Source organism: Neolamprologus brichardi, chromosome 20 (genome assembly GCF_056152115.1).
Source record: "Neolamprologus brichardi isolate AB-2024 chromosome 20, ASM5615211v1, whole genome shotgun sequence".
Classification (NCBI taxonomy): domain Eukaryota; kingdom Metazoa; phylum Chordata; class Actinopteri; order Cichliformes; family Cichlidae; genus Neolamprologus; species Neolamprologus brichardi.
This window is the reverse complement of record NC_142123.1, coordinates 15,460,638-15,532,726: the sequence shown is the minus strand read 5'-3', so window position 1 is coordinate 15,532,726 and position 72,089 is coordinate 15,460,638. Positions and strand designations below refer to the sequence as shown.

At 39.7% G+C, this 72,089-nt stretch overlaps 1 protein-coding gene and 1 pseudogene across 3 annotated transcripts; both read left to right on the top strand.

Annotated features, from left to right (window-relative positions):
• The first annotated feature begins 19,379 nt into the window (after positions 1–19,379).
• On the top strand, positions 19,380–20,301 carry LOC148096946 (uncharacterized; annotated as a pseudogene).
• An 11,074-nt stretch (positions 20,302–31,375) lies between these two features.
• slco4a1 (solute carrier organic anion transporter family, member 4A1) lies at positions 31,376–66,856 on the top strand. Of its 3 annotated transcripts, XM_006804034.3 has the most exons (13): positions 31,376–31,486; positions 48,296–48,343; positions 49,870–50,978; positions 52,504–52,594; positions 53,439–53,560; positions 53,710–53,821; positions 55,339–55,493; positions 57,789–58,059; positions 59,558–59,708; positions 60,887–61,062; positions 61,419–61,483; positions 61,591–61,739; positions 62,512–66,856. In XM_006804034.3, exons 3-13 carry the CDS (start codon positions 50,147–50,149, stop codon positions 62,680–62,682), a joined length of 2,295 nt encoding a protein of 764 aa, XP_006804097.1. In that variant the 5' UTR covers positions 31,376–31,486; positions 48,296–48,343; positions 49,870–50,146; the 3' UTR covers positions 62,683–66,856. The 3 variants fall into 3 exon arrangements, with proteins under 3 accessions (XP_006804097.1, XP_006804096.1, XP_087690471.1); XM_006804033.3 differs by lacking the exon at positions 48,296–48,343; XM_087834345.1 differs by lacking the exon at positions 31,376–31,486 and having other exon boundaries at positions 46,818–48,343.
• The last annotated feature ends 5,233 nt before the right edge of the window (positions 66,857–72,089 follow it).

The following is a 72,089-nucleotide window of genomic DNA, read 5'->3' as shown; positions in this document are numbered from 1 at the left end:
GTAAAAATTCAATAGCGATAAAATACTGGGTCCAATTACATCGAAGCAGTCCTTAACTATGCGAGATGGGAGAGTATCATGTATAGGATTAGTATTGTTCAGTTCTTCAACTAAACGCTTGAGAGTAAGAAGTGACACGGGCTCAAACTGATGGAAAGTAGACGAACAGTCAGGGGTAAAAACAGGGCTTGACATTAAAGGAAGTGAAGACTTAAGATATGCAACTTTATCTAAAAAGTGATTTAAAAATTGTTCGCAAAGAGCCGGAGAGCACGCCAGCGGCATAACAGGGCAGGGATTGACCACAGAATTAAAAATTTTAAATAGTGTTCGGGGGTTGTGACCATTGGCTAGGATAATTTTTGACAGAAAAGCTGCTTTGGCCATTTTGGCAGCAGTTTGGAATTTCGAGCGGCTGGTACGTAGGATTTCATAAGATACCTGGAGTTTATCTTTTCTCCACCTCCTCTCATCACGTCGACACACACGTCGTAAGGCACGTGTAGAGTCGTTTAACCAACATTGAGAATGAGTTCTAGGGCGCTTCATTTTAATAGGTGCAACAGTGTCAAGGATAGAGGAGCATATGGTTAACAAGGTGTTGGCAAAGTCCTCAACCATATGAGAGGTAAAACAATCAAACGTAGTGGATGCAGAATTCAAAAAAGAAGCAGAAAAATTTGCCACAGTTTCAGCATTAACTGTACGCATAGGGCGAAGGAGGGCCTCAAGGTGCAATTCAGTATTACCTAAGTCAACATCAAAGATGACCGGGGAGTGGTCAGAGAACCCAGCATTGTTTATATCCTTGATGCAAATGTCCAAGCCATATAAAAAGACCAGGTCAAGGGTATGGCCTTTAGCATGGGTTGGTTCATTTATCCACTGAGTGAGGTTAAAAGAGTCAGTTAATGCAAGAAAGTCTTTAGCCAATGGATCGTTCTTACAGCAGACATGTATATTAAAATCGCCAGTAATAAGAACATAGCCATATTTAAAAAGAACATATCCTAAAAAGTCAGCGAATTCAGAGATCAAAGTCTTGTTGTATTTAGGCGGACGATAGACCACAACACACAGAGTAGTCAAAGAGCCAATCATCTCCAGTAGCTGTGCTTCAAAGCTAGGGTAGGTAGGGGAGGGTAGCAGCCGAACTTTATGTTTGTTTTTAAAAACCGACGCTAAGCCACCACCTCTGCCAGTGAGCCTCGGAGAGCTAAAAAAGACACAGTCTGGAGGGAGAAGCTCAGAGAAGGGGATGAACTCACCGGGAGAAATCCACGTCTCCGTCAGGAGTAAAACGTCCAGTCCCGCGGCGAGAAAAAAGTCATTTAAAAGAAAAGCCTTGTTCGTCAGGGACCTGACTTTAAATAAAGCCATCCGTGTCCGAGGAGCTAGGTCACCAGCGGTGGCACGTCGCAGGACGCTGAGGTTGTTGTGATGGACGCCACGACCGGAGGACGTTATCCAGGACCGAACAGGGAGGCAAGCCACTGGAAGGGCTGGGTAGGTTTGAAAACCAGCGGGGCAGATCCACCGATGACTCGGCAGTTTAGCATCAGGGCGGCCTCTGAAGGAGTAGATGAAGTGTAGAATATCTCGGCTTGCAAATGGATAATCCGTAACCTTGGCTTTAAGGTAAGCCTTAAAACGGACGCGAAAACCACTCCTTTTACCCCGTTTCCTGTAACGTTTCCTGTGCAAGTTGGAGAGAGGTAGGCAGGACATACTGGTGAGGGAGTCCGGCCATAGAGGGGTTGCGTCACCCAGGGTCCAACATGGATCCGGACGGTGGGAGTAAGAGAATTGGAGATTCAAAAGCATATGTCTGTCATAGGTTATTAGTGCACAGCCACCTAGTGAGCATAAAAACAAAAACAAAACAATAAGGAGTACTACGCCAAGGCGCAGACGAGGACGAGGACAGCCTGCCATACACACCGGCGCCATCTTAGTAGTGCTACAACAGCTCTCTGACATTATCTCAGTTTAGTCACAGACACTATCAAAATGCTAACATTCAAACACACTTCTGGTAAAAATTCAATGGTCATATATTTAAACCATATATAAATCTTTATGTGCTACTGTGTACAGTTAAAGTGTACTGTAGCACGTAAAGATTTATATATGGTTTAAATATATGACCATTGAATTTTTACCAGAAGTGTGTTTGAATGTTAGCATTCAAACACACTTCTTGTAATGTGTAATTGTTGAATCTATGTTTTCCAGAGGGGTGATGAGAGGTTCTGTTTATTTCGAAGAAGAAACAAATCTGTGAACCTGAGTTAATAAATTGTGCGTAAATTATCAGTATTGCTTTGTATTTGTGTGTGGACAAAATCACGCACTTGTGAATCCTCAAAAGTTACACACAAATCACTCTCCACATTTGAAAATGTCAGTTTACGCTTGTGGATTGTTCTGTGCGCGTTTCTCTCCATAAGAAGGGCCTTAAAGGGAGCGTGTTTCAAACAGTTGATGAACTGTAGTGGTTTAACAAGACCCAGGAAAAAAATAAAATGTCATTACACACACAGAGAGTGACTGCAGTAAGATGAGACAGGGTGTTGGTGAATTCCCAGATATTCCAGGAAACCCAAAAGTACACCAGTGGGTCAACTCCTCTTTTAAACTTTCATTTTGATTCACTTTTACTTTCACTTTTACACATGTTTAGAACAAAGCACTTTCTTAGAAATCAAAGTGTAATTTCCTTGCATGTGTGTATGGAAAAAAGTTACATTTTCCTTGCTTTGATGCAGCTTTTTTTTTTTATCCCAATATAACATTTTAAAGCCCTACATGTATATGCAGCACATATGTTTCATATTTCACATAGTTTGTAGCAAGACTCATGAGAAACACAAAACATCAGTGCAGAGATCCAAAAAGTTAAAAGAGCACACATTTATTTGTTACTGCAATACAAAGTGTTCAGTTGAACTGACAAAAAAATAAATAAATCTGCAAACTTCAACAAAAGAGATGACTCTGCAACCATCCTCTGATACTGGAGGGGGATGTTTTCCTCTGATACTCTGACACACAATTCAATTGTTTACACTGTGTGGGATTTGAACAATGGGCTCTCCTCTCACTCGGAAAATGAATGTCACCCCTCAGCCATGAATTGTTGACTTTGTTTCCCTTTAAAAGCAGATGACATTAATTTTTGTAAATGGACAGAAGCGAGACACAAACTTCTGTGAGACTGTAATGATTATGGCTTTGTCACCCACACAAAACTTTAATGATGTGCCTTGTTTGTCTGATGAGCACTGTAAATGTGAAAACCAGTGGAAGTTCATTGCTGAATCCAAGTGTGCTTCCTCCACCACTTACACTAGCTGGTATTGGCAGACACATGTATAGCTGTACACTGTAAAAAAAATTGTAGAATTTACGGTGAATTACTGGTAGTATCCTATTTTGGTAACCATAAATTTCACAGTAAATAATATATATAAATAACTATGAATTTAAAAATAAATTGTTTATGGATAATTCATGTGAAAACAACAGACATTCCATTAACCTGATTACAGTCTTACTTCGTTAAATATAGTGAAACTGTATAAAATAATACAGTATCAGACTAAAAAGTTTAATATTACGGTAAATTACTGGCAGCTGTGATTGCAGCTACATAGTGATAATATAGAATATATAACGGTATGCTAGGGCTGCTCAATTAATCGAATTTTAATCGAAATTACGATCTGGGCTTTCAACGATCATTAAAAATGACTGAGCCGATTATTAGCACCTCCCTCGTGCTTTACTCTCCCGCTGCTCCGTGTGGCAAATCGAGCGCACCTCTCTGCATTTCGAACACGGCTCTCAACAATTAAGAGGACCCGAGGGAAGCTCTGAAAGCTAAGCAGAAGTTATTCGGAGAGGAGAGTGACTGCCGTTGGTTGAAAAGAGAGGTAAAAAAAAAAACAACCTTCAGTGGTGTGGAAACATTATGGGTTCGCGGAGTCAGACGTGGATCAAGTAGACATAGCGTGTAAACTTTGCTACAGTGTCGTAGCTGCACCACAGAGCAACACTGCAAAGTTCACTAAACATAGATGTTTACATTTTTCATTTATTTTTTATATTGCAAACATTTGCACTGTTATCAGTATTTGCACACTATTTTATATTATTTTTTGACAATCTTTAAAGCCATTATTTATTACATTGTTATTGTTAAATAAATATCGTCAAATAATCGAGATCTCAATTTCAGTGAAAATAATTGTGATTATCATTTTTGCCATAATCGAGCAGCCCTACGGTATGCTATGTTGATAAATGTAAAATTCACAATAAAGAATCATAAACCTGTTCATGGTAACTCATGTAAAAACAACAAACATTCCATTAACCTGATTACAATTTTGCATCGTTAAATACAGTGAAACTGTATAAAATAAATATTAAAACGTTTAATATTACGGTAAAATACTGGCAGCTGTGGTTGCCAGAATTTCACCGTGGAAAATATAGTGATAATGCAGAATACATAACGGTATACTTTGTTGAGAAATGTAAAAGTCACAGTGAACTTTGGTTTTTGTACAATAATTACATTGAAATAAAAACTAATATAATGTAAACCAGTTAAAATACATTTTTAATAAGTTTGATTACGATCTCCTGTTGACAAAGCACAGAAGACCTGTATAATACAAAACATGTCTTTTTATTCAAAAGTTCATTGTAAACAACCACGGCAGACCCGGGTGCAAATTCTTGCTTTGCAGCATACTTTATTGACTCTCACGGTTGCTGTACATTTGCACTCAGAGCTGCAGCTCTCCCGCTGCCAGCTCAACATAACAACCACCACCACAGGACCCAGTACAATATTTATATCGGCGGGGCGTGATTGCGGATGCCGTGCAGGTGCGTCCGCCTCCTCTGCACAGCACCGCAGGCCACGCCCCGCCACATTCATATTTACAGTAAATTATTGGCAGCTGTTGTAGCCAGAATGTCGTCTACAAAATTAAGGTCCAACAAATGAGACAATAAACATAACAGGGCTGATTGGCATAAAACTTACATTCTTTGACTTTTTGTTATAGTTTGCTAGAAACATTAATAAAAACCAACAGAGACAATGATTAAATTAAACAGTTAATATTAAATAATCAAATTAATGACCAAAAAGGCACTGATCTAATTAATATCAAACTTAATACAACCAAAAACAAATAAGTACATAATAAACAGTCAAGCAAAATTTAAAACACTTTATACTTGCAGTGGATGAAAAAGTTTCTTTTTATCCAGACTTGATAATAGATAAAGATAGTAGTGGCACAAATATAACGGTGTACAGAAAGAGTTGAGCGCAGGCAGAAATGTTGAGAGCGAGAGCAACACATTGCGAGCGAGCGCAAATGCAAAAACTGAGCGAGAGGGGCTGCTATTGTGGAACTCCAAAGTGTTCAAAATTAAATAAATAAATAGGTCATGATGAAATAAATAACTATGTGAATAAATAAGACACAGATATGTAATGTGAGAATGATATTGTGAAATAATGGAACACATTTTGAAAAAAATGAAATATATTGCATTCTGCTATATAAATTTACTTATTATTGTGAAATATTATTTCATGGTCATTATTTTTCACAATAATAGAGATTATTCCTGAGGCATTTTATTTATTTCCAGACGTTTTTATTCCAAAATGACCTATTTTCAAAGTCAGTCTTTATTTCAAAATCCCGTTTTTCCCAATGGCCTATTTATTTCATAATGCAACTTTTCAGCAGAATGACTTTGTCTGTCAATCAATGTAAGTGGGCTGGACCTTTTCACCTATTGGCTTATTGTTTACCATCGACTAGTTTTCCTGGATATCTGCTCCGCGGACGGCTGCTACAGCTAGCAACAGCGTGCTAGGTAGTGATGTGCGATACCATTGATTTCCTTTCTAATCCGATACCAAGTAATATTCAGGGTGGTATTGACGATACTGATCCGATACCGATACTTTGTACAAAAACTTATTTTATTTATTGTTTTTTATTTATTTACTTGTTCTTATCATATAGAAATAAAAAAACTGAAGTTGTGCTATTTGAACACCTTGCCTGCAGCACTAAAGGACTCCGTGAGAGACGTCTGTCTCGCCCTAGCAGCACCTGTCCCTGTCCTCCTGCCTCAACATACGCTCGTCATATTCTGTGATATGATTTACTCTGAGGTGTTTGACAAGGTTAGTGATGTTGCCACAACCATACATGCCAACCCTCCCGATTTTTCCGGGAGAATTCCAAATTTCAGTGCCCCCCCCGAAAATCTCCCGAAGCCACCATTCTCCCGAATTTCTCCCGATTTTCCACCCGGACAACAAAATTGAAAAACCATATTCCAGATTGGCCCAGCCAATTCCAGTTTCCAACAATGGCGGCAGCTGCTTAGTTTTAATATTACTCTTATTTCTCTTTCTGGGTCGCAAAAAAACTTTTAACATATTTTCAGGTGAGAATGTAGCTGTGTAAACTTCAAATATCTAAGCCGACCGACACATTGTTTTCAAACCCCCGCGGTCTTTCGCTACTCGGGTTAAACATGATATATAAGTCACTTTGATAACTTAAAAATGTTATTGTTTGGCTTTTTCAGTGTTTTATTTGTTTGTGCCTAAATCGGTTTGGATGAGATTAAAGTTACTAGATAAGTTTAAATTAAATTTAACTTTATTAATCCATCGGGAGGGTTCCTCCTAGGGTTTTCACACAGCTGAATAAACGTCAAACTGAAATCTAATTAAGCAAAGTGTGAGACGGTCGAGAGTTTACGCCAGCGCCCGGTTATATTTTAGATAGCAAGGAGCAGACGGCAGAGTTTCCCTCCACCGAGGGAGCCTGTGACGTACTACCCAGCTTTCTTTAGACAGTGAAGGCCGGGTCCTCAGGTGGAAGCAGCCTCTGAATTTGGAGACCCCCGCTTTTTCCGGGCTGGCCAATAATAACGATGACATTTAACGTATTTTATCCGATAAATAAACACTGTAAAATGTATTTATCACCCCCACAGCCCCTTTGAATGTCTCCCTAATTCTGAGGGCTCAAGGTTGGCAAGTATGGCCACAACACCTCACTTTTTTGCCACATGTGTCACAAACCACGTCTCAGCTGTTTGTGGAGGTAAAATACGTCCGCACATGACTCCAATTACGCTCAGCCATTGTTGTGAATGCGCACGCCAGCGGCTGCGAGACATTTATGCAGCCGTATTTCGCACATGACTATGGAAGGCGGAAGAGGAAGTAGTTCCTTTGAATGTAGACAATCCGAATGATATAGTTTCTTTCCACTGTGTTCCTGTTAATGATAAACTACAAATTTACCCTAAATTACTAAAATATCGATATTTTAATGTGAGAATCGATTCTAGAACATAAATGATTGGTATCGGAGGAATCGATATTTCAGGATTGATCCGCACATCACTAGTGCTAGGTCAAAAGTCACAAAGCATGGCGGACTGGTGTGAACTTCAGTCAGTTCTGCTCATTTAAGCAAATCAGATAGAAAGGGATCATTTACCAGTAGATACTGTTTTGAGTCGTTTAGATGATGTTTCTGAAATGCCTGGATGATAATTGCTCTTCAAGATGTTAGCATCGATGACAACATTGTCGAAGGTTTAAGATCAATTCAGCACCGTGTTCGTTTGGAATACGCCGAGGAAGAATGGTCTTCAAATGTTGGTCGTCCACGTCTTGAAATCCCGGTGCAGCACTCAGGACTTTAGTGCTGTCCGGGATAACCATCGGGGTAATTGCCGATATGTTTTCTGTGTCTCCGAGGAAAATGGCGGAGGAAGGTCTAAGGTAAGTTTATGCTGTAATTGAGCACCTGTGTGATTCTGTACACAGCATTGTTTAGATGTTGACCTTAATTATGACGTTTGACATTGAAATATTATCGCTTACTTTTTTTGGTTACTGTCTAAACTAAGTGGGGCAGCTACGGCTAAAGCTATCGGCGCCATCTCGGCGTTGAAACACGTTTAGCCGGTGAGTAGACCCACCAGCTTTCCAGTCTACTTACTTATCACATCTTGTTAGACAACAGGGTCATTAGTGCTTTAAATAGTACATAGTTGAATGTTTCATTGCTGTTTGCAGTTGATTGTTCTCTGATAACGCATAACAAAGTTGATGTTAAATAGCGAGTTTATTGAAATGGTTTTGTCTATTACAGCAGCGTTTTAAATATCATACTTTCTCTGGTGTCTTCAGTAAAGCTAAAACAAGAATACATTTACATCCTTGGTTCTTTCAGTATTAATTGGAAAACTTTGAGATTTGCTGTTATATGAAAATATGAAAAAATGTTTTATGTGCAGAAAATCTGATAGGTATTCCTCTATTGGAGATGTGGATTTGGATTCAAAAGTGCTAGACATTCAGCGTCATCACCCAAATGCCGACTGCAGAATGATGATGGGACATCTATGATCCAGAGGCATATGCATTCAAAGTAAACTGATATTGTTAAAATATCCAAACACCAGTTCCCAGCCTGGAAAGCACTGGTCAGTGTGGCCTTGATGTGATATTTTAATGTAGGCACAGTCATTTTATAGCTTTACTTATCTTGTAGTCTTAAGAGCATCAGCAACATTAGGTGTATTTTTATTAAATGTAACCCAGCTGTTCAACTAACCCAAGCATACAAAATAGTATATTGGTGTTTTGTGTCAACAATTAATGTTCATCCTTCATAAATTAACCAAATACCTTTACTATTCAGATGTTAAAAGATGTGACCTGACATTACCTCACAACAGGGAGCAGTCTCTGATTCCCTTGGTAAGAAAAGAGGAATGATGTCTGATCTCTCTTGTCAGAAGTGGCCATACCATGGTCTCCTTAAGCCCTTTCCTCAGCTGCATGACTTGAGAACTTGTTCGTGTTATGACCTACAACAGTGAGACCAAACCAAAACTGAAGTTGGCTTCCGTAAAGTGACACACACTTTAAATGTTAAATACTTAAAGAACATCCACTATACTAGTTTTAAAACCATTTTCAAATTATACCCACTTACAAAATCACTACGTTGAACTAAAATTGCTTTCTTTTCTTTCACATAGATCACTTGCTTTCCATATTAGCAGAGAAGATAAGCCACTTTAAAACAGTCATGAATAACTATTACCTACAACAATGTAAATAGTAATACAGACATTAACCCAGAAGACAATTATTTTCTCTTACCTAATTTATAGAATTCTTTGCTATGATAAAAACTGTATTAAAAAAAAATCTGTGACTGAACTGATTAAAAAGCTCATTTTTGGCAGACAGACAGACTAACTGAGCAGTAATAACATATCTTTACTTACCCTGAACAGCGTTTCGTGGAGTGGAGCTAGCTGTGATAGCGTTAGCATTTGCTAACGTTAACACTGTGCGGTTGTGATGAGAACTTGGACCAGGGACCACTTCATCTCCAGTACACTGCTGCAATACTCTCCCAAACTGAGGTGAAGACGTACAATCTAAGCGGTTAGCAAGTTCTCTGAGTAACTCAGAAAGGGACTTGTTTCCTGCAGCCATGCCCTTCACAAGAATGGACCCTGTGCACGAGAAAATGCTAACTTCCTGGTTTGAGACCGGATGTGGGGTTGTACATTTCCGGTAGCTTTACTTTGCGGTCAATCGCTAGTGCGAAGATATACTCCAAAATTTATGTCCAAAACTCAAAAACGGAAAGATCGCGTTAAGTTACAAAGAGGAGAAGGTGGGAACACTCACCACTGTTGTGTCATAAAAATCTAATGATCAATTTTGACGTTTAAAGAGTTTAAATCGATCAGTAGTTTACATCACTCAACACAAGCAGAACTGCATCACTGCATGCAGAAGACACATCGTCCACATTCAGAAGCACATCTCTGTATAGTGACAGTTATTATGATTTAAATAAGCAAATGTTCAGCATTCAAACTACAGGTGAAGAATAGTCAAACCAGATGTTTCCCGTTATGTCGATATCAGCTAGTCAAGTACATACGTACACAGCATGTTAACAAACCGTGAAAAAAGCCACACAAAAAATGAACGATTGCTGGTAAGGGTTTCTATACATTAGTATTTACGAAGGGTATGTTGTGACTTACCTTCAAAATTACAGTGGTCCCTCGCTATAGCGCGGTTCACCTTTCACCTCGCTGTTTCGCAGATTTTTTAGTGCAAGTTTGCATGCTTTTTTTTTACGTCCTGTCCTGATCGCTGCAGACGATCTCCTCCGTGATGTCTCTCCTGTACAGTACAGAATCGCTGCATTGATCGCTAGCAGTGTGACTCTGAAGTGCAGTACTGTATGTCGACAAAATGTTTTGCACCGTCAAAAAATAAAATTGGCTACTTGATTTCACCTATCGCTGGTTATTTTTAGAACATAACACCCGCGATAAACGAGGGACAGCTGAGAAATATAACATTTGAATCCATTTTCTCTTTTGCCCTGAGGCGCAGGGGAAAAATATCGACAAGTCGATGAACATCATTTACAGATATATTGGGTAAATGCCCGAGACATCTATAGAAATGTAAATCGCTGCTTTATTTATTTATTTGCTCAACTTGTTTTGGACCTTAAACAGGGCGCGAATAGGACACCGGAAACAAAGCTCCCCACAGGAGTTTCCGCACCGGAAGTAGCATATGCTAACGTGCACATAGTCAATTGATACACCTGTAACGTTATTCGCGCCCAGTGTTTTGCATTTATCGGTGCCTTAAGTTTATTTTGAGCTACATACTGCCGCCAGCTGCATAGGAGTCGCATTGCACCATTAAACCTAAATCGACGATTCATGTGCTATTACTTACGTCTGAGTAAAGGAGCAACCAATCACACAACTGGCTCCGCCCTGTCTCTCTTGATTGACAGACAAAGTCATTCTGCTGAAAAGTCGCATTATGAAATAAATAGACTATCGGGAAAAACGGGATTTTGAAATAAAGACTGACTTTGAAAAAAAAAACATTTTGGAATATAAACGGCTGGAAATAAATAAAATTCCTCAGAAATAATCTCTGTTATTGTGAAAAATAATGACCATGAAATAATATTTCACAATAATAAGTACATTTATATAGCAGAATGTAATATATTTCAAAATAATGAGCATTTTTTTCAAAATGTGTTCCATTATTTCACAATATCATTCTCACATTACATATCTGTGTCTTATTTATTCACATAGTTATTTATTTCATCATGACTTATTTATTTATTTAATTTTGAACACTTTGGAGTTCCATAGCTATTGTGTGTGTATGGATAATAGCAAACACTGAAATAAATTTTTTGCACGCAGCAATGAATTTTGTTCACTCAAATTCAGCTTTTCTTCGCTCAAAATAAATTTATCCTCAAAATACAACACTTGCACCTGCAAACGTTTTTTTTACGTGCGCTCAAAGGTTTTTTTACATGCGCTCAGAATAGTGGCACAAAAATAACGCCATATAGAAGCAGTTGTAAGGACACTCAACTACTACGGGTATGCACTCACTGGACTTGGTACTAACAACACTAACGTGGAGTCTCATGCAATGATCCCGCGCCGGTGGAGGCTTTACCACGCCGTTAAGTAGCTCCCTCCGCCGACCCGGGTGTGTGGCATCCTCCCTGGGCGTGGCCTGTCATCCAAAGGCCTGACAGTGCCTGTAGCCCGGCCTCCTGGCTACAGCCACAACCACGCGCGCACACACACACACACACACCTCCCTATACATAGACACGTGGAACAAAACCCCAGACGGCAGAACAGTGCACACACATACACCGAATACAGTTTTTTCTGAATGCTTAAACCCTAACTGTGATTCTTGTAGCACAATTTCTAAAACTATTAATACTTATAGCAAAACCACTCACTGAGTTTGCAAAACTAAAAGCACAAACACTGCTTTGCACTCAGTTTGCCATTTTGTAACACACACTTTGCAAACCTGTAGCTACAATCCACTGCACAGCACTCTTTTTGCAGAACTGTAAACACAACTCACTGCTTTACACTCAATTCCCAAATGATCAACGCACTCCTAGCAAAACTATACACATTTACGGCTATTATTTACACTATTTTGCCAACTGTCTGGCACACTGTCACATGTGAAAACCTTTTTAGATAATTAGTTCACTTTGCAATCAGCCTAAGCACTATAATACAGGTAAGCTCTGTGTGTGGAGTACAATGGAGGGAGCAGGAAGAGTGAGAAGTAGAGGAGGCTGAGGAAGAGGACGTGGAGGTGAAGAAGTAGGATGAAGAGGACGACAAGGACAAGGAGGAGCAAGAGGAGGACGAGGAGGGGGAGAGGAGGACACGGAGGGGGGAGAGGAAGGGTAAGAAGAGTAAGAAATAGAATTGCTGATGACATCAGAGCTACAATAGTGGACCATGTAATCAACCATGGAATGACCCTGAGGGAAGCTGGCCGACGGGTTCAGTCTAACTCGAGCCGCTACACTGTAGCAAGCATCATACTGACATTTTGAAATGAGAATCAGTTAGTACAGTCACTTTGCACTAAGATTTGTAGCACTGCCATATGCCAATGAGAAACACAACAATACCATAGATGTAAAAATACTGAAATTGTTACTTTACAAAATTGCTAGATGACCAGATGCTGGGGGCAGAGGAAGCATGTTCACTGCAGACCAAGAAACCCATATAGTCAATATGGCGATTGCAAATAATCCTATACTTGGAAATAAACATGTGTGTTTGTTTTGATGTGTGTGAATAAACACCAGTACTTGAAGTTTGGATCCCTCCATGTTTACAGACCTATGACAAAAGTATGAGCTCAAACTGACATAGCCTACCTTGTGCACAGAGAAAGCAAAAGCCAGATGTGTTTTTTATTCATACCATCAGTGTGTAGTTGGTGCATTCTGTGCTTATTACAGTTTTTTCTGAATGCTTAAAGCCTAACTGTGATTCTTATAGCACAATATCTAAAACTATTAATACTTATAGCAAAACCACTCACTGAGTTTGCAAAACTAAAAGCACAAACACTGCTTTGCACTCAGTTTGCCATTTTGTAACACACACTTTGCAAACCTGTAGCTACAATCCACTGCACAGCACTCTTTTTGCAGAACTGAAAACACAACTCACTGCTTTACACTCAATTTCCAAATGATCAACGCACTCCTAGCAAAACTATACACGTTTAAGGCCATTATTTACACTATTTTGCCAACTGTCTGGCACACTGTCACATGTGAAAACCTCTTTAGATAATTAGTTCACTTTGCAATCAGCCCAAGCACTATAATACAGGTAAGCTCTGTGTGTGGAGTACAATGGAGGGAGCAGGAAGAGTGAGAAGTAGAGGAGGCCGGGGGAAGAGGACGTGGAGGTGAAGAAGTAGGATGAAGAGGACGACAAGGACAAGGAGGAGCAAGAGGAGGATGAGGAGGGGGGAGAGGTAGGGTAAGAAGAGTAAGACATAGAATTGCTGATGACATCAGAGCTACAATAGTGGACCATGTAATCAACCGTGGAATGACCCTGAGGGAAGCTGGCCAATGGGTTCAGCCTAACTCGAGCCGCTACACTGTAGCAAGTATCATAAGGACATTTTGAAATGAGAATCAGTTAGTACAGTCACTTTGCACTAAGATTTGTAGCACTGCCATATGCCAAAGAGAAACACAACAATACCATAGATGTAAAAATACTGAAATTGTTACTTTACAGAATTGCTAGATGACCAGATGCTGGGGGCAGAGGAAGCATGTTCATTGCAGACCAAGAAACCCATATAGTCAATATGGCGATTGCAAATAATCCTATACTTGGAAATAAAAACTTGTGTTTGTTTTGATGTGTGTGAATAATAGTACTTGAAGTTTGGATCCCTCTATGCTTACAGATCTATGACAAAAGTATGAGCTCAAACTGACATAGCCTACCTTGTGCACAGAGAAAGCAAAAGCCAGATGTGTTTTTTATTCATACCATCAGTGTGTAGTTGGTGCATTGTGTGCTTATTACTGTGATGGCTTATGTTAACTGTTGGATACAAAAATACCATTTTTACAAAGGTTTGGAGAGTTAAGCAAAGGTTATTCGCTTTTACAAGAAAACTACAATGTTTTGCTGATTGGGTGAAGAGTTTTCTTATTTGTGTGTAGAGTTTTGCAAAAATAGCCAATAGTTACAAAAAATGTGCTCAAGCCATCAGAAAAAACTGTAATAGAGCTGACACAATTAATCGTATAACAATTTACAATTGTGATGCATTGCAATGCGGACATAAAACTAATCGATTATTAAATACAGTCCCAAAAAAAAGTTTAAGATCACTTGAAAAATAGTGTGAGATTATTATATTATCTTATGCCACGTTAGACCCCTAATTAAAGATTGTGAAATCATTATGTAGTTTTGGTTTGCATTATTCTCCTGACTTAGAAGAAGGTGATAACTATTAAACTTATTAAACTGATTTGTATTACATTAGACTGCTGATTTATAAGAAATACTGTTTTCAGAGAGTCATCGCCTTATTTGTCTGATTAGAAAAGAACAGAACATACTGCACAGGAAGCCAAGGTCATAACTCAGGCTCACTGAGAGAGAGAAAGAATGTGAATGTTTAGTTTTTTACGACTAGGTGGGGGCCATCATTATGCTCATAAAGTGTTGAATTGTATGGAATAAAAGATTGTTGATTGAGCATTTATACACCGAGTACTGTCCTTCCTTCAGTCCAAAGATCGAAAGAATTGGGAGAATTTAACAATAGCAAAAAATCATCTTTAGCATGGTTGAATCTTAACAAGGTTCCAACAACATGCAACAAGCAGAAATGGGAGTGAGACAAAACATTTAACTTACATTTACCAAACTTAAACTGGGACAGGCTGTTTTACAGCTGGTCAAAAGTTTAGGACCACATGCCTTTAAAAGGCCAAATCTTTGCAAAAATGTGGATTCATTGTCATTTTCTGTCAGGTAGTCAGACTGTCATGACGTTCTGATGGCAAAAGCAAAAAAAACTTTCCTTTTTGAACATAGTTGGCTTGTTGAACTGCATAAGTCAAAATATAACATTTTTTTTCTCTTTTTTTTTTTTTCTCTGTCAAAAAGCTGCTGTCCAGACATCTATGTCCAGATGTTGCAGAGAGCATCTCTCATGACTAAGGGCCCTCATCTGTGTGGTAACAACTGGGTTTTTCAACAGGACAACGCTACAGTACACAATGCCCACAGGACAAAGGACTTCTTCCAGGAGAATAACATCACTCTTTTGGATCATCCTGCATGTTCCCCTGATCTAAATCCAACTGAGAATGGACAACAGTTCCAGACAGTAGACGCCCTTCGTGTGGCCGTCTTCACCACTTGGAGAAATGTTCCCACTCACCTCATAGAAGCGCTTGCATGAAGTGATCAACAATAACAGCGGACCTATTCATTACTGAGTTCAAGTTTGGAACTTTGATTTCTGTTTTTTGGAGGTGTTGTCCTAAACTTTTTATCAGCTGTAAAACAGCATGTTTCAGTAAGCGTTGCTTTTAATAAATTACATGCACAAAAAATGTTTTGCCTTACTCCTATTTCTTCTTGTTGAATGTTGAAACTCTACTTGGAACCTTTTTAAGATCCAACCATACAAAATATGATTTTTTGCCATTTTTCAAATGTCTTAAACTTTTGATCAGGACTGTAATGTCAGGGTGAGTGGGATGAGTCGTGTGGCTAAAGCTAAACTATACTGGGAACAAAGCTAAACTACAAAACAGCAAACATGAAGGAGAGTCAGCAGAGGTATATGGAGGTAGATAGAAGGGAGAACACATGGAATGAAGTACGGTAAATTCACAGACGGACCAGCAACTACAACAACAGAAGACACGACTTAAATACACACAGAAGAACACAGGGAGATTACACACAGGTGGGGAACACAGCTGGAAGTAATAAGGGCGAACAAGACAAGGGGAGAAGTAAAACTGAACACACTGACATCACACATGAACATGAACCTTCAAAGTAAAACAGGAAACAGGACACACTTTACTAAGACACGGACTAGACAGAGAGAGACAGACTAGACACTGAACTAAACCTACACTAAACATGAGACACAACCCTAAGAACTAATCCCTCACCAGAATAACTAAAACATAGATTTATCATAATAATCAAAGCACCAGAGAAACCAAAAACAATCCATAATGCAAATATAAGCCAAAACATACTCAAAATACTGGGTCAAAACTGACCCAGAACCATAACAGTACCCCCCCTCCACGGGCTGGCTCCCAACAGCCCTAAACAAAAAACAGTACAACAAAACAAAGCACCAGGCCAGGGTGGGTGGAGGGTGTCCAGGAAGGAGGAACAGAAACAACCAAAAGACAAGGAGCAAAAAACCAGGAACACAGGAAAACAGATCAAAACAAAACAAAACTAGATCTTAACATGGGTCCATGAAAAGTTCAGGGGGTTGACCCAGAGGTCAAAAGCACAGTTCAGGGGGCTGGCCGTGCGGACAGCAGCGGCAGCGACACAGGCAAAACAAATCAGGAGGCTGGCCACACGGAAGGCAGTGGTAGTGACAAAGCAGGTCCGGGGGCTGGCCGCGAAGCCAGCGGCGGCGACGAATTTGTTCAGGAGGCCGCCCTCGATGGCCATGGTGTCCCATTAGAGGCCTGGAAGGCAGCCGGCAGACAACAGCGTGGCAGCTGTGGAAGCAGACAACAGCGTGGAGGTTGCAGGTGGTGATGCAGGTGGTGGCTGAACAGGCTCCCCAGAGCCGTCAGCGGACACGAGGATGTGTTGGCTGGGTCCTCCAGGACCCCCAGCTGACGAGGTGTGATGCTGGATGGGCTCCTTGGACCCACCAGCTGACGTGGCTTGATGCTGGCGGGGCTTTCCAGAACCCCCAGCTGATGAGACTTGATGCTGGCTAGGTTCTCCTGAACCCGCAGCTAACTTTACACAATGCTGGCTGGGTTCTCCTGAACCCCCAGCTGACGTGGCTTGAGGCTTGTCGGGCTCCTCGTGCCCTCCAGCTGGCGTGGCATGATGCTGGCTGGGTTCTCCAGAACCCCCAGCTGACAAGACTTGATGCTGGCTAGGTTCTCCTGAACTCCCAGCTAACATGGCTTGAGGCTGGTCGGGCTCTTCAGAACCTCCAGCTAACTTGGCTTGAGACTGGACGGGCTCCTCAGGCCCTCCAGCTGACGTGGCATAATGCTGGCTGGGTTCTCCTGAACCCCCAGCAGAAACAGAAGACGGCTGCACAGGTCCCTCGGGCCCTCCGGCAGAGACAGGCGGCTGAATGCAAATATAAACCAAAACATACTCAAAATACTGGGTCAAAACTGACCCAGAACCGTGACATGTACAAGCTAAGAATAACAGCAATTTGTTTTCTTCAGCCACATACGTCACAGTGGACCAACAAGTGCAGTTTGTTTTCAGAGGAGTTTTGAGCAATAAAAAAAGTAGCTTATATGTAACCTCCTTTATTTGTTGATGAAAACTAACAAACTGAAATGAAGTTAGCCCTATGCATTGGGATATTGAATTGTATCGTTGACACGATAATTGCAATTAATAATAATAATAATAATACATTTTATTTAAAAATAGCGCCTTTCAAAGCACCCAAGGACACTGTACAACAGATAAAAACACAAAAACTGAAAATATACACAATAATAAAAATAACAGATAAAAGTTAAGAGCATACAGTGGTTTAAACATAAGCAATTTTAGTTTTGAGGGTGGACTTAAAAAGAGGGAATGAAGTAATGTTTCTGAGGTCAGGGGGTAAGGAATTCCAAAGTCGAGGGGCAGAGCAACTACAAGCCCTGCCCCCCATTGTAATCAGACAAGCGGAAGGAACGGAGAGAGAAAGAGAAGATGGGAAGTACATCTGTACTAAATCGGAGAGGTATGGTGGAGAGAGAGAATGAATAGCCTTAAATGTATAAAGGATTATTTTAAAATGGATGCGAAATTTAATTGAATTGAATTGAAATGCGAGTAGGACTGGGTACCAAAACACCTTTTTAGTACTGACTGAAAACATTCAGTAGGTATTGATACAGAAAAAAAATATATTTTTTGGCGCAAAATTTCTGTACTTTTTTCTTTTCTTTTTTTGTGTCCCGTTTGGATCTTTAGCCATCAGAATTGTTGTCTTAAGGCCAAGAAAGATGCCAAGCGGATTTATTTTACCAAGTGGATCATCATGGCCTTGCCATATTGGTCCATTTGATTGACCTTTATTATAATTATGTATTTATTTTATTTTCGGTTGCTACAAACGGGACAGACATGACTGGGGGATAGGACAGGGAGAAAGAATGAAAGAAAGAGAGGGAGAGAAAGAAAACCAGAGGGGAGAAGAGTGGGGAAGAAAGAAAGAAAAACAAACAAAACACCTGGACCTGGAATCACCTGTATGGAGAAAAAAAAACAGAAGAGAGAGCAAACAAAAAAAAGAGCAACATAATAAATACAGCACCATCACAATAAACTAGCTAGCAGTAGATAACAGTAGATACTGAATATTAAACTATATTGTGCAGCATGCAAGATAGACAGCGCACAATGTGCTCTGTACTTTTCTAATAAAATCTCTGTTATTGAGCCTCACAGGTCCTTCTCTTCTGCTGCTGCGCATCACATGCCAGCAATGGCTTCGCAGATGCGCGATTCATTTGCAGTCTGGATGCAGTGGGGTAAAAATCCTCTGTTCCATCTTCCACTCTGTCAACAATTATGAGAGGCAACAGCCTTAAAAAGTTCCAGTTTTGTATTAACTGTCCTGAGAGTTTGTTTGAGGACTGATATTTGAAGAGGTATCAGAGTCCGAGTATTTAAACTGTTTAATGCTCCAATTCTTTTTTTTCACAAAAAATTTAAGAAACAGCGCAACATCATATGACAAAATGCCCTAAAATGTTGTGTCCTAAACAAAATGGCAAACCTGGCTGACAGATCTGAAAATATTTTAAACAGTTGAAAACTGACTCAAACTTTACTCCTCCTATATCTGATGTACCTTCAGTCTTGAGGTATTCAACAGGAGAGTTTTACATCTCTATGGTGCATTCTGCTCCACACTGATTTGGATCACCACCCTGAAAAACAGATTGTGTCATTAAACAGTATCTACAGAAATCATGTGTACTGTGGCGGACCACCAGGTGGCTCCACTCACACCCAAGTTGAAGGGAAGTGCAGGGGTGGAGATTTTGGCGCTAACTATATGTGATGTTCTGAGAGTTGGAGTGACTGAGACACTGAGACCTCTCCTGTCGTTATTACATACCTCCACATTGGTGACCCCTGTAGCAAACATGCTAAGGCTCGACGACGAAGCCAGCTCTGGCCTGGAGGCATCGGCTGCCGCCGGACTTTCACCTCCGCCGATGGCTGCGTTGGCTGTGGCGCTTAAATTGCCGGATTTTTGACTTCACGATCCTCCTTCATGGTTCGTGCACGTAGAAGCTCAGTTTGCTCTTCGTGGAGTTTCAGCCGACGATACTAAATACCACCATGTGGTGGCCTCACTTGACCCGCTGTCAACCCGCCGCGTGATGACTCTCCTCTGGGACCCCCCAGCCCAAGGCAAGTACACCGCCCTGAAGGCGCTACTGCTGCGGCGTTACTCCCTCTCTGATGCTGAGCGGGCCGAGAAACTCCTTTCCCTCGCGGGCCTGGGCGACGGCACCGCTCTCGAGCTCATGGAGAGCATGCTGTCCTTGCTGGGCGCGGATGACGGAGGATTTCTCTTCACCCACCTCTTTCTCCGACAGCTGCCGGCTCCAGTGCGCGCTGGCCTTGCCAACTCCCCGCTATTGGCCACGAAAGATTACCGCTCTCTTGCGGAAGAGGCGGATCGCATTCTCCTGGCTACCAGGAGTTTCGGCGTCCAGGCGATTGTTCAGGACTCACCAGCATTTTCCCCCGCCCCCTCACCGATGCTCCAGGGGCCCTCCGACTCGTCCACGGTAGCCGGAATCGCTGCACGGCGGCACTGCGGAAAAGGGCTTTGCTTTTATCACCAGCGTTTTGGAGCGAAGGCACGGCGCTGTCTCCCGCCTTGCAGTTTCCAGACCCAGGGAAACGGGCATGTCAGCGCTCGGTAGCAGCCGCGACCGCTGGCAACAAGGAAAGGCTGCTTTTCTTAGAGGACTCACGCTCGGGGAGGCGTTTCCTGGTGGACTCCGGCTCACAGAAGAGCCTTCTTCCCCCGGCTGGCTCGGACAGGCTAGCTGAGGGTTGCGGGCCATTGCTAACAGCGGCTAATGGCTCTCCCATCAAAACCTTCAGTGAAAGGTTGGTGACTGTTTGCTTTCATGACCGTGACTTTCAGTGGAACTTTGTTGTTGCTGCTAGCTCTGTGCCTATAATAGGCGCTGATTTTCTTTGTGCCCACGGACTGCTGGTTGATGTTGCTAACAGACGTTTAATTGATGCTGTGTCATTTTCCTCATTGCCCTGTTTGACTCGGGGTGCTCAGCCCGTGGTGCATGCTAACTCAGTAGATTCGGGTGACGTTTTTCAGTGTTTCCCTCACTCACTGTCCCCACTTTCTCGAGCACGGTGACGAAGCACGGGGTGGAGCATTACATAACTACAGTAGGGCCCCCGGTGTTCTCGCGCGCGCACCACCTCGACCCTGCCAAACTGGCTGTCGCTCGGGAAGAATTTGCCACCATGGAGTGTCTGGGCATCGTGCAGCGTTCGAATAGTGCCTGGGCTTCCCCGTTACACATGGTGCCTAAATCTGATGGTCGGTGGCGACCTTGTGGGGATTTTCGTCGTCTTAATAATGTCACAGAGAACGATCGTTATCCCATTCCCCACATCCAAGATTTTTCCGCCCATCTTGCGGGGACCTCGGTTTTTTCGAAGATCGATTTGGTACGGGGATATCACCAGGTTCCCGTGCGCGCGGAGGATGTCCCCAAAACCGCCGTAATTACATCTTTCGGGCTTTTCGAGTTTCTGCGCATGCCGTTTGGCCTGAAAGGTGCCGCCCAAACCTTCCAGCGGTTGATGGACTCGGTCTTGCGCGGGCTGCCCTTTGTTTTTGTATATCTTGACGATATACTGGTGGCCAGCAGCTCGAAGGAGCAGCACATGTTCCATCTGCGTCAGGTTTTTCAGCGTTTGGCGGAGCATGGACTGATTATTAATCCGTCTAAATGCCAGTTTGGGTTGCCGGTTCTCGATTTCCTTGGGCACCGCATTTCCGCCGAGGGCGCGGTTCTGTTGCCTGACAAAGTCCGAGCTGTTTCGGAATTTCCGCGTCCCACGAATGTTAAGGCACTGCAGGAATTTTTGGGGATGGTGAATTTTTACAACCGTTTTCTCCCCAGAGCGGCACATCTGCTGAAGCCCCTTTATGGGGCGTTAAAAGGTAAGAAAGCTAATGACTCCGTTGACTGGTTTCCAGAAAGTATCCAAGCGTTTTCTGATGCTAAGTCAGCGTTAGCTAATGCTGCCCTTCTGGCCCACCCATCCCCCTCAGCACCGATTGCGTTGACCAGCGATGCGTCGGACATAGCGGTGGGTGCGGTGCTGGAACAGCGAATCTCGGGTGTCTGGCAACCGCTCGCCTTTTTCAGCCATACGCTGCGTGACAGCGAACGCAATTACAGCGTTTTTGACAGGGAGCTACTGGCGCTCCACCTGGCGACTCGTCATTTCCGTTTTTTTCTCGAGGGTCGTCACTTTACCGCATACGTGGACCACAAACCCTTGACGTTTGCCATGTCCAAGGTTTCTGATCCATGGAGTGCACGCCAGCAGCGCCAGTTGGCAGCAATTTCTGAGTTTACCACGGACATTCGGCACGTGGCTGGTAAATCCAATCATGTGGCTGACTGTTTGTCCCATGTGCTGGTTTCTCACGTCTTTCTCGGCATAGACTACTCCGCCATGGCTGCCGATCAGAGCGGTGACCCGGACATCCTCGCGCTTAAATCCACCCAGACGGGCCTCATACTGGAGGACAGACCCGTGCAGGACGGTGGTCCCCTGCTCGTCTGTGACGTTTCCACCGGCCGCCCTCGCCCAGTGGTTCCCGTTTCCTGGCGTCGTCGAGTTTTTGACTCGGTACATGCTCTCTCTCATCCGGGGGTCCGGGCCTCTGTTAAACTGGTCAGCTCTAAATTTGTTTGGCCAGGCCTTCGCAAATCTGTTAAGGAATGGGCGTCGGCGTGCATTCCCTGCCAGCGTGCGAAGGTTCATAAACACACCAAGGCGCCCCTGGAGCAGTTCTTCATACCCGGCAAACGTTTCGATCATGTGCATGTCGATCTGGTGGGTCCTCTGCCGCAGTCACAAGGTTTTACGCACCTTTTGACTGTTGTTGACCGCACCACCAGGTGGCCGGAGGCGGTCCCCCTGGCGTCCACTACCGCAGCAGTGGTGGCCAAGGCGTTTTTGTCGACCTGGGTCTCGCGTTTCGGCCCACTGTGAGGTAGCTTGACATAAGCAGCATGGAAGGTGATAGGAAGACAGCATCTGCAGACTGTTCAAGTTTCTTTTAAGTATTCTTTATTTTCTGGCGTCGCCTTTCAACAATTATTTCACAAAAACATAAGAACCTCTCAGTCAAAATCTCACCTGCTTTATATAGAATTCTACTCACACCTGGATCTCATTAACCTCCACCATTGGGAAAACAGGGTAGACTAAATAACATAGTCTAGACAAAGAAACAGGAATAAAATCATTTTTCCACTTAACAAAGTCATTCACCCAACTAAACAGTTTGAAAAGTCAATCTCTTCACTTACTCTGACTCATGGGGTTATTTTAAATGAAATAAACAATTTTACACAAAAGAAACACCCCTTCATTTGGTTACACCCAATTGACATGATCAGTGACATCATATCCTATAAAACCAGGAAGTACTGGGGCGGCCATTCCCACATACCTGTTTTACACATAGGACCTGTCCAGAGGAACACACAATGGTAAGTATAACCAAACTACATAAACAAATGAAAGATTCAAATCAATTAATGATGAAGTGACATTTAGCTTTAAGTACATTTGCACAGATGAAATGAATATAACCAATGGTACCACAAACAGACCCGGGATAGTATGTACAGCCAAGGTTACATGTGCTGTGTTTACATTAACCCTTTAAGACCTACCATAGAACCAAGTCCGCCAGAGCTTATATTATATTTTTACATGCTGTAGTGCCATTTTTGGGAGCATTTCAAGTTGCTATACATCAATACAACCATTACAGCCTAGATTTTAATAATATGTATGAATTAAGTGCATAGTAATTACATAAATTGCAAAAAAGTGCAATAAACTACAAAAAAATTGAAAATCGTTTTTGTTTTTTTAACATATATTTCTAGTTAGAGAAATTTAGAAAGAGGCTTATCCCTCAAAACTGTAAATACAAAAAAGGTGCACAAAATAGTTTCCCACCACAGGAAATTCATTTTGAGTGCCTTCATAGTTTTATTTTTGAAATACATCAATTTTTATACACTGCAGGAAAAACGAAAATAAATATTATAGTGCAAATTTGCAAAAAAGCAGCATATGCATCAAAATAAACTATTTCCAGCAGTGCAATATGAGTCCTAAGCATCCCAGAAACGACACAGAAAGTCATAAAGTCAAAGATAACTTTTAAAAACACCAGTATAGGCTCATTGAGGCCCGGACGGTAAAAAACTACATTTCCGCGAAAATGACGTCACTTCCGGTTTCGGGCAGGTCATGGCGGACATGCGATAGTTCGCGCTGACGCTAATCCAATGTAGGAAGTGTTATGAACAGCTGATCAGATCGGCAAAGCGTGTTTCTGGAATATTATGTTTTTGTTGCTGCAAGCGCTTTTTATGCAGTTTTTGCAAAGCTATATGTGGAAGGAAACTGTGACCGAGGACAAGCTGATGGCATAAGATGTAAGTACAACTCCTCAGGTTTCATATGCAAAAAAAATTATTGCGCTAGCTCACATGGTTGCAGAGCTACCGGGATTTAAAAATAGTTACGCAAAACAGAGCGTGCCCGCTCCGACCGGTTTTAAAGGGTTAAAGCATTATGATAGACTATAGGATAACAGAACACAGAATAACAACATACACAAGTGACAAATGGCAAATGACTTCTCTCCTAGCCACTTTGTCACACCCACCCGCGGACTTTACGTCAGACAGAGGCCCCCAGTTCATTTCCGAGCTTGGCTGATGGACTGGGGGCTAAAGTCCACCGCACAACCGCATACAACCCGCAAGCTAATGGGATGTGTGAACGGTTCCACCGGTCGCTTAAGGCTGCTTTTCGCGCCTCCTTAAAGGATGGCAATTGGGTTGACCGCCTCCCGTGGGTTTTGCTTGGGCTGCGCTCTGTGGTTAAGGAGGATCTCGGCGCTTCCCTAGCTGAGCTAGTGTTTGGTCAGCCCCTCCGCGTGCCTGGAGAATTCTTGCCCGAGAACCCTCCCCCCTGCTTCGATCCTTCTGTGCTATCTCTCAACCCGCTTTTGCACTCGCTTCGGGTTCCTGGTCCGGTGCACCATTGCGTGCCTGACACTTTTGTTCCAAAGACTTTAGAGACTGCCAAGTTCGTTTTTGTCAGGCACGATGCCCACAGGACACCGCTGCGGCTGCTGTATGACGGCCCATTCAGGGTTATCGAACCGGGCCAGAAACATTTTGTTTTGGATTTTGGGGGTCGAAGGGAGACTGTGTGTGTTGACAGACTTAAACCTGCACATGTTCTTCCGGACAGTAATGTAGTGCCGGCCCAGGCCCCTCGCCGTGGCCGCCCTCCTTCGATGGGGTTGACAGACTCTGGTTTCCCCCCCAGGACTACACCCGGACCACCGGCGTTTGAGCCTTCTTCTGCCTTTCCTGCTTGCCTTCACCAGCCTCGTTCACAGGATGGACCTTCCTCTGCCTGTTCTCTCCCTCCCAGGTTCAGTCGTTCGGGCCGTTTGCTTAGACCCAGGGTCCTGGACTGAATAGAGACCTAACTGTGTGGTCGGGGGGGGGGTATGTGTGGCAGACCACCAGGTGGCTCCACTCACACCCAAGTTGAAGGGAAGTGCAGGGGTGGAGATTTTGGCGCTAACTATATGTGATGTTCTGAGAGTCAGTTAATAAAGTTGGAGTGACTGAGACACTGAGACCTCTCCTGTCGTTATTACATACCTCCACAGTACGACTAAAGCAGAGCTCTATGTGAGCCCAAATTATCTCCAGCATGCAAAACAAGGTTCCTTTAACTACAGTTTTATCTATTTATTTCCATAACCTAAAGGATTAACAATTCAAAGGCATATTGGTATAGCAGTAGTTTGAAACATAATGGATTTTGGTAAAAATAAAAATAAAAAATATTAGTCTAACAAATATTTCAAAGTCTCTCTTAGAGGTACATAGTATGCAAACTGATCTGTTCTATTCTCACTTTGTCCTAAAAAAAAATTTCTTGGGCTCCACATAGTTCAACATGTGTATGAAGGTCTGTGTTCTGGGGTATGTTGTCCTCACTGGCCCTTTATGACATACAGAAAACAGCCTGGATACCTTGACCGCCTCACAAAGCTTGGCAATACCCTCATCAGATACTGTTTTTTTTCAGAGTGTCGTGAGCTTATTACACAACTGACACAACTCTTGTATTTTTTTAAATTTCCTCTGCAATGGTCAGGATGACAGAAGCAGGTCGCAATGAAATTAGGGCTGCCACAAACGATTATTTTGAAAGTCGACTAGTCACCGATTAATTTTGCGATTAGTCGACTAATCAGATCATGCATCCATAGGACATAGAACGTACAGCTTGCATTTGCTCTTATGTAACTATCATTAGCTTACAGCTTTAAGTGTTTAAGGTATGTGCTAACTAAAAATAAAGACAAGATGATAGTTTATTAAATTTTAATAAAATTTGCAGATTGTTTCGGTGAAGTTTAATAAACTCCTTGCTATCTAAAATATAACGGGACACCGGAGTATATTCTCGAGCATCTCACACTTCTGATAATCAGTTGTCTTCTTGACGTTTATTCAGCTGTGTAAAAACTATAACTTTAATCTCAGCCAAACCGATTTACTCAGGAACAAATAAAATACTAAAAAAAAGTCAAACAATAACATTTTTAAGTTATCTAAGTGACTTATATATGTTTAACCTGAGTAGCGAAAGACCGCGGTGGGTTTGAAAACGATTTGACGGGAGTCCGGTGCTCTCACGGGCTCTAGTGAGCCTTGCCCCCGGTAACAGATGTCTCCAAAAACGTCGGAGCGCTTTTGAAAATATGTGGTGTCTTGATAAACTGAGCAGATATTTGAGGTTTACACAGCTACATTCTCGCCTGAAAATATGTTAAACGTTTATTTTGTGACCCAGAAAGAATAATAAGAGTAATATTAAAACTAACTAGCTGCCACCATTGTTGTAAACTGAGCTGGGCTGCGCTATGAATTCTGGGACACAGCTTCTTCTTCTTCGGGGTTTAACGGCAGCTGGCATCCTTGTACATGCAGTGCTGCCATCTTCTGTTTCAGTCCGTTATTACACTCTTAAATCCTACTACTTATTCCTGCGTCTTTTGGGATCTTACAAAGCTTCAAACGACGCGTCAACTATTAAATCAGTTGTCGACGATTTTGATAGTCGACGTAATTGTGACTAGTCGACTAATCGTGGCAGACCTAAATGAAATACATAACCCCTCAGTGACTTCACTGACTTGCCACAGAAATCAAAAAGGAACATTGTCTTTAGCTGCTTCTGGTAAATTAAACTGGCGTTTGTTTCACAGTAAAGCTAGCTAAAATCTTCAACCTGCTGCATTAGCGTGAACTTTCCAGAAAACAGGACTGAAGGCTTAGCCTGTAACAGAGGAACGCTTTCAACACAACAAGAAAACTGACCAAGCTAACTATGGTTACAGCTGATATACGTTTCACGTCTAATGATATACTTAGATTGAATTATAAGGTTGTTGGTTCAGTGCAGGGTGCTGCTGGCACTCCCTTGCTGATAGTGGTGGGCGGATCGATCCAAATATCGATAGTATCGATCCCAAGTCGGGATCGGTATCGGATCGATACTAGCCTGGTTAGATCGATTCTTTACTTTGAGTTCTGCTTGTTTGTAATGCTGTGCTTTCGGCAAAAACGAAACAGCCAGGTTGCTGGACTCGCCGCTCCTGTGTCAGCGGAGAGCAGGCACACTTTGCTCCCCCCCCCATCCCCCCATGTTTCAGTGTTGCGCTGACACGTCACGTGACTTAGACACATGGGGGTTATTAAGTTGTTTACATATTAATTATATTTTTCCCAATTGTTTTTGTCGTTGAGAATTTTAATTGTAATTTTTGTATTATAGTTTATCAATAGTATTTGTTTTAATTTGTTTACTGGTTTGCGTGCACTTAAGATTAAAAAAAAAAAAAAAGATCGCCACCACGGCTGTCCCGATGGCATTTATTCTTACAATAATCACACGGTTGCTGTAACAGTACATTCAATGGCTGCAGCTCTCCCGCTGGCAGCCGTACACATCGCTACCACCAAACCTGCAGCGGCATCGCAAAACACGCCCTGCCACATACCCCCATCGCCCGCTTCATCCCACCCCGCGAGCAGGCGATGGAATCGGCCCGGACCATCGGCGCCCCATGCCCCGGCCCAGCAACGGGGAAGTGTCCACTCTGGCGGTCGCTCGCGCCTCCAGTGGAAGCACCCATATGGCAAGCAGTGGCGGCGCAGCAGGAGTGGAAGTGAGCTGGGGCTCAGAGGCAGCTGGGCAGACGGCCGGCACGCAGGACCATGCAGCCTGCGTGCCGAAGCGGACAGCATGCCGCCCTCAGGCAGGACCCCCACGCACCTCGGGCACCTCGACCTCCATCTCCAGCTTGGCAGGTCCCGCTGGCCGCCAGCCTCCGGCTCCCCCCGAGCCGCGCGCTGTCCACCCTTACAGTGATCACCCGGTTGCTGTAACAGTAGCCTACATTCAACGGCTGCAGCGGCTCTCCTAATTATGTCCTGGGTTTTAAGTAATTAATAATACAAAAGGAAAAATCACAAAAAACACTTAAGGTCATGAAAATTAATTGCGATTTAGCAATTCAATGAGGCATCCACCTTATTTATTGAAAAGTATCGGTATCGGTGATACTGGCCCGTATTTACTTGGTATGGGATCGATACCAAAATATGCAGTATCGCACACCACTACTTGCTGAGTCATAATGGATCGAAGTGGCGCTATCTTCTTCTTCGTTGGTTTGGCGAAATACAAGCTTCCAAGGAGTATTGGTGCCCTTGGTTTTTTTTATATATAGAGGTAATGGTTTAAACACATGATGCATTGTCTCCAAAACGTGCATATAAACGAAACTTTTCAAAGAAACTGATTGTTACAGCTTTTATAATACATTCTTTGACTGCTCTTGACCTTGCAAACGACACCAATTATTTTATCAGCGTTATTTCATTGTTTTTTGGTATTTTATTTTGATCAATAAATTTTAATTTCAGCAGGTGGTATCACACTCAAACAGACTGAACAGTGGTAAATCCATGATTTAAATCTCCTGTTCCACCACATCCCAAAGGTGCCCTTGATTTGGGATCTCGTGAACTTGGATGCTGATAAATTTCAGTGAAGTCATTGTGATGTTTAAGAACCCAGTTTGACATGATCACAATTTCGTGATATGGTGCATCATCCTGCTGGAAGTAGCCAACAGAAGATGGGTACACAGTGGTCATAAACGGATGGACATGAATGGTAGAAATTCGAGGAGAGGAGTAAGCAATTAACTAATAATAAAAATTATGTTTAATGATCAAACCAAGTTAACTGATGAATCCCTGACATTCTAAATCTGAATGGTTTTTTTTTGCAATGATAAGGAAGATTAAAACACAATCACATGTGACTCATAATGTGCATTAAAGGGTTAAAAAACACTGTAAAAGCACACAGACGGTGTTATTTTTAGGGTAGTTGGTTATAATATTTCTCCATCATCCTCTCAGTATCACACTGACACGTTGCTTACCTCTGATACCTGGTCTTCTTTTACTCCTGTTACTTTACAGGACATCAGTGCTCTGCTTGGTTGAATGAAACTGACTTCAAGCCACCTTGATGTACTTCCTCCATCATTTTTCATTAGTGTGTTTGACTCTATTGGCCCCTGTATTCTGGAAATAATTAATACTTCTCTTTATACTGGCTCAGTTCCCAGCTATTTTAAACAAGCTATTGTTGAACCAGTTTTAAAGAAACCAAATTTGGACCCATCTCTTCCAAGCAGTTACAGGCCAATATCAAAATTGCCATTGGTGTCAAAGATCTTGGAAAAAACAGTTGCAGAACAACTTAACAACTTTTTGGAGAAGAACAATTTTCTGGACTGGTTTCCACAAATTGCACTCTACTGAAACCGCTTTGCTTAAAGTGTCTAGTGACATTCTGATGGCAGCAGACACTGGAGAGTATGCCGTTCTGGTTATGTTGGATCTCAGCTCTGCTTTTGATACTGTTGATCACAGCATCATGATAAATAGGCTGAAGGACTTGTTTGGGATTACTTACTACTTACTACTCACTACTTTGCTGATGACATTCAGTTATACTGTTCTTTCAAAGCTTCTGAGTTTTATAAATTGTCTTGTTTAAATAATTGTCTGTCAGAAATCAAACAATGGTTAAATGACAATTTCCTTCAGTTAAATGCAGATAAAACAGAAACTTTGATTATTGCACCTGATCACATGCTCTCAGAAATTAGGCAGCATATCAGTTTTTTAGACCCTTCATTTCAGTCGAGTCTCAGAAACTTGGGTGTTATATTTGACAGTTCAATGTCTCTTGAGAAACACTCTAAACAACTTGTCCGGAACTGTTTTTATCATTTAAGAAACATTTCTAAACTCAGACTACTGGTGTCAAAGGCAGAACTTGAGATGATTATTCATGCTTTTATCTCTTCTCGTTTGGATTATTGTAACGGTCTTTTTACGTGTCTCAACAAATCAGCTCTGGATCGCCTTCAGTCTGTACAGAATGCAGCGGCAAGACTTTTAACTGGTACAAACAAGAGGTCATACATTACTCCAGTTTTGGCTTCTCTTCATTGGTTGCCAGTAAATTTTAGGGTTCATTTTAAAATTTTAGTTGTAACTTTTAGAGCTCTGCACAGTGAAGCTCCCCAGTATATCTCTGACCTGTTGAAACCTCATGCTTCATCCCAAGCACTTAGGTCTTCAGGTCAGAGGCTACTGGTGGTCCCACGTACTAGATTTAAAACACGTGGGGATCGGGCTTTTCAGGCACTGGCAACTAGGCTGTGGAACTCTCTGCTGTTGTCTTTACGCCGTCTAGACTCTACTGACTCCTTTAAAAAGCAGCTGAAGCTTTTATACAAACTGGCTTTTAATTAATTTTAACTTGTATGTCTGATCTTATTGTGAAGCACTTTGTGATTTTTATCTGTGAAAATGTGCTATATAAATAAATTTTACTTAGTTACTTACTTACTAAAATGGCTTTTTGCTATTAATTATGCAACATTTTTTTTTCATTGTAAATAGCTGTGGTATACTTGGTGAGGCTGTAGAAGTTAAAGAAATATGCTTTTTTTTAGTAATTCATCGTATTTACTGTTAAGATATACTATTTTATCAAAAAGTCTGAGCTTGTCAATATTAAAAAAAAATCACTGTAATTTTTACAATAATTCTAACAATGTTTTGACATTTTGTTAAAATTAAAAGTACGGTACGTTTTGAGTAATTAATATACAGTTGTAAATTGTTAAGAAAGATTGTCATTCATACAGAATTATTATGTAAATTGTAGGGTGATTAATTGTAGATAATGTTACAGATTTTTCCTGTTGTTTTCAAAGACAATGTGCCATATTACTGTAAATTAATATATTTTCAACTAATTAGCAGTGTAAAAATAAAAGCAAATCACTGTTTCTCAATTTACAGAAATTTAATATACATATTACAATCATTTACTCTTTTTGATTTAATGTTAATTTACCGTTGCCATTTTACAGTTATTTACTGTAATTTTTACATACGTATCTTACAGTGATATTTTATTCAGACTAACACAATTTAATACTAAAAGGAAGAAGACAAGAAATGAATAAACATGCATGCGTAATCGTAATATACTCTATTTTTGCTCATATGTGTTTATTTGTTCATTTATAAATTTATTTATTTTGTTTTATTTTTTATGGCGGCACCAATGATCCTCCATACCAAAAGTGGCCACACCGCGATTAAATCCCGCTGCTTCCATAAAAGAGGATCGCTAAGCAGCAGCATTGCAGTCAGTGCACCACATCTGCAGCTAGTTTTTCGCTACACGAGACTGTAGACAGAAGATTATATGGGAAGAAGTGAACTAATAAGCGCTGATTTACAAGGTAAGCGTGCCTATTTTCATACACCGGTGTCGACTATATGGCGGGGACTGCCGCTCAGCATCAGCAGCAGTGATATCCCTGTATCCACATGTCCGAAGCTAAAATGATGGCAAGAAATGCATTTAGTTTGCAATCTACAACATGTTCATATAACAATACGCGAACATTTCACACATTGTCTGTTTTTTAGGGTTTTTCGAGCAATCCATAGACTAAAATGAACAAATGGCTTTTTAATCAGTCGCATTTGGTCGCATTCATCCTTCACATGTTCTCTCACTGAATTCTGCACTGTAGCAAATAGCCTACTGTAATATATAGATGCGCTTTCAATGTCCACAGAGCCAATAATTCAAAATAAATCAGCAAATCATTAATGCGGATACATTTTTGAATTGTCACACATCAAAAATCATTCCCCTCACATATACGTCTCTCCCACGTGCCTTTCATTTAATGAAAAATGCGCCGATTTGGCTGATTATTGCAAGACAAGCATCTTCCGGTGGGTTTGTTTGCCTTGAGTGCCTTTCTTAGAAGCATGTGTAGACAGTGTGAATCACCATTTATAGTCCTATGTCTATTCGCCTACGCTTTGTTTCCTGTGAGGCTACAAGATCTGCTTTAGCCAGACATCCGAACACACACACACACACCTGCGGCACAGGCGGAAAGAGTGCGTTTCAAGAGCTCGTGTGATGCAGACATGCAACACGGGAAGTCAGTAGGGAGGCAATTTGATTATTTTATCAAAGACAGATTGGTGTAGGTGTATTGGGTCATGTTTTAATGCATACAATCTTTATTAAGGTGTAGGGAAATCTACAAAAAAAGCTGTTACGTTTTACGTTGCCTATTGAGTCCAAGAAGCTTTTTAATAATAATAATAACAACAAGAGCAATAATAACAATAATAATGATATGAAGGAATGCACAATGGAACTTTTTATGATGAATGACATAGGATGAAGACAAATCACATGAAAAATTTAAAAATGTGAGCTAATTTCTCTGCTTAAGTCTTGTTTCGACTGTGAGAGTGTGTTTGCCTTTTGCCTGCTCTCACTGTGACACATATGCATGTTGCTTGTGGATTATGTTGCTTCAAAGTATCCATCTGTCTGTTAGTGTTGCTGAGTCCACTGTGGCCAGGAAGGGATTGATATGATCAGCAGCGATACCGTGGTAGGTTGTGACCTTTAAATGATCCCCACAATTAACCACATAGACCTTTTTGGAAGCTGTCAGTCTGGTTGCTCAATAGACTATTACTGACACACTCTCTCAAGAAGTGTGTAGCACGTTATCTCTCATGTTCCTAGTACAGTCCCCATAGTCATTTTTTTAAAATTTTGACTTGATAATGTGGTGATTCTAGGAATCAGCAGATAGATAAGAGCCAAAAGTAATAACTTAGTAGAACTGTCAAAGTTTTAATGTGAGACTCTTGACTTTGTGATAATTAAAGTGCTGCCTGCTTGTCATCCAGATGACAAAAGGTTCATCCACTGAGAAAGCCAATGATATATTTTAAAGATGTCTAACTTTCCAAATTTTGGAAAGGTTTTGTAGACAATTTCTTGGTTAAATTCCCATTTAGCAGCCACCATCACAAATCTTTTTTAGACTTCTGAAGTATACTATAAATAAGGAGTACAATGAACTATAAATAATGTGTTTCTGGGTTTCTAGTAGAGTCCTAGAATAAAAACATGGAGCTGAAAATCAGCATACTAGGTCACATGGTTTAGTGATATTTAGGAAAGCATATTCCCTAAAAAAGTCTTTTACTTAAGTATCTTAATTCTGCAACATGAAGGTTTTTCTCTTCATTACAGGACAGAATAGCTCTGATGTGGAATCCCTGTTCTTCATATTGCCTGGTTAAGATCCAGCTGACAGAAAGACTGTTATGAAGTCACTGGCACTGTGTGTAGGAAATTATGAATGTGATTTTATACACAGCTCCAGTATTAGATCACTTGTTGTCAAGTTAATATTCCTTGGCACATGCTTTAAGATGTTGCTCCTTTCAGTTTCACTTTGATAGCCGATCAGATTTGTATCACAGTAGTCATTATTTTCATGTGGACACTGTTCTGTACATTTTTAAAACATTGCATTCTAGTTCAGAGCTTATCAGAAGTAAAGTCATAATGTTCGTGTGTGTCTAGGCTTTGACTGCTGACTTAGTTTCTGCCAAACCACAACAGACCTATAAGCACTTCTCATCAAAGCGTGCACTTTCTCTGCACGTCTGTGTTTCTTACATGTTAGCACAACAGAAACAAGCTGTTTGCTGATGCCTCGTGTCAGTTATTTAATCTGTTAACACAGCTGTTTTACAGTGCAGTTTGAATGATGTACAATGTAAAGTCATAGAGTGTACCAAATGTGGAACATGACATTTTGCTTAATAACACCACAGTGGTTTCACAGGGAGTTCAGCCTCTGTGCTGATGAGCGTGTTGCAGAACTAATGCAGCTTAATTTAACAAGATTGTCCGACCCACTTCACAGAAACAGATGGGGCCAGATCAGGACCTTAATCCTAACCCTGTGATAAAATATCAAACTTTTGTTATTTTTGTTCTCCAAAGTGTTGGCTATTATGAGGCAAGAAAAGTAATTATTGTAACTAACACACACATTTTTTTGCAAATGTATTTAAGCACTTTTTGCTTGTCTTCCACACATATTGACAGAGCAAGTGTTCAGAGCTTGGGTTGGGGTCATCACAGATGACAGTTTAGACCTCAGAGGATTAATTACCATCTCTATTTCTGGCTCTTCTTGCCTCTCGGTAGTCTTATTTTTATCACACCCCCTTCACCATAATTGCTTTGTAGTTTCTTTGAAAAAACTAATTATAACATAGATATTAGTATTAGTAGCATAGTATATGAATATATTTGTCCAAAACAATACAGCAAATTTAATTAATTGTATCACAAAAGTGAAGTTTTCAACTGATACATCCTAATACAGGCTAGCATGTACACATCTGCCTATGCAGAATATAACACATGTACCAGTTAGTAGTTCATTACTGGATCCACACGAAGCAGAAGTAAGAAAGACAAAAAGAAAAGTAAGAATAAAATCCATGAAAAAGTATATAACTTTGAAATGAGAAGCAGGCAACTTCATAATGTTACCCACATTATTTCTTAACAGGAAATAATGAGTCAGTGGTAAACAGTCGTTTAGTTCTGAGAAATGGTGTGAGAGAGAAATTCCTGGAAAATGCCTGATTTACTGATATTTTCCCCAAATACATATTAACAGATGAACGTCAGTAATGTAGAGTCAAAGGAAGGAGTTTTTTAGTAGCGACAGAGACAGAACAGAAACTTTGCCTTTTTAGACATTTCAACAGATTTAAGCATGTGTCTTTGCCTGTTTACTTTTAAATACATTTAAAGCATTTAGAGCTGTCTTCATTTTTTCCAGCTGTAGGTGAATGATTTTGGAGTAAAAAAAATATATTTTTTTTTGGCCTTCAGGTAAACCATTTCAGAGTTTTTGATTGTCTATTTCTGTATATTTTCCTTTAACCTCCTATGTCATTTTTAGTGGTTGACTGCCTGTCTTTCTTTTAAAAGGAGGTTCTTGTGTCCCATGATTGCCAAGTGCTTGGATAATTGAAGTTCTCTAATCTCTATTCTCTATCTGGTTTAAGAGTTGGTAATTAGGTTTATGTGTGGCATGTTTGTTTCTGAGACTGTTCATCCTTTCTTGTGGTTCACAGTACAAATGCGGTACTTTCCCTCCTGCACCCTCCATCATTTCTTGAAAGGTTTAGCTAAGGTCAAAAGTTGAACTTCAAAGCAGTGCAGACAGTCAAACAGATTTGGTGGCATCTTCTTAGTTTCCTTTTATACCCAGTATTGACTTACTCTCTAGGTCACTTCTTTCACCAACAGGAGGCAGCAAGGTCACGTATGCTAGTATGACTGTGAGATCTGGGGCAGGAGGTTGACGCATACATGATGACTGTGTGTGTCTATGTCTGCAGGCGGATACTTTTTGCATCAAACAAGCATGCCACAGTGGCATTACTGAATGGATCAAATTTAGGTTACAATTAATGTAAATATGTTGCTTATTGTATTCCCCTTACAATAATTAGAGATGGCACGATACCACTTTTTAATGTCCGATACCAATACCGATATCATAAATTTGGATATCTGCCGATACCGATATGAGTCCGATATAGTGTGTTTTTTAATCAATAAAACAGTTTTTTTTATATATTGCTGCATTTTGTATAAGTTCATACTCAAGTTTAAATAAACAACAACACTAAAGCTATTCTGTTATACCTGTATGTAAAAACTACACTGCACCCAAAATATTTCATAGTTCAGCAAAACTGATCAATCTAATAAACTTAAACCTACTCCATCCTCCCTATTCTGGTATTTTAAAGAGTACTTAGCAGAAATATTAAGCAACCCAACTAATAGGGTTGCAAACTCCCAGCACCTCATGATGCTTAATTGACGTAATTAACTTTAATTTGATGCAGTGTGAAAAAAATGCACAGAATTAAATTATTTTTCAAGAATAATTAAAAAGATTCAACATCTTTCTTCAACAGAATTGCAGACTGCACAGATGGTACCTTCCCAAAGGAAAAAGTAGTATAGCTTACTAGGGTATATTAGACTTAATAGTTAATATATACAGTAATGGACTTCTATATATTTTACATAAGATTAAAACTTTGGGTGTAAGATTCAGATAATTATTTATTAAAAGCTAGACATTTTAAATGAGAATAAGAAAGAAAAGTATGTCTTTGTGCCCCCCTTTTCCCAGTTCATGCCCTATCGCCCCCCCTAGCTAAACTTTGCTAGACCCGCCCCTGCACAGTTACCAGCCGTCAGCTACGTAGAAAAGGATCCTGGTCTAGAAAATAATATTAAATAAATTCTAACAACAGCTTATCAAGGTTAAACGTGCTGCTGTTGTTTAGCCGCTGGTTTCCTCTTTCTGGCGTGAAGTGGGCCAAAAACAAAGCAAAGAGACGAACTCGCGACAGAAAAGCCGATCAGCTGATCATTAATCAGTTTCACGATTGAAGTAGCAGCAAGAGAGGGAGAGAGAGAGAAGAGACAGTTGCTCCATATATCGGTTGTTAAGCTTAACCTAGGAATGCTTTACAAACATTCAGAGATGAACTTACACACTTGCTTTACTTCTCTCTGGGATCACTTCCTCGGAGATGAAATGCTGGTTTGGTAGCGAGGCTACAAATACACACAGCCGCTCTATCACATGAGCACACTGCTCCAACGTGCTACGGTTATGAGCAGAGTTACGCCGTGTCTATGTTTTGTGAGGTGGTTTTTTTGATATTTAATGGATCGGATTACATTTTTTATTTCTCTCCGATATCCGATCCAGTAATTTACGTCAGTATTGGACCGATACCGATACGTAATATCAGATTGGTCCATCTCTAACAATAATTAAATAGCTGAACTGAAATAGAGGTGATTTTATCAGGTAGGGGAAGTGAAGCTGTTAAAGGAGAATGCATTTCAACAAGTCAGTTGAGAGAGAACCAATCAGAATCAATGAAAACACAAACTGCTTTATTCACAACTGTGTCACACAACACTAAGACGGAGTTCTGGACAAAATGGATATTTATAGGTTTAAGAATGGTTGTGTAGTATATAAATATACATATCCTCCTTTTATGATAACTGTGACTTGTAGTAAAAGGCTCCACTCCTGCTCTGCTGGATGTCATCAGGTTCCTATTTTCTCTGAAATGTTACCATAAGCACACTGTGTACTGGTGTACTGCATGGACTTACTTCCCTCTAAATTTCCCCTTGCATGTGTTTATTCAAACCATGCGTATATGGATGGAAATCAATACAGGATAATTTGCATATCATGCAAATATTCTTCCACCTTCAGTTTAGGTAGAGGTAGAGTTGGTGTACCTGCACTTCTAGTCGTATATTTGTTCTCCATAATCAGCCCAAATTGTCACGACTATGGAGTTAAAAAGGCGAGGAAGAGAAGGAGGCGAACAGGAGAGCAGACAGTAATGATGCTACTGTTGGTGTTTTGCTTTCGAAGTTGCAGCCAAGCAGAAGGGCATTATCAGGTCAGTGCTGTCCCATTGCATTAATTCCCCACAGTGACAGTGGGATTCCACAGAGGTAGATCACCCTGCCTACTGTAAAATGAGCAACTATTGTACCACTTACTGACTAAAAGAAAGGAGTTTGCTGGGCTATTAATATATGCACTAATTTCTACATGCATTCATTGCAGACATCTCAGTTAAATTGATAGACTCTGCAGTCTGTTTCATTTTCAATGGAAATATTAAGACCAAAAATTGTATTTTCAGTTATAGAAAATGAGAAAATGGACCGTGGTTTCCTTTTTCTGCGGCCTCAGTAACCTCTCAATGAGGTCTTAGATGCTCATACTAAGTAAAACATGAAGTTTATCTTTTCAATTAGAGTCAAAAAGGAGTATTGTCTAGAGTGTGCTTATGAGTACCTTCAGTTTTGGTAGTACTGTCTGCTTTGAAAACACCAACACACAGCGGTCAAAAAACTTTCAGCCCAAAGTTTTATAACAAACCTTCCCTTACCAAGAAGTGACAGCAATAGCATTTACCTGAGGTCAGAGATCTGGAGCAAATGGGATTTTCCACCAAGGCTGGGCTAAGGCCAGGCAGGGTCTGATAATTTTTCTTTTTCGCCTAATACGTGAAATCATAATTTAAAAGCTAGACTTTATATGTTATCTTTATAATATCTAATCTATCTAATAAATAAATAAACTTTAACCTACACTTTAACTTTAACTAAATAAACAAATAATTTTCTATCTAATAACAAAATTAGTTTGACAATTTTAAACATGTTAGTGTGATAAATATCCCAAAAATATAAGAACTCATGAATGGGGGGGAGCACTATATTCAATATGTCAGTTTGAATGTAATCAGAATTACTCTTTTCATGATACAAGTTTCAAATCATTCAGTTTATATATGTTTGCAGAAAAAAAATATGTGGAGTGTGCCTTTTAACAGTGTTAATATGTAACTCATGTAACTGAGTGGCAGTGGCAGTGACAATGAGCGAGCATGTCCAATAGCAGTGCCCCAGAATCACATGAATGGCATGCAGTAAGTTTCGCTGTTCTCAGTTACACTTGTGCACCTCTGCTATTCTGCCTGTACCAAACCAGTATATCTGCCGTGAAGAGGTTGACATCCCTTGCTGGTAAGTACTGAATATTGTACAAGGAAATGATTAACATATCAACAGAATAGATACAACAATAAGCAAAGACATACATGACCTGTAAACAGCTTTTGATGCTTTTCAGTCACAAAGACTACTTTCTCTGTTTCCTGATTGCCAAAGCCCTTGTAGAACAGTCAACGATGAAAAACTTGTACTCACAAATTAAAATTAATGTCTCACATTTAGCAACTGGTGAAAAACTTTAAATTGAAACTGGATGCTTACTTTAGAATAAAGTCCTGTCTTACCTTTGAAGAAAGAAAATTAGTTTTTGTTTCCACTTGCTTAATTGTGGTGATGTGATTAATATGCTTACATATGTATGCTGGATTCTGTCTATCATGAAGCACTGAGATTTATTACAAATTTTAAAGCTCTTACTCACTACGGTATGTTGTATGATCAGGTTGGGTGTTCTGCTTTGTTACGTTTGAGACATAACTACTGTTATATTCTCATTTTTAAGGCTATTCTTGGTTTATGTCCATCTTACTGACTTACACGTGTCAGATAAGTATAAGAAACTAACCCTGAAATCAGCTGCAGAGTCAACTAAAGTTAAAGGACCTGGTCTCAATTAGTGAATGTAAGATGATTTTCAGTGACTTAGATGCAGTCACTTCACGCTGCAAATGTTTTGCGTTAATAGCAAGCAAGCAATTTATTTATATATATCACTTTCAGAACAACTCCCAGCAACACAAAGTGCTGTACACTTGACATGCCAGAAATGATACATTGAATAAGTAAAAAAAAACAAACAAACAATAAAGAAAATTAATTTAAATTAAATTAAATAAAGATAAAAATAAAAATAAAAAATAAGATGATGATTAAAATGGCATTTAAAACAATAAAATCAGCACATTAGATGCTGATGTGCTGATGGCTGGACAATGCCATCAGCATGTTAATACTCTAAAATCAGTATGACCCTGATTTTAGATGAAAACAATAAAATCAGGGTCATACTGTGTCATGTGCCAGGGAGTAAAAATGGGTTTTAAGACGTGTTTTAAAAGTGAATGGTAAATGGACTGATTCTTATATAGCGCTTTTCTACTCTCTCGGAGTACTCAAAACGCTGTATACAACATGCCACATTCACCCAGTCACACCCATTCACACAAGCACTTTATCTATACTTAGTGCTATCTAACTGCATTCACACACATTCATACTCCGATGGACGCATCTGAGAGCAACTTGGGGTTAGTATCTTTCCCAAGGATACTTGACATGCAGACTGGAGGAGCCAAGGATCGAACCACTAACCTTCCGATCAGTAGGTGACCTGCACTACCTCCTGAGCTACAGCCACCCCCAGTGGACACTGAAGGGGCCAGAGATTAGGAGCAGCAATAGATAAGGTCCTGCCTTGAGTTCTTCTCTCAGCCCTTAATAATTGTCCAGCTTCTTGTGTTCCTTCTTCTTTATGTTGCTATCACCTATGCTTGTCCACCACTACTATCACCAGTTAGTTATCTGTATCTGGAAGTCTATGGGATCTTAGCTTTGTTAGCTCCACCACCCTAGCGGGTGTATCTGATTTTGACCTCAGCTTTCCAGGTTATACCCAGCACAGATGTTCCTGTATATTTTGAAAGCCACTTGGTTATGGTGTTCCATGTATGCCCTGGCCTGCTGTTATGTGCTGGATTGTCTCAGGAGCTTCTTTGCACAGCCTACACCTGGGGTCTTGCCTGGTGTGATAGACCCCAGCCTCTACTGATGTTGTGCTTAGAGCTTGTTCCTGTCCTGCCATGATCAGTACGTCTGTAACTTTGTGCAGCCATTGGTAGGATTTCTCAATATCAGCCACTTCTATCCGCCAGTAGTACATGAGGTACAACAGAAACACTACAGCAAGGGGAAGTCAGGACCATAGGTCAGGGGGCATATATCATCATCATCATCACACTCTGACACTTCAACTGGTGCGTTGAAGGTGTTGAGTGCAAGAGCAACGGACCTGCAAGATAGAATATTGGCTAAGCTGGAAAAGGCTTAAAAATAATTTTTAAAATTTTACCTCATGTTTTCAAACCTTGAAGTTGCCATTCATGGTTGTATCACTTTATGTCTAGTTCACATCAAAGAAGCAATAAGCAAAAAACAAGAGCTTCCAATACCTCTGTTTTTCTTAAAAAACAACAACAACAACAACCAAAAAACTGAAAAATTGCAAAAGGACTCACAATTTCAAGTTTAAAGTTCAGACTTGATTGAATTTCAAGCTGACTATTTGTCTCTGCTATGTATAGAAGAAAAAAACCAAGAATTCTTGGGTTGTTATCGCCCACAAAAGATGTATGTAACATTAGCCTGACATGCAAAAGTTCAACAAGGCCAAACGCACAGTGCTGCTGTAGCTCAGTTTGCTGTAACTGAATGCTTTTCCACTTTAAGATTCAAAGAGCAGTTCCTGGAATTACATCGTCAGTGGGTTCAAACTGGGTTACTTATTCTCAAAGCTGACACAGTGAGTCTCACAGTTTGTTCTCTGCTTCCAGTTTTACCAGACCAACGACCTGCTAAAGTTTCTATTGTTTCTTTTGTAGTGAGATATTACAAAAGTGCATACAAACACCGGTGGTGTTTTCGTGTGAGATTGACAGTTTAGGCTTCATCTAAGTCTATTATAATAACCACATGAGAGACTTCCTCTTGATACTTCAAAAGCCTTTGTGTATCACAGAGGAGGAAAGTCTTCCCATTCCAAAATAAATAAGTTTCTACTGTGAAGATAAAGGACCCATTAGGTAAGGCAGAGCTTGTTGGTTATTAATATTGCAGCTCCCCACTCTGATCTTGCTTTGAAAACAGAAATGAAAAGGCGTGATGGAGAATTGGATTGAAATTAGATGAGAAAAAAAATATCCATTGAGAACTATTCCATTTCTGGCTTCAGACAAACAAACAGTGAGACAGGAAAGTGTTACCCCACTGTAAGTGCATTGTTAACAGTGTGGCCTGGTTCAACTTTCAAAACACTCCCACTTCTGGTCGTCTCATCATCACCTGATAGTGGCCCGCCTCCTTGCCTCTCCTGATAGCTTTTGGGCTTGTTCAAAATCACTACCCTTTCAGCTTGTTCGTGGGCAAAAGTGGCCACCAAAGAATTAGGTCTGTAATTTTTATTATTTTATGTTTTTTTTGCCATTTTTTCTGCATAAAGCTTTTAACTAACTTCAGTTCTTTTCATAAATATAAAATAATTATTACTTTTTAAATTTTTAACCCTTTAAACACCAGTTTGTTTGTCCACTGCACTAGCTGGAAGACAACCTCAAATCTCGCAATTTTATATAATTGCATTGCTACTGAAATTTCTTGTATTATTAATAGTAGAGTCTGGGGCATGTAATTGATTCACATAAACATTGATTATAATGCATTGTTATTTTCGTGCAGTGACAGAAAAACAAAAAAACTCCCTCTCAGCTTGTTCATGGCCAAAAATGGCCACCCCCTGTTTACGTTTACAAAATGCTATAAACTTCATATATATTAAGAAAAATTTCCACTTTTTTTGACTTGATTTTTTAGATTAGCATCAGTGCTGGTCATCAAGACCAAAATTTTAATCAAATCCAGAATTTTAACCCTTTAAATACCAGTTAAATCACATAATTTTAATGATTTAAATAGGGATAAAAGCATAAAATCTGCATTTTTTTTTCAAAATAATACATGCAAACTGATTTATTTTCTAACCATGATGGAGGTTAGATGTGTAGCAATAATTAAAAGTATCAATGAGTTTTATGCATCTTCGTTTTTTTGTGCAGTGACAGAAAAACAAAAAAAATCCCTCTCAGCTTGTTCGTGGCCAAAAATGGCCACCCCCTGTTTATGTTTACAAAATAATATAAAATTAATATATATTAAAACATTTTTCTACTTTCATTGACTTGATTTTTTAAATTAGCACCAGTCCTAGTCATGAAAACCAAAATATAATTCAAATTCAGATATTATACCCTTTGAATACCAGTCAGATTATGCATTATTATAGTAAAAATAGTAATAAAGTTCACATTTTTTAGCATATGAACGATGAAACTTAATATTTCTTTTTATCATCATTGCATGTCAGTAACAGTAACAATGATTTATTTTTACTTTTTTTTGTGCTTCTGTGTGCATCCTCATTAGCAGCAAGATGTGCTAACCACATTAGAGTGGTTTTTGTAGGCACACTTTCTACACCTGATGCAAGGGGCTGCTGTTCCAATCCCGGAGGTGCACCTTTTGCACCTTCTTCTCATTTTGTTGGTGGGGTGTGGGTCACACTCTGGTTCAGAGTACTGTGTCTTGAGATCAATGGCAGACGTTGCTGAGAATTAAGGAGAAGGGTGTCTTGCAGTTGTTGAGGTCACCAGCATGTGTCCCAGCTCTCCCAGGATCACTCTTCATTTGTAGGTTGTAGAGGACTCCCCCACTTCAGTGAAGTTGTTTCCGGCGGGACAAAGACATTGTATCCCAAGACATCCAGGAGATTGGAGAAAAGAGCCGTCAGTCATCAGTTCGTTTTCCTTCAACAACTCGAGGTGCCAACATCCTCTAAGTTATCCAAGCTGTATTTGTGCCTACTGTAGTCCAGGATTGCTTCTTGCTTTCACGCATCCTTTATTCACCATCACTGACTGCTGGTTCCTTGTGTGTTGCTGTCAAAAGAAGCACATTCCTCCGTTGCTTTGGCATCTGGGATATTGCCGTGGTAGTTTTGGTGAAGCCAAACACAGACAACAAAATCTTCCTCTGTTGCAACTGGAGGAGCTGGGGAGGAAGCTCTGGGTAGTTTCTCCTGTGCCAGTTTTCATCTGAGGGGTTCCTCTGCCAAGGTGCCCAAAGGAAAGACGTCCTCGGAGCTCCTTCATCAGTTGGAGTCTGAACCCCATGCCTTTTTTAACTTCCTGAGAACTTCCAGTGTTGTCATCCAACATGCTATGTGTTGCTTTATTCTCACATCTCCACTTCATCTATAATCCTCCAATCCTCACACCTTATCCTCCCGTGCAGGTTTGTAAGGGTGCACAGCAGCTAAAAGATCTCCTTTGTTATAAAAAAGTCAAAAGTAGATCTCAGGCTGCTAATGCAGGAAACTGCATACAGGGTGAGCCCTGGTTTGATACCAGTGGGTACTGGATTGTAGAGCAGTCTCTCTTCAGTGGTGGGACCCACATGGTTTTCCTTTCATGAGGGATCCACTCAGTCACCGGCTCCTCTGTCTCAGAAAATGCTCCTATGTTCTTTTCCATCAGCTGCTCGGCCTCCACCTCCATGCCCCCCAACCCCAATCCTCCCCCAAAGAAGAGGATTCAGGCACTGGCTAGTGCACATCATCAGTGGTGATGCAGTCAGCCTCTTTGGAGATTGTCCCCGCATCTTCTGGAGAGGAAGTTTCTTCATCTTGGGCAGATGTCTTTTCTTCAAGGGCAGAGAACTGCTTGCTGTCCTTGCTCTCTGACCAGATCATATAGACAGTGCTTAGTAGTAGTGATGACCTTCTTGCCATATTGCCAGAATAAATGATCTGGAAGCTGTTAGGCTTACTTACAGCAGTAGCACTGTCTGGACCTGCATAAACTCCAGGACACGTTTACAAACAGTGTTTGTTGTTGTTTGCGCTGCAGCTGCAGGTTTGAACTCTGCAAAATGTCCTGTGATTGGGTTTTTTTTTATTTTTGTTTTTTGTTTCTAGAGTTAATATTTTGGGTATGGTATCTTTTTATGAAAAATACAAGAGTAAAAGTGCTTTTAACATGTGCTTCAAAGCTAAGTTTGACTGGGAACGTCAAAGCTCAATAACCTGCATCCACAGAAATTTACTGCAGCCTATGTAATGTTTGATGCGTCATTATTTATTCCAGTCTATCTTGCAAATACATGTTTGTGCTGCAATGTCATGCACAAACACAAACTATTAGATCCTTAAGATCAAACCGGTGTCAAAATTGTTTCATTATTTTGGTCCATTGGAGTGTGGTAAGCCATCAAAGGCCGCTACTAGAAACTAGGAATATTACGTGAAATTGCTTGTTTGGCCAAAACTGGGTAAATGATGTAATTTGGTAAAAAACATTAAAAACGACAATTTTCATGTGTTGAGTTTAGAATGAAAGCAATTTCACCTAAATTGCATGATATAGTACTGTCAATAACAAGGAATCAAAAAATGTGGTTATAATGAGTTTCAACTGGCCAAAAATGGCCACGATAGAGTCAAGAGGAACAATTTGGTGTATAGTGAATATTATTGATATTATTAAGGAGCTGATGTTGAAAATTAAAAAGGCTGAAAGAAAATACACACCTTTGGGAAGTTTCTTTCCATTTGCATTAACAGAACAAAAATGGTTGAAAAACGAAAAGTGAAGTGGCCACAAATGGCCAGAGGGTTAACAACCATTGGATCGTGGGAATAACGCGTTGGGTTAGGTGTAAGGTTTGAATTAGATCAGGGCTGGGCAATTAATTTTCCTAAGTGGCCACAAGCTGAACTCAGTTTTGCTCAATATTAATTTTATCTGTTTATACGCTTATTGGTGCAGCCCTCCTCAATAGTCCTAGTTCCTCATGTGGCCCCTTTGGGAAAATGTATTGCCCTCCCCAAGTTAGATTAATGCATGGCCACCATTTTTATAGCATTTTCAAAATCTGGAAAAAAACAAATGTAAATAAATAAATAAATGAAAAAAAAATGTACAGTCTAAATAAACATGTGAAAGTTCATACCCCTGTCTTACAGAGGTATTGGCAATCTGGTGCATATTGATCCTGAGGAATTAAGTCATAATTGGTGACATCCCCAATCAAAACCCTAAGCCTAAACACACACACAATTAGCAACAAAAAACTTAAACACAGCATCACAGCATTCTGGTAGCACAGTTCAACACTGATGATAATTTAGACATTAAAGTTAAAACTCACAGTCTAAAAACTCAAATTCTTCTGCTTATTAGGAATTCAGCCCCACCTCAGTGGGGAAATAAGCCCGAGTTTCATTTGGGCATAATAAGGTTTTACGCTCTGGCTTCCCTCCAAAACCTTATTACTTGTTCTTTTCATGGGCGATCAGCTGAACAGGCAACAGCTCGCAGCAGTGTGGTTGGTCCCATTCATTTTGTGTTGTTGAGCAAACAGATTTGCTTGCCAGGGCCCTTTCATGTTCTGCATTAAGGCATGTTAATGCAGCGTAATGAGCTGCAGTGGGCAGGTTTTAGGCATTTGAGTTTTAGTGATAAAAAAAGTTGTGGTCATTTGTTAAATCAAAAATGAAACAGTATTTTACGTTCTACACATAAATACAGTATTTATACAGTATTTATGGATTTTATGTGCATGTTCTAAACCATAGTGCTGCCTATATATGTCTTGGTGCATGTATACTTGTTTTTGTCTGAAATTCGACAGTGCTCTCCTAAAGAGGTTACATTTTCTTATTTTCTGTCTTTTATAAACAATATCAGACAACAGATCTCAGTTGTTGAATTCAGGTATTTTCAGTCCAGCTACCACTGTTATAAAAAATAAATCAACAATGTCTGCCTTTACAAACATTTGTTAGAGAAGGGACATTTTAAAAGGCTCACTGAATTTGAGCAGGCTATTGTAACCTGTGGCATCAGAAATGAAAATACCAGATCTCAAAGATATTGGCTGTAGCTCAGGAGGTAGAGCAGGTCATCTACTGATCGGAAGGTTAGTGGTTTAATCCCTGGCTCCCCCAGTCTGCATGCCAAGTATCCTTGGGCAAGATACTAAGCCCAAGTTGCTGTCTGATCCATCTATCAGAGAATGAATGTGTGTGGATGTTAGCTAGGAAGCACTGAAAAGCATAGACGAAAATGCTTGTGTGCGCTTTTTATTGTATAAAGTACTTTGAGTGTTCTGGGAGAGTAGAAAAGTGCTATATAAGAATCAGTCCATTTACCATTTTACCAAAGGTTAAGATGTTTGGCCCGATGCTAGCATCCATATATGCTATATGGTATGCGTATGAGGCCCCATACTCTTTCTAGCCATTTGCGACCAAGGCCAAGCGACCTGTTTCCTACATCAATATGTTCAGTCTCATAATCCTCGATGTGCACCAAACCGTTCGTTATTCAGTGCTTTTGCCCTACTTAAGTTAACTATTTTATTTAAAACATCAACAACGTGGTAATTTTTAGCTTCGGTCATTTTAGCCCATTTCAGTCCAAGCCTTTTCAAGCATGCACTAACTGCATGGACATACTACTCCTTGTCATAGTGCTGTTCATTTAGCATTGTTCTACTCTGACTCAGCTGTGTTGAGGACAGCTCTTGTGTAGAGGCAAAGAGAAAATGTCAAATTTGTCCACTTGCTGCAGTATCCTCAATCCAGATTACAGTTTTTTGCATTTTTGTGAGAAAGAACAAAAATGATCTTGACTGCTCCATTGCTGGATGTGTAAAGACTGATCAAAAGTCCTTTTTGCATTTGAAATTTTGCTAACAAAGGTTCAGATATCCATTCCTACTCTGCATTAGTCATGTTTTTTGATTTCTCAGTGTGTTTGATCTTGTAATAGCAATTCATATTGCAATCCTTAAACACAACAACCTGTTCTCCGCAAACTAAGTCCATGTTTTGTTAAAAGCTGTACGTTTTGCATCAGACTTTTTTATTTTTTAATATGAACTAACATTTCCCAGGGCTAGCAAATTCACATAAACATTGGCTCCAGTACATTTTAAGTGATCAAAGTGATTTAATTTGCAAGTTTAAAAAAATAGCAGTTGGTTTAAAAATATAATCAGCTAAGTTGTATTGTGATAAAAAAAAACAAACTGTAAACCCTTCTGTGATGGGGAGTTTATCAGAATGTTTCGTGGCTGAAATAAGACAAATTGCCTGGTAGCAGCTGAGGCAGCACAGCACCTCTGCCTCAGATTCAGATAAGGCATTCGTCTTTAAGCTCCAATAGGTCTTAAAAACCTGGGTCTCTCCACCATTCAGTCTTAGAACTGAAGAAGCTCGGATGAAAGGTGAACTGTCTTCAAGAAACGTAAACAAGTCCAGTCACTTTTCTTTGGAAGCTCCTTAGATTACCATGACCTGGATGACTGAGAACCTACATAGACATAAAGTGAATAATAGCTTTGTGCACTTGTTAAAATAAAGAAAAACTATATAAAAAACACAAAAACTTATTAACCAACATTCAAATATTATTTATAGCCACATTTGAAATGACTGATTCTATATTTCTCCTTGCTCACAATTTTGCTGCTCATTGGTGAGCAGTAATTCAAAGGTGGACTATGTGGGCTGGTGACACTTCCCTCCTTTCCTCCCTGCAGGCTGCCTCCAATCATTTGGGGTGGGGGTTGTTGTGTGGGAATTTGCTGATGTAGTCCTTCAGTTATAAGAGGCTTTGAGAAATGGGCTTAGGACCTAGCATGGATATACCTCTCTGTAACTGTTCATCTTTTTTTGCCGCTCTTATTCCATCTCTGTCAAATGTTTTCATTTTCCCAGATTAACAACTGTTAGCAGACCTGTTGGCTGTTATATGAAGGAATAGAGGTAGGAGGGTAAACTGATTCTATTTATAATTTAATTTATTTTATATTTTAACTGCTTTGTGTGTGATACGTTGTAAATATTTTAAAGATTAAAATGTGATTAAAAGGTGTTGGCAATTTTTTATTTTTTTTTTTAAAGATTTTTAGCGAGTATTTTAGAGATTTTTACAGTATTGGCATAGAGGGAAGTGCTCCCTTTTACATTTTTAGCACAGTTACATAACTGTATGTAGAAGTTTATGAACAAGGTGTTTTTGAACATTGCAACACAATTCTTCATTCTTGGTTGAGATCAGGGAAACACACGTTTTCCTTTTCCATAGCGCTGGTACAGTGGTAAGTACGGTCACTACATAACGAGGAGGCTTTTGGTTTTACCAGTCATCATCTGAGGAGTTGGCAAAGATATTGAGTGTGTTTTTATTGTTCAATCGAATTTTGATTTAAAGAGTTCTCTTTCTATAAATCTTTTCACAACTTGAACAAAATGGCTTTTCATCTTTCACTTGTTTCACTTAAGTCTGATGATACATAAAAGTGACACAATAATGACAACTCAGAAAGGTGGAGTAAACTTGTTGATGTGCTACTAAACCAACATTCAGAGGTTAGCATCATCAGATCATGCTCAGAAGCTATTCCTGCATTCAGTTAAACTCACTGTTCAGATGTTTCTAAGCTGCTACTCCAAAACGTATGATGGGTAAATCTTGGAGTCCAAGCTTTGAGTGGGAAAACTAACAAGAACTTTGCTTGTACTGCATGTATTTAATATGCGACCAGGCTGTTTTATTGTGCTGCGCCTTTTCTTATTTCTCAGTAAATCTCTTCTGTTTTGTTAATGCATCCAATTAAGCTCTATCACTGTCACTGTCAAATATGACCCCCTGAAGGTCAGTAAGGCTGCTTGTTTTGTGTTGTGACAAGTGGACATTGAGTTTCTAGTGTTCCACATTGTACTTCACAATGAAAGAAAGTAATATAAATGAATACATTACATCAGTTAAAATGAGCTTTCAGATTGCAATAATGGATCAAATACACACTTGTGTTGTTGTGTTGTTGTTATGCAACAAATAGACCGGCACAGTATTTTCATGATGGTGATTATGAAAGCTCTATTTGTGATTACTAGAGCAAAGTAACAATGCTTATGGTTCATTAGCAGTGTGCACTTTGAGGTTTTATGAGTTCCCTGTATGTGTAAGACTCTGAGATTGGGTGCAATGCTTGATAATAATGCTTCAATTGACTCACAGTTAGAGCAGTTTTTGTACCAGCTTGATGTTAAAAGGCAAAACTGTTCTTTAAACAATGCGGTGGTAATGCCAGGAATCATTTAATGCCCATGTAGAGATATGTATGTATGTGTTTTTATACATTTGGTAAAATATGAAGCATCAGTCTAGGTCACAGTATCTGTGGCCTGTACATAAATTATAATGATGACTTCTTTATGCATTAAATCTTTACAAAAGTTGGTTGTTTCTTTATTTAATCTATCTAATTTTTCTTTTCTCTCCTCAGGATGCTATTACTCATCACAGTAACAAAGCCATCTTTACACCATATGCAACCTTGTGCAAATAAAAAGGAGCACACAAAGAGCCGTGGACACATGAGGTGCAAACTACAAAGCAAGAATAGATAATTTCCAAGAAGAACCTGGCAGAGTCCTTACCACAATATCTTCTTGACCCTTTATTACTTCAAATTTCCTTTTTTGTTGTTGAGGTAATTGATTTATTGCCTCAGTTCATAGAATCCACTTCACAGGATCCTCACAGTGCCCCTCAGAGGGGCGATGCCCATCTTGCTAAATGCCGACGCCTCTTTTAGCTCCAAACAGGAGCTCCTGGACCTGCAGGATTGTCCTCTCAGCAGGGGCCCCTCTTTGGACACCCCTAGTCCTGTGGATTCCCAGACAGGCAGCCCCATAGGCTCTGGTCTCAGAAACCCTGACAGTCCCATTACTAATGAGCCACTTGTTTTCACCGGGGCATCTGCACTCCCTGGGCCAATATATGGGGGGGAAACAAGACCTAATGCAGAGATTGGGCTAAAGTTAATCTCTACTAACACAGATCAGTTGTGTGGCTGGGGAGCTCTGACCCCCAAAAGCATCCAAGTTTTCAACACTCCTCGGTGGGTGTTGTTCTTCCTTTGTGTGGCTTCTTTCCTCCAGGGGATGATAATCAATGGTTTCATTAACACAGTGATCACCTCAATCGAGCGACGCTTTGATCTGCGCAGCTACGAGGCTGGCCTCATCGCCAGTTCCTATGACATTGCTGCATGCGTCTGCCTGGCCTTTGTCAGTTACTTCGGCGGTACAGGTCACAAGCCCCGATGGCTGGGATGGGGAGTACTTATCATGGCACTGGGTTCTCTGATGTTTGCCTTGCCTCACTTTACTACACCTCCCTACCAGGTCAGTTTGCCCGAGCAAACAGGAATGTGCTCTGCTAACCGTACCAGGCCGTGCCAGAACAAAGAGGCAGGAGGACTGTCCAGCTATCGCTTTGTGTTCATGCTTGGCCAGTTTTTGCATGGTATGGGCGCTACGCCTCTCTACACATTAGGGGTCACATACCTGGATGAGAATGTCAACTCCAACTATGCACCAGTTTATATAGGTGAGTCCTACTAGTAACAGTCACTAGTAACAGTTGATTATTTACTATAACCCTGTTCATTTATTTATGATTGATGATAATTTATGCCAAAAAATGTAAAAAAAAAACATACTGTTGTCATCTCTCTCATCTCATGCCAAGCATTTGACACTATAATCCCTGAACAAATAGTAAAGATGCAGCATTCCTGGGATTACCCCAGAAAGTCAGTCATCAGTTAAATAATAGCTTCAACTGTTAGGTAGTGGAGATAACTATTAATTACAATAGTAAAGTAGTAGTAGCAGTAGTAGCTTACCAGAAACTAAAATGTACCATACCTACATTTTATATTTGGCCAGCTTATTCATTTAGACAGGTGCTTATTCCTATCTGTGGGGGGGGAAAAACATGCGAGTTCATGCCAAGACGAGTGCCCAGACGTTTTTCTAGAGAGACCTGGTCATTTTAGAAATATGGGACTGAAATTGTGATAATAAATTGATTATTTAATAGATATATGAAACCATCAAAATTTGAGAATTTATAAAAATTCTAACCACTACTCTTTCTGAAAAATTATTTGAATAATTTATTAGCTTATTAACTGATTGGTTGTTGTTTAGCTTTTGTTCATTAATGAATCAACTGATTTAGCATCAAATCACAATGATATATGTTCCGTCAGTTGTGCAACTCTATGTTGATCTTCCATCATCTTTGTTAAACTGATGAATCTTTGTTAAATTCCCGCATTTTTTAAATGATACAAGGTTTAAGGCCATAGTTGTGCTGATTCATGTGCTGCTCGGCTCATTTTGTCAGCTGGACAGTAAAAACTCTCTTTGAAGATGAATTATTTTGACAGAGCTTTGATTACATAGAATAGTGAGAATGCATATGCAAACAGCAGGCACTGAACACAATCCCAGCTGTGTCCTTTAGCAATAATTCTTTTGCAGGTGCAGGCTCAAATATATCTGTTGTTTAGCTCAATGTAAATGTAGACTTTTGTTTGAGCATCACATGCTAATGCAGGTGCATGAACAGACATACACTCTGACTGTTACAGCACGACTTCTTTCACCAGCTGTCTACCTTCTTTTATCACTCTCTGTCCCTCTTCCATAGAATAATTTTATTACCAGCAACCATCCAGTATAATCTCTATTAAGAAGGAACTGGATATAGATAAAAGGGCTTGTTTGGTAAAAGCAGATAATGTGCTTCAAATGTACATATTGAGCACTGTCATTGTCTGATGCCATCTACTGCCAGTCTTGTAAATTTGACCCTCTAGGCTCCTGTCATGACCCCTTTTCAGCATTTAGCTATCATTCTATTTCAAATAACAGCAGAGCACATTGCTTTTATGAAAACACAAACACAACAGGAAATTTTCTAGATGCAGAGCCCATATAAAGAACAATGGCCCTTTTAACCTGTAGGACAGGAAGAGGTAAGTAGGAAACAGGAGGTAGACGCTGGAGTCATTGTACTGACACACCCTTGCTCTGTGTCTATGGTCTTCCCCCCCTCCCCTTAGGGATCTTCTACACAGCAGCCATTGTGGGTCCAGCAGCCGGTTACCTGCTGGGAGGTTACTTCCTCAACATGTACACTGAGATCCATCTAACGTGAGTCTGCTTTGGTTGGTACCATGGACAAGGATAACTGACTCAAAAAGAAATGAGATCAGTATAATAGAATAGAACTGAGTCGAGGCACTGCTATGGCTTACCTCACATAGGTAAGGCCTGCAAGGGCCTGGGTCCTAGTCTGCAGGGCAAGACTAGGGAGAGTACCCTTTATCCTCTCACCTAGTTACCTTACTGTCATTTCCAATACATAAATAAAGGCTAAAATGGCCAAAAAAATTTTTTTACAAAACCACTGACTAGAATGTACTAAAACCAATTAGAGATTACTAAACTGGGAATAAACAAAAGCTGACATGCAGAATGTGGAATAGAGTCAAATATTGTGATATGAAATAGACAATGGGAGAATGTGGAATAAAAATATACACAATAGAACAAAACTGTCTCATTACAAAATGCTTTAGAGATCTGCCTCTTTAAAGGTCAAGTGGTTCATTCCTGCCTGTGCCTATCTCTCGTACAAATCCTCCAGCTAATGCACAAGTGCGCACTGCAGCAGTTGCACACCTTTATTGCAGATCCTCTACAGAGAAAATAAGAAACGTTTTACAGTTTGATAAGAGAGGCACCTCAGTTTTAACCATATATATTTAATTAGTGTTATATACTGGGAAATTTATATTTTAGCTGTTTGTATATATTAGAGCTATTTTGTTATATTTTCTAACTTTGTAATATATTGTATTATTTAATTTAGTTTAGTCAGGTACTATTCTTACTGTCTTGGAGCAACTGTGAGCACATAATTTATCAGGGATCAATACAATATTCTGATTCTGATTCTAAAAATGTGTTTAATCATATGTGTGTGATGTTCCAGGCCTGAGATGACGCCAGAGAACCCTCACTGGGTCGGGGCTTGGTGGATTGGCTTTTTAGCAGGAGGAGCAGCCGCTCTACTGGTGGCATTTCCCATCCTGGGGTACCCACGGCAACTACCAGGTGCCAACAAAGGCCATGGCCAGTCTTCTTTATAACAGAAAGGGCATTAAAAAAAAACACTGACTAATACATTAGGTGGTACTCTGGTATGTAAAATACCATATATTTTCGAAACAGCCTCACTCTTACTTTTCTGTGTCTTCCTGCAGGCTCTCAGGAGTATGTGACCATGCGTGTGTCTGAGGCCCACCAGCTTAAGGATGGAAGCCACACCACTGCCTCAGACCCTCAGTTTGGCAAATCAGTTAAAGACATGCCAAGGTAGAGAGCTTCAAGAAATAAATGCTTTTACGACCTCGTCTAGTTTCCATTTTAAATTGCATTTTATTACTTTGTACAGTTTGCTTCATTGTTTTGTGTTTTTTATCTTTTATGTTGAGCACATTGAGTTTATGTGTAATGAAAAATGCTGTATGAATAATTGCCATTGCCATTTTTCATGCTGGTGAATCTGCTGTATGCATATTACTGGATCTCACTGCTGCATTTGATGCATTTAACCACAAGATCTCACTTGCCTCATCATCTGGAGTAATGTATTGGTATTTTTAGTACTACCCTGAGCTGGTACGTTTCCATCACCATTGGTAACTATTCTTCCAACACTGCCTCACTGACCTGTGACATGCTTTACCTCTGGGTCCACTTCTGTATTACAGCTTCCCACTTTTACACTGATGATGCTCAAATATACTAACCACTTAAATAAATAACTGTTCACTATTACAAACCTCTACCAAGGCTAAAATCTCTGTCCTCACAGTGCTGTGATTAAGCAGCAGGATCCCGAAGGATATCTGTATCTTGATTAGTTAATGACAGCGTCTAATTTTTCAAAACACTTAGGAATACTTTCACTTAGGAATGTACTGATCAGCACTAAGATTAATAATTTCTAAGCGACCCCTGGTACAGAAAAAAGAATATTGCAAATGCATCCATAACCTCTAGCTTAATCTTCCTGATAAACAAACAAATCCCATTTGGGAATGGTGGTTATAAATGGCTAAAAACTAATAACTAGACTGTTAAAAGGATTAATGTAAAATCTGTTTTGTCGCTGCAAAGGGTCTCCACTTTTTTCCAATGCAAACTATTGTTTGCATCTCCTTGTCTTTTTACATGAAAAGTGGCTAGTTGGCTTAACAAAAGAACCATACAGATTAATTAGTTTTAGTTTTTAGTTCATTACATGTAGCAATTATTACTTTTAATGAAGCCTGCAGTTCTTTCAACCTAAGCCCCATGTTGCTGTTCTGGGAGACAGCCATCTTGAACCACATGTGGGCTCTCTTACCACTGGTACTGGTTTTACTGCTGTTTCTCATTGGCATTATGTAGCTCAGGTTTATCAGTGTGGCTTATGCAAGGATTAGTTCACCATGCAAATTCACCTCTAAAATGTCACAGAAAACCTTAATGTTAATAAGTTTACTGTCATCCTAAAGCAACGACAGGCAGCTATGAATGCAGAACAGCACAAATGAGTGACAGTATTGCTCCTTTCCATTTCACAACCATATATACTATAAGCTTACTGTGATCACATCTATTACTCTGTCTCTGTGGAGATTACAGAGAGTTACATGATACGTTATGTAACTTGATTATATGTCTTTGGATTTACAGCAGTGTGTATCTGCTCTATATTAAGAACATCTTGAGATTAGAGCAGGGTGCATTAATGAAAAAGGAAGCTCAGGTTTGTTCAGTCACAGTGGCTGCACACATCGATGCCCCCTGACACTCACCCTCTCTCTCTTACTGTGTATTTCCAGATCTGTGCTGCTTCTCCTAAAAAACCCCACCTTCCTGTTCCTGTGTTTGGCTGGGGCTACTGAGGCCACCCTCATTGCTGGCATGTCCACTTTTGGTCCAAAGTTCTTGGAATCACAGTTCAGTCTCAGTGCATCAGAGGCTGCCACATGGTTTGGTGAGTGAAAAGTAAAGAGGCCCATCACATGGGCAACTTTCACTATGCATTTATCTCATTGTATTACTTTATTTATTGAACCTTAGAAAATGAGATCTTCACAACAGCTTGTGAAATAACACTGATCTAAAAGAGAGAATCTATTTTTTGTGAAAATTTGAAGGTTTAGGTGCTTTTGTTCAATCATAGACCCTTCCCTTAGTGCCTCTTATGCTGGTGGCACTGACCCTTTTGTCAGTGCCATACATAAACTGCTAGTAAGAGAAGATACTAGATAATCATAGTCTAGAAGGTCAACAAATGCAGCACAACCTCTACATGAATACAAAATGAATACAAAAAAATACAAAATATCATATAGGTCAGATAGTAGTTTTTGCTAGTAACAATGTTAAAGAGAAACAAGGAACAATACTGTTTTACTGAATGTAATATGCTAGGCTAAAGAGCAATTTGACTATAAAGGGAAAACTACTGTCACCTGCTGTAGAATATGTAAATCATGGAGGGATCGTTTGGTTTTGGCGATCAAATCCAATCTTACCTTTGGGAAATGTTAGCTAACATTAGCACCTCTGCTGAAACTATAACTGCAAGTTTCTCACAAAGTAAAATACTGAATTTAGTATCCAAGGTCAGCTATTAATTCTAGAGTTAATCTCATAATTTAATAAGCCATTTGTAATTACTTTGAGTATCTTTCTTGGCAAACTCATATCTGAATATAAAAGCTGCATATTTTTCATTCTACTTTTAAATTACTGCACAATGTGATTCAGAATATTAATCACGTAATATAAAATGGTATGATACTCACGGTGTATGATTCACAGGTCAAAATGTAGAACACTTACTGTCTATAGTACAGGGCAGTTAGCCAACTAGTTATTAATTACCTAGTAAACCTGTGTCAGCATTGGTAGCTTTCCAACATTCAAGTCAACTGTATTGTCGGGGTTTAAAGTAGGTCAGAATGATCCAGAAGGGCGTTCCAGCATCCAAACAGCCTAACAAATGTCACCAAACACATCAATAGTTTTTGTGTAGTTTGTCACATAATGTGTCTTGGAGCTAACTGTATAGTTGTTGTATCTCCCAGGTAGAAGATACAACAACTATACAGTGTTATTCAAAGGTGCATGAAAATACCAGACAAACTAATTACTGCCAAAGTTTACAGTGATGCACTGCGGTGGACTGGTTGCATCTAGGGCACAGGTGTCGAACTCCAGGCCTCGAGGGCCGGTGTCCTGCAGGTTTTAGATGTGTCCTTGATCCAACACAGCTGATTTAAATGGCTAAATTACTTCCTCAACATGTGTTGAAGTTCTCCAGAAGCCTGGTAATGAACTAATCATGTGATTCAGGTGTGTTGACCCAGGGTGAGATCTAAAACCTGCAGGACACCGGCCCTCGAGGCCTGGAGTTCGACATCCCTGATCTAGGGTGTTGTCGCTGGCTGACATCAAGGGACATCAATTTAAGGTCATCATAAGGTGTTTCTCCCTTTTTGTAATATCTGGAAAATTGGCCACAAAGCTAGTGAAACATCTATTTATATCTAGTTGAATTCAGTTGACTAAATCCACGTAGACCGCTGACTATGGAAATTGCAGCACAGGTCAGCTGATCACAGTCTGCACACCCTTTTGTCAGTGCCACCGTTTCACTATTGCTGCTATCCTTCAGTCACAAATCCATGCTGCTTGCACTTTCCTTTTCACTTCTCTTTTCCACTGCTCGTTGCTTTGGGTTGTTGACCACAGACATTTAAATTAATCTATTTACTGCTGCTTACTGCTATTCATTGATCATCATCAGCATTACTACAGTTTTGCACATCACCTGCTCTGCACATTGTTCCTGAAAATTGGTACTCGCACACTTCTTCTTCTGGCATCCTGTCACTCTCCAGGATTGCGTTAAACAATCTAATTAAAAAGTCCACTGCTTTCTCTCCTTCATATCTGCATACCTCCACAGGTATGTCATCTGTATAAACTGCCTTTCCACTCCTCATCCTCTTCATAGCTGCCCTCACTTCCTCTTTACTAATCATGGGCGGTGAATGATTATCATCAATCAGTCTTCCTCCACAACGAGCAGCACAACATGATCACATTTCTCCCTGATACCCCCAAAAAACTACAGATGACATAAATATTACATGGCTCATGGTTTGGGATCATTTTATGCCTCTTTAAGTCTGGAGGTCTTGCTCCTCTGTTGGACAGATGGGAATCTTTCATATATCAACAACATTGATCCGTTATGCTTTTATTCTTTTTCTCTCAGGATATATGGTGGTACCAGCAGGAGGTGGGGGCACCTTCTTGGGTGGCTACATTGTAAAGAAGTTGAACCTGCGGTGTCGAGGTATCATCCGCTTCTGCATGATGTGTGCTATGGTCAGTCTGCTCGCCATCTTCATCTTTGTCATCCACTGCCCCAACGTGCCCATGGCTGGTGTCACAGTGCCTTACCAGTCTGGTCTGAAGACTAAACAGCAACTGGACCTGTACAAAAATGTGTATGACAGCCCAAGTAAACTGTACCTCAGAAACAGGTAAGCTGTGTATAGAACTCGTTATTTTAGTTATGATTTCTTTAAGTTAAATTGGTTCTGACTGTTGTTAGTTTTAATCTACAAGAAGTTAATGTACCTGTCTGTCAGATCTGACCAGGTAAGTTTTACATTCATCTCACAGTCTCTGTGCTAGGTAATGTTTTCTCTGAGGTTCCTCCCTCGTGGTTCCTCTTTACTGCTGCCATGTGAACACAAGCCAGCCCATACCAAATTAATTATATCTGGCCAGAAATTACTTTGGACTTTAAGTCACACTTGAGGTATTGGTGCACTGTGGTAAATTGTGTTCACTGTCATGTTATAGCTTCAAATGAGCAGAAAAGTTTTATATCAGTGTAAATGTAAACAGGGACTTTGTTTGTGTTGAGCTGCAGTGCAGTGGAATAAGCCAGCTACCCTTTAGATTTAAGAAGGAAACAAAAATTGCTACCTTAAAATAAAAGGCTGTTATATAGTATTACTGCTTTTATTAAATATTAACTTATTAAATATTAACAAAAGCATTTAATATAATATTAAATTGAAATAAATCCAATCATATTGCATTTGGATATCTTTTACCACAATGTTTCTCAGTGCCATACCATCCAGCCATATCAGAGATTATTTCAGATGTTCTTGCACTTGCTGCCTACTCACCCAGTGAATATAAGTATTGCTTTAGTTCCAGGACAGTAAGATACCTTTGCAAAGCATTGGGATATTGTCCACAGACATTCTGATAGGCCTTTTAAAAAAATCCAAGTCCAACCATTATAATCACTGATCTGAATGAGAGGAATGTCAGGCAGATGCATTAGAATGTCCCTTGATTGCCAAGACTTAGGAGAACAGTTTAATAAAAAGTAAAATTACATTTTCTGATTGCAAAGTGTTCTTAGGTTCAGGTTAACTCCAATGATGACTCTGAACTTATAGGGTTAATTAGTTTGGGGATTTGTGCTTTACCACTTAGGATGTATTGTACTCTGCAGATGGACACAAGGCCAAGACTAATGTACCCTGAGCATGTGTGCGGCTCGAGTACATGCAGAAACACTAGTTGTAGTTAACAGTTTCTTTTTACTTAATCTCCACACACCCATTTATCAATGGGCACATTGCTCCTGTAAGCAAGCTTTCTTCTCACTGGCCTTGACAGAATGTTTGATCAGCAGATTGGAAGTCTTCTGTGCTTGCAGACAGAGCTGTTTATATGACATTTATTCTCTTACATAGAACAAAAAGTAGAACAACAATCTGAAACAAAGAGTTTAGAAAACGTTTAGACTTTGTGACTTGCTCTTTTGGCTCAGTGTAAGAAAAAACTTTGTAATTTAACTTGCTTTGTTTATTGTGAGCATCAATCACTGGAACAGTAATCAGTGGTTCATTCTAATACTGAGCTCTAGTGATGTATCCTCATCAGTTCTATCACGCTTTCCCCTCATTTGTTTCCTCTCATTTCTGTCCTTCTTTCTCTCCCTCCTAACTGCAGCTCTTCCTTAGATGTGGGCTGTAATGCAGGCTGTAGTTGTGTCAGAGAGCTCTACAACCCAGTGTGTGGGGCAGACAGTGTGATGTATTACTCCCCTTGCCATGCTGGCTGCACCTCCATTAACCACACCCAACTCTCAACGGGCAAACAGGTATCGCTCACACTTTGCTCACAGGGGAAATTACACCATATTTTTAGACAGATTGGGAAATAGCAGAAAGCCTGAGCTTTTACAGGGGATGGCTTTGTGATACACATATGTGTCTGATAAGCTAAAATCTTTTCTTTTGCAGAAATGATGCAATCTGACTGTTTTAAAATATTGAGTTATTTTACAATTATTTCAAACTCAGGAGCAGAAAAATGCACAATCATCTGTGGCTCACTTTCATTGATACATTTTAGAAAAAAAGCTGAATTTTGCAGCAGAGCCACATACTGCAGTGCAAAAAGTGCATTTTATTGACAGAGATGCAAAAAAAATATTGCAAATATGAAATTATGTACAATGTTTAGGATTATATCATATCTTAGAAGAGACTTAAAAGAGAATAACTGCATACTGATTACATGGTTAGATACAAGATTGTATATACTTCATAATATATTTATAAATGATTATTCTGATTTTTATGATAGAAATTCTCTGCTGTCTAGTCAAATCCACTGGTGTCCCAGAGATGTGGTTTGTGTGCTATCAGCAGTCAAATAGGTGTTTGAATGATAGAGTAAATATAAGGTTTTGTTTACCTAAAGTAATACATCAGAAGATATCCCAAAAAGAAAGAGAAGACGGGCCGGCTGTTGATAGAAGCAAAGATTGTCCAGTTCCTACCAGGGACCTGCAAGACAACATAGAGGGGACACACAAAGGGAAACGATGTTACAATGTGCTCTTTTAGAGTCAGTTCCAACCTTAAAATAACAATACAGATAAAGTTAACGAAAATTACAAAATCACACCTGAGCAATGCATGTGACTAGTTTCTCCATACAGGGTGTGTCTTAAAGCCATCATCACCTACAAAGGCTTATGTATGAAGTATTAAATACATAGTAGTAAGCATTTTCATGGACTGGTCCATTCTCATTATTACACACATATATTAATTTATGGACATCTATATGGTTTGATTTCTTGCATGTGTAATTTGGTTGGGTTGTTATCAACATTTGGGGAGAATTTCATGTCAATACTACGTTTAGAAATTAACTTAGAAAACCGGCAACGTGTTCAATAACTATATAGCCTACTGTATGTGGAGACTGAAGTGTGTTTCAGCAGTTATACATTATACATTTATATCAGGCTTATGTTTTCGCCTCTAGGTGTACTCTGGATGTAGCTGTGTGGTGGGTAATGTGTCATGGGGTGAGGAAGGCTTCGCTCTGGCAGGGAAGTGTGGCAGCTCCTGCCATCACATGCCAGCTTTCCTCTCCTTACTTTTCATCATTATCAGCTTCACCTTCCTTTGTAGCATCCCAGCACTCACTGCCACACTCAGGTAGGTGGCCACAGTTAAACCTCTGAATGTATGTATCACACTCTGTTTCATTTATTAATGTCATTCATTTGAGCTCTAAGCTTCAAAGTATTTCTTAAACTGTCTATCTTTAACAAAGTTATAGTATAATTTGAATCGGTGAATAAAATAAACAATACATTTTTAATAATACATTTAAGCACCTTGAGACACTATAAATAAAATTGATAATTAATAAATTATTGTATTATTTGTTTAGTTCAGCATGCTACTGTTATTATTGTCTCTAAGCAACTCTAACCACATAATTTCCTTAGCGATTAATAAAGTGTTCTGTTTCTGATTCTAATATGTCTGGCTAACCCTGCCCTCCATAGGTGTGTACCTGACAGTCAGAGATCCTTCGGACTTGGTATCCAGTGGATTGTAGTGCGCACACTTGGTAGGCCAAGTGCATTCTTTATTTAGATTAACTTTTACACAGATGCCCATGCAAAATCAAAATGCTTTATGTTCTGCCATTTTGTCTCTTTTTTTTTTTTCTCGCAGGTGGTATTCCAGGACCCATAGCCTTTGGCTCAGTGATTGACCTATCCTGCTTAATGTGGCAGGATAAGTGTGGCGAGCAGGGATCCTGCTACCTTTATCACAATTCAGCCATGAGCCAGTACACGCTAGTAGCTGGAATCCTCTATAAGGTATTAATGATTCACAGGCTAACAGGTTGTTTGATGGATTTTTTTCACTCCCAAATGTCTTTTAACCATTTATGTTTTTATAGTGTTTTTTTTTAATGAAATATAAAACCAGATAGGGTTACTAAATATTTTCCAAGATAACCAAGTAGCTAAGTTTAAAACAAACATACTTTGCATGCAATACTATTCATAACAGTTTCTATTTTTCAATCAAAATCACTAACAGGATATTAATAGGTATTGGCCTTGACAAGTTCAAATACATTGTAAGCAACACTTACTGAGTGATTTAAGTGAATGTATGTATATGTATTCCACCCAGTTCCTGTTTTTTAAACTCTTTAAATATGTATGCTGCAGAATCATCGCACTCTTAAATAAAGAAAAAGAACAGTTTAAAGAAATCATTAAAAGGCCAAATTTTCCGTGACATTCATAGCCATGAGTGTATATAAACCTCTGACTATACCAACATTAGCATTTCAGTGTTCTCAGTTTTGTTTTTGTTTGTTTTTTAGTTTAATTAATATTCTTAATTTTTTTTTGCTTTGTCCACTCATTTTATTGGCACAGAGGAGGCATAGCAGACAATTCTTTAGTGATTAGTGTAATATTTTGTTAAATGTCTTCAATTAAAATGATATTGCTTTACTATGCTATAGCTAATTTTTTGACATTCCACTGACCGACTGTATGTCAGTAACTTTGAATTAGTTGTGCAAATTTGTCATATTTTGATCTTTTTCACATCTTTATTCCTCCTCTGTTTCAGGTTTTGGGGACCATCTTTTTCCTGGTAGCCAGTATCCTGTACCAGCCTCCCCCAGAGTCACCACAAAGCAGCTGCGAGAACACGGACCATAGCATGGAACACTTGAGCGACCTTCCTGTCAAAGATCTCCCTGAGGACGGCGTTATTGTCAACCTGCATGCCAGGCTATGATGGCAGGGATCATCTTGTGTATGTGTATGTGACAAACACCCCCAGAATGCCTTCATGCACACACAAAAAACACCATGACTTACGTCTAACATGCTGCTATCTTGACAGAAAACCCTGCTATGAACGCGTGGGTGTGAGTGTTTCGTAGCAGGGCCAAGCCACACAGGTTTTTATGTAGTTTTTTTATGTACTAAAATTCTACAGATCTCTATAATCAGTTCAATTGACTCCTTACAGTGTGAGGTTCATGACATTTGTGTTTCATAATTCAATAATCCTCAAGAACCAATGAAACACCTCAGACCTTTGTGGTATACGAAGCGTTTACAGTGTGAACAAAAAAAAGCATTTATACCGGTTATTTTCCACATTACTGGAACTAAATTACATATTTTGTTTTTTTTCCCTACAGACAAAGCAATGGCACGTTATACTCTACGAGATCCCACAGCCAGTATTAATAAAACCAAATTAACTTCATATTGCTTGAGTCATTTAAAGCCAAAAGTCGTAAAAGGCTCATACCTACACTCACTTTTTAGACATTCAAAAGGGAAATATTGCCTTATTTTTCTCATCAATCTTCCCATCAATCCCACATTAACAAATGCACAACACGTTTTTGATGTTTTGAAATGTAAGACTATTTAGAACCTTAATTCTGTACTTTAATGAACTTCTTAAAGATTAAATACAGCCTCCAGTCTTCTTAGGTAAATCTCTTCTGGTTTTGGATACTATGATTTGGACAGTTATTGGTAAATCATTTTAAGATATGTCACAGCAGATAGAAAGATCTGTGCAGTGCTATCACCACAGTTATCCACAGGTCTTGTCCTAAAGGGATTCCAGCATTGTGGTCTGCCATGTCAGTAACTAACCTTAGCTTCATGACTTTGCTGAAATTACTCTATGCTTGATTTTTTTTCCCTTCACTCCATTAGCTACTCTACAATAAACGGTAGAGTAATAAAATGCTGCTTCAGTGGGCGTGTCCTCAGAGATGCTTTATCATCCTCCATCCTCACTTACAGTGATTATAGTCACCTTGCTGTCCAAGGTACTTTCTGTTTACTTTCTCAGTTTGAGTTTTGGTTGTTTTAAACTTGTTTCTATTCACAGGAATTAAGGCTACTGTGGTCACATTCACGTTCAGAGTGCTAAAAATAGTTTTATGCCCTTGTCACCAGAGAGTTACATATACTGACGCAGGGCTCTTTTTCTCTCTTTCTAAAATCTGTCAGGCAAAATCAGTTTACTGCAGGCTGACTGGAGGCACTTTATTTACTCTTAGCTACAACTTAAGAGCAAATAAAGGAAACAAGATAATCACAATTTGAAGGGCACACAACACAACCCACACAACAATCCAAATGCCCTTTTTAAGTGATATATTCTAATTACTGGTGGTAAATTCTAAAACAACATTATGTCTGTGTAGGTTACTGAGGGTAACCTGATGGTTAATGCCACTTAAATGTTCAGATTTATTTCAAAACACAATAAATTGTCTAAAAAGCTGAAGGTGCAGTATACTATCAGGATATTATATATATTAATATAACCACACCAGTATAGCAGCACAAATGTATTTTCCATTAGAAAAGCACATGCATATCTATATAGTTACTTGGACATGCACAAAGAAGAGTTGCACCACTTGTGGTCTTATAATAAAGATTAGTTTGAAATAAACCAAGAAAGACAAAACTATGATGTATTTCAGATGAAATTGGGAGTTCTGTATAGAGATTACTGCTCTGTTTGACAATTAATTAATATTTTCTTCAATGCTTCTTGCCCATTGAAATTGTTTGGCTGCCCATTTAAAACAAATGAAAATGTGTGTTAACGGCAGCATTTAAAATCTGTAACCTATTCAGACGTGATGAACTTTGCCACAAGAATTTGTGCCATGACCAACAGACCTTTTTCACAAAAACCTGTTGACTTGTCTAGGCACAAAAAGCACAATTGATCATTCCTGTAAAACATGAAAGCTAGAAACCTAAATCAAAAGCACTTATTAGTTATTAAACTCCTTTGTTTTTACCGGCACTTGGGGTCGCTGTAGCTCAGGAGGTAGAGCAGGTCATCTACTGACTGGAGGGTTGGTGGTTCACTCCCCGGCTGCCCCAGTCTGCATGTCGAATATCCTTGGGCAAGATGCTAAATCCTAAATTGTATGAATGGGGAGCTGAATGTTAGCTAGAAAGCACTTAAAAACGTAGCATGTTGTATAAAGCTCGTTGAGTCCTCTGGGAGAGTAGAAAAGTGCAATATAAGAATCAGTCCATTTACCATTCAATTTGCAATGCACCTCTACAACCAGAAGGTGGCGTTAGTGGATTAGAAATAGTGATGTGTCGGACGCGAACGAAACTGCTCTTAGAGCCGGATTTTTGACATGAACGACACGACCCGGCTCCTTATCACGAGCAATAAGTTTTTTTTTCTTTCTCTCGCACTTTGTTCCCACTTCACTCCTCACGCGAGCCTTGTGCTTTGTGCTGGGAAGAGGGGGGAGGGGCGGTAGTTACACTCGCACAGGAACAGAGCAGGAGGGAGAGACAGAGAAAGAGACAACATCACATTAGAAAGGTATAGTAATCATCCACAACTATTTTCAGTTGCAGATTATAAAGGATTCAGAAGGTTTATTCATGCAGGCCCATATGACAGAGAATGTGCATCTTCTTTTTGTTTTCATATTTTAATTTGTATTTCATTGTGTTGTGGTTTGCAGTGTTTTGTGTTGTTTCACTTTAAATTTGTTTAAAAGGAAAAAGTTGAAAATTTAAATAGTTAAAAGTTGAAATGTGAATAGTTGTTTTTTGTATTATATGATTTATTTGTTACATTTTATGTGGAGTGAATAAATAAAAGTATATTTACGGTGGCACCTATAGACAAAGCATGTACAAACTCCAAAACACGTAAAAACTCCAAAACACGTACAAAACACAACAGAAGTGCTCCAGGAGGCTAGGCGCGGTTCGGAGCTCTAAAAAAAGCTGGAAATCCCATCACTACTTACAAAATGTTCTAAAACATCAATGTGGACCAGGGCAAACACAAGGTAAAGTTAGCATGGTGCATGTCTACTACAACTATGCACAATCATGTGAAAGAAGATTGGGGTTGGCAGTTGTCAACGAATCGTTAAAAGGAGACCAGTAAATATGAAGTTCTATTTTTGATGTAAATGCCCATCCCTGCTAATAATTAAAAGTTAAAGTTAAATTTAAGTTAAATTAACGTTTAAAGCATAAAAGTCATTATTGTGATCATATCAAGATCAAGGCAGAAAAGAACCCTTTTCCCCACAGAGTTCTAGTCTTATTTTTGCAACCACATGAGTCACCCCCTGGTGGTAATTAGAAATAATGCAGCTACATCCACATTGGATGTACTTTTTGACCAGTAAACTACATTAATCGTTAATATATAGTCTGTGGATCAAACTATGCTTACAATACTGACTTCTAATACCATATAGACATTTAGAAATCAAAGTAATCTAAACTCAAAGCCAAATGTTCCATTACAAAAGTTCTGCAGATTTACCTGATTGAAGTGACTTTGGCACCATAATTTTTTAAGTTATTTAATTAAAAAAAGAATATTTAATTCTTAAATAAACACTGAAATAAATATACACATAGATACTGAGTATGCTATTTTTTTAATTCTTTAAATTACTTATCAAGTAAAAACAAGTGAGCTAAACAATAGCAGCTGGTTATAAGCTAACCTTATGCTCGCTAATGTAAGGCTCAAATGTCTTAAAAATCACACTTTCCATCTGATCAGCAGTTTGATTACAATTTCCTGCAATCTACTGACATCTAGTGGTGATACTTTGCACACTGTACCTTTATGTAGATGTAGAAATTCACTGGTTGAGGAACTAGAACCACCCTTGCTCTGTGGAGACTCTTTACTCCCACATTTGGCTGTTTTAAATGCTGGTGTGACAGAGCCTTTTACAGGGTAAGTTGAACACTGGGATGTTGAGGGTGATGCTCAATTAGCACAACATGCAATATTTTTGTCCCTGATTTGAATCTAATGATCACAATACTGTCTGTAAATGTGCCAAAGCAGCTTTGCATAAAAACTCTTGTATTTAATTTTTATTCACTGACATTAAATTCATTATTTATTTATAATATGTCAGCACTCATGTTTTTATTTTTGCATTAATTTTGCAATGAATAACAAGAATGCTGCCCTTTCTACACAAACAAACTCTCCTCCTTTCTGTGTCTTTTCTCTGATAGCATTGTTGTTATGTACTCTGCTGATGTTGAGGAGTGTGGTTGTGATGTAAATGTATATATGCAATCCTGCTTGTTGTGCTCTTTAATCAGTTCTCAAGCTTTGACAACTTTATAAATTTATATTGTCTTTTTTTTCTTTTGGTACTGTTTTTTTTTTCTTTCTTTTATAATGATATTTTTATGGACTGATTCATAGATGTCGTTTTTCTTCTAATTACAAAAGCTGAACAGCTGATTATTTTATGTCTCAAGTATTTTTTGTGTGTGTGAGAGAGATTCAACGTTGGTCAATTAAATGTTATTTATTTAGTGCCAAATCACATTAACAGTCACATCATCTTTATACTGTGAGGTAAAAACTCTACAATAACACACATCAACTAAGGTTTGGAAACAGTATCACCACTAGTTTTAATTCAATTAAATTTTCTTTATATAGTGTCAAATCACAACAGTTGCCTCAAGGCGCTTTATATAGTAAGGTAGATTGTACAATAATACATACAGAGAAAAACCCAACAATCATATGATCCCCTGTGACCAAGCACTTTGGCAAAAGTGGGAAGGAAAAACTCCCCTTTAACAGGAAGAAACTTCTGGCAGAACCAGGCTCAGCGAGGGGCGGCCATCTGCTGCGAATGCTTGGGGAGAGAGAATACTGATAAAAAATAACTCACAGAATTAAAAAAAAAGGTGCCACAGCACAAGTTTTGATTGCTTAAAAAACACATTTGGCTTGTTCTTTTTAGGTTAGTTTAGTTTAGGTTTGTGGAAGGAAGGTCTGATGCTTTCTATCATTCAAGTCCTAAAACATCCAGAGGTGTGTTTTGGTTCACTTGCCTGCAGAAGAACAAACAATAGTTACATAAATCTATGTAGCATGACATATCAATGCAGGGTGTTGTGATAACCAGCTTGAATAAAGTCAGTATAAATCATAAACTGTATCCCCATCACAGGGTTCCTCTGTGCGTTACAGTGAGAACCACACACACAGAGAACCATCTGCTCATTTACTCCATGTGTCACAAAGACAGAGCAGACCAAAGTGTGGATTTCCAATGGTCTGCCTGCTTATTTTTCTGTCTCAGTAGTCTTTTCTTCACAGCAGTTGTACTTCTAAATTGGAAAAAAAAATTAGATAAATACTACTTTTCCATAAGACAACTGGTTGCCTTGTCTTAAGACTCACATGTGAACACCAACCCACGCCAGTCAGAATCGCTACATTCAAAATAGAACTGTAATCTAATCTAATCTAATTAAGTAGTCTAAATCTGTTCTGCTCTGGGACTGCTCTTAGAGCACAGTTGATTTCATATATAAAAAATAAATATTTTGTTTTTTGGCAACAGACTATATTAAATACCTGGAATTTGGTCCATGTTTTATTCATTCAGTTCACTTAGAACTCAGAGTGCATGTAATGCTTGAGAAAGTCATTTTGGTAGCTGAGTAATGTGTACTCGTGGACAGCCCACAGATACTTATTGGCAGGAGTGTAAAAACACTCAGCCACTGACTAGCAATGAAGCTAGTCAGGCTTGGAGCCACACTCCTGGAGATGTGGCTCAGAGCCTGACTTTGCTTAGACCATGTGAGGTCTAAGCAAAGACAATGAAATGGAGATGTGACATCAAAGCTGGTGCTAGAAGTGTAGCTTCTAGTAGAAAAGCCATATTTTGGGGCAAAATCATAAAAACATTTTTAAGCATTATTTTGGTTTTGCTTTGCTTTTTAAAAAAATATTTGCCTGGTTTGACTCCACACATGCAGTTTTTATCCCTGTCACTATTAAAATGACAAAATAATAATTATTAAAATAATTATTAAAATAAAAGTTAATTTATGCTAACTGCCCAAAAAGGACACAGTGACAGACACTGGGTCTAAATCACTGCTAACGATGAGCAGTAACTTGCGGTTAGGGATACTCCCATCTTACAGGATTAAAGTTTTTGTTAAGTTAAATAAGGAATATGTCTTTTCACTCGTTTGCTTGCATCCCTGGGCATTCAGACTGCTAATCCTTTCTTTTCTGTCACCTGGTCTTTCCCATAATGTGAAACCTTGCCATCATCACTCTGGTACAGTGTTTTTGCCTGCCTTCTGTGAACCAATCAGCCTCTATTCCTTGTCCTTTAAATATCAGCGCTGTTCTGTTATTCTGCCTTTCAGTCTCGCTCCCAGTCAGTTCATTCTTGTCACTCAGAGAACCACAAGCCCTCATATTCTTCATTTCCACCACCACCCTGAGACTCGACTCTGTTATGTTACATAATTGCAGTGTTTTATTACTCAAAACCATTCAAATGTGATGAGATTCTTCAAATGGTGTGTCCTTAATAAACTGATAGCTGAGCATTACCATTTGGAATGAAGTGGGGCCATCTTACAGTCTGAAGATTAAATAGGCGACCACACAGAGAAAAATCTTTAACTATTCAGTTTCTCCAAGACAAAACTGCGACAATTAAACAGTATGAGATATTAACCATTTTCTTCTACTTAAGCCCTCCTGTGATTTCAGATTGATCCCAATTTAAGTTACTAAAATGATATTTTTTCATTTCTCCCATCAGTTGTTTTAAGCTGTTTAAAATAATCAGCAAATTTGATTTGCACAACGTTGCAGTTTCAATTTTAGTTATTTTAGCTCCTACCTTTTTCCCTTTGCCTGGTATTCTCAATATAGTCTAGATTATTTAACTTGATTGACATATTGTTTTGCTTCTTATTTCTCATTAATGAGTAATGTCAGATAAGACAAATGACATTCTATCAGCAACTAAAACTTGTACTGGCCATGAAGAGAATAACAATAAGGCAAAAAACCAAGTGCAGCTTTGCCAAAATCAACAGCTGGGTTTATTATGAGAGAGCAGGTGCTCAAGGGAAAACTAGAGAAACAGCAGACAAGCTGCTAAGCAGAGGGGCCTGTCTTGTGGTGGATGAGTGGGAAAATCATTTGCATGATGAGGAAAAACATGCACAGTAACGTTCATGATACAGAGAACATCAAGCACAGAACCTCAGAGGACTCATCACACACAAAACTCTGGTAAGTGGAGCTGTTGAAAGTTTTATTTCAACTAAATTAAAGAAAGCAGTGGCTCTATTTGACATCAGCAAATCTTCTGTGACCCACCCAAACCTTTAAATAATAACTCTGATCAACAAAAGGCTCAGTTTAAGCACTTTTAATTTTAGTTTTGTTGCTTGTTAAGAGGAAATGACCAATAACAACTTTCCTTTCCCACCTGTAAACTCTTTGCCTACCTGTGGCAAAGAGTTTACGTGGGATATAAATGTGGTATATAAAACAATTTACAATATTTTATTATCTCATTAATTTTTAAGAATGGAAATATTCAGTCACCACAATTTTATGCTGATTACATGCTTACTTCTAAAACTGAAAGAAATATTTATTTTAAATGCATTCATTGCCTACCAGCACAAGGCCTTAACAGCACACCAGGTGACTGTGGTAACACAGTGAAAATCACTGTTCTGAGGAATTATGAAAGAAAAAGTAGTTTCCATTAACATTACATACAAAGTAAAATGTGGAGAGAAAAGATGCTCACATGAAACAAATCCCAACCTTCCAAAATGCACCAATATAATGCTTAGACATTCTTGGCTGGTATGGTGTTTCTGGCTGTTGGTGTCATTGGCTATTACCAAAGAGTTATTCATATCAGTATTTTTTTTTTTTTCTATTGTTTTGTGCTGTTTTGTTTGTTGCAAAAACAGAGAAATGATTGGGTTGGCATATGTCACCATTACCATAACCCACATTAGGCCACGCACCTGGTGGATGTTAAGATGTGTTTATGTTTAACCACCATACCTATCAAGATTTATTTGGAATAAATTAAATAACTTTCTATATTCATAAAGAAGCATAAAAGGAAAATCCTGACTTTTGTGCTAGTGGATCACTCAAATAAATTAATATATATTTCAGAATTCCTACATAAAATGCTCATATTACTGATCAGTAATCAGTGATTAAATGGCTTTAAAATACTGTTTGAGTAACACTGCTCATAGACCCACATAGCAGACAGGTCTGTCCTGGATCTGGTGTTAAGCCGGCACCGCTGGCTGACTTCTGGCATGGTAAGTGGTATGTCATCCAGATATGGGCCATGCCTGGCGTAGATGGCACTGTTTATGTGATGGCATGCCATATCTGGCCCAATTGTGGTTTGGATTATGTGGCCCAGGCTCATAAAAAACAGGTCTGGCCCAGATCTGGCATCAAGCTGGCACTTCTGACTGACTGGTGTCATGGCAGGGTGTATGTCAACCAGATGTGGGCCAGGTCTGGCAATGATGGCACTATTTATGTTCCATCCATCCATCCATCTTCATCCGCTTTATCTGGGGCCGGGTCGCGGGGGCAGCAGCCTAAGCAGAGAAGCCCAGACCTCCCTCTCCCCAGCCACCTCCTCCAGCTTATCCGGGGGAACACCAAGGCGTTCCCAGGCCAGCCAAGAGATATAATCTCTCCAGCATGTCCTGGGTCTGCCCCGGGGCCTCCTCCCGGTGGGACATGCCCGGAACACCAACCCCAGGAGGCGCCCAGGAGGCATCCTTGTCAGATGCCCGAACCACCTCAGCTGGCTCCTTTCGATGTGGAGGAGCAGCGGCTCTACTCTGAGCCCCTCCCGGATGGCCAAACTCCTCACCCTATCTCTAAGGGAGAGGCCAGCCACCCTTCGGAGGAAGCTAATTTCCGCCGCTTGTATCCGCGATCTCGTTCTTTCGGTCACTAGCCACAGCTCGTGGCCATAGGTGAGGGTAGGGACGTAGATCGACCAGTAAATTGAGAGCTTCGCTTTTACACTCAGCTCCCTCTTCACCACGACGGACCGGTGCAGCGTCCGCATCACTGCAGCCACCGCACCAATCCGTCTGTTGATCTCCAGCTCCCTTCTCCCATCACTCGCGAACAAGACCCCGAGATACTTGAACTCCTCCACTTGGGGCAGGAACTCATCCCCGACCCGGTGTGGGCTCTCCACCCTTTTCCGGCTGAGAACCATGGCCTCAGATTTGGAGGTGCTAATCCTCATTCCCGTTGCTTCACACTCGGCTGCGAACCATTCCAGT

Excerpts from the sequence above, each read along its gene's own strand:
- slco4a1 (XM_006804033.3), top strand. The coding sequence starts at position 50,147 with ATGCCCATCTTGCTAAATGCCGACGCCTCTTTTAGCTCCAAACAGGAG. Across the intron at positions 55,494-57,788 it reads AGAGGCTGCCACATGGTTTG|GATATATGGTGGTACCAGCA; the intron begins GTGAGTGAAAAG and ends TTTTTCTCTCAG. Across the intron at positions 61,063-61,418 it reads GCACTCACTGCCACACTCAG|GTGTGTACCTGACAGTCAGA; the intron begins GTAGGTGGCCAC and ends TGCCCTCCATAG.